The sequence below is a fragment of the Schistocerca americana genome, chromosome 7, assembly GCF_021461395.2.
Source record: "Schistocerca americana isolate TAMUIC-IGC-003095 chromosome 7, iqSchAmer2.1, whole genome shotgun sequence".
NCBI classification, from domain to species: Eukaryota; Metazoa; Arthropoda; class Insecta; order Orthoptera; family Acrididae; genus Schistocerca; species Schistocerca americana.
Window position 1 is genome coordinate 584,074,669 of NC_060125.1, and position 72,089 is coordinate 584,146,757.

General features: G+C 42.5%; 1 protein-coding gene across 1 annotated transcript; it reads left to right on the plus strand.

The window, feature by feature from the left end:
* Positions 1-5,479: 5,479 nt before the first annotated feature.
* On the plus strand, positions 5,480-33,816 carry LOC124623104. Its single transcript, XM_047148895.1, has 4 exons — positions 5,480-5,694; positions 5,898-6,058; positions 23,531-23,602; positions 33,629-33,816. The coding sequence occupies exons 1-4, from the start codon at positions 5,480-5,482 to the stop codon at positions 33,814-33,816; spliced, it is 636 nt and encodes a 211-aa protein (XP_047004851.1).
* The last annotated feature ends 38,273 nt before the right edge of the window (positions 33,817-72,089 follow it).

The window sequence follows — 72,089 nt, forward strand, 5'->3', positions numbered from 1 at the left end:
AGTAACATGTAACTGGACTAGGAACTAACATACTTTCAACTAGAACTAGAGAACATATCAGTATGTGTAAATTTTCAGAATAAGCCTAGAAGGTGACACAGGAAAATGATATTTACCTTAGATATGCGTTGGTCGCAATTTCTATTCTGATGAAAGAACGAGTCCACAGCTCCGGAATTAACACGTGAAGTTGTTACCTATTGCACACGGTTGCGCAGGATAATGGTCCTGATGAGTAAATGCGTCAAGTCATATGTGAAGGAAGCAGTACTTTTCAAACAAAAGGCAAACACGAACTCGGTAATGTGAGATCTGATTGGACACCGAAATAACTTTGACCTATTACATGACATAATGTTCTATCCAGCATAACAGTAGTAAATGTATCAGTATCTGCTCTTTCTCAATAGTAATCAATAAAACTGCTTGATTAATTACGTATTTCTGTGTTCGCCAGAAATCATCGAGTCGTAAATATTGACACCACTAAAAGAGCAGCACAAAATCCGCGCCTAAAATGCTTGGACAAATCTGCAGCAGTGTCAGCTTCTGTAAGTAGACATATTCCTTCAGGAGGGAGACATTTCGAATGCATATAAATCAACATTTGCATCATTTTCAATATCAAAGTCAACTTCACGACTTTCATGAAACGCTTATTGAAGAATAGGCAGAGTACCCTAAATTCTGCATCCGTGCTAGACGTTTCACCCAGTTGCCTACTACACACTGTGTTACCCAGACTAATATCAGTTGCTGTAGTACTGTTTGACATTGTAGAAACAGTAGCTACGTCATTTGCATTAGAGTCTACTCCAAGTTCTGCATCTTCTGCGCGCTCGTCTTTAACGGCCAGCCAGGACTTCATCTGACTTGGAACTATGCCACCGTCACGAAGTCATCGTCATAGATCTAAATGAATTCTTCATTAATGTCAGTATAATCCCTCCAACAATATAAACCATCCAAAAATAGGTAACCATCACGCTTATTACATTCAAGTATGTATATATACTGTTTTAGTCACCTTTAGTAATCATCCTACTTGTGGATTATCTCAGTAACTTTTTTCGAGCTAATTCGTGAAATAAAATTATCTATAATGTTAATTTTTCATCGGATGAAGCATTTCGCTGCATGTAAGAGGTAAGACTCGATGTAACCTGGAACTGAATTTAAATTTGCTTACATGTTCAGCATGGAAGCAAACTGGTGGAAAATATGCGGACAAAAACCCTTGTACTGATTTTCTACTTTATATTGTAGGAAGTGTTACTGTGAACTGAACTTAACAGTCGTTTGTATCGGAAGAAATTAGAAGAGTGATTTCACAGGTGACTAATGCTAGCTGAACACAAAAAATCACGAGTACGTCACAGGCCGTTGGTACAGATTTATACCGTTACTCATTTATTCGCTGATATCTCAAGCCACAGACTTAGACGCATAAACAGGGCATTCATACTAATCAGATACACTCATGTGTATATATTACACTAACACAACCCATTGTTTGTGGTAAATAATCTAATAAACAGATTTAATGGCCAGTGATGCATATACAGGGTGTTCCCGCAATAGCGCGCAAAAATTTAACAGAACATAGAGGATGCTCCACTCAACAGTTTGAGGTAGGGAATCTGGGGTCGGAGAAGCAAGCTTGAGGAGATAATAGGAATAAAACCTCGTTACTGTGTACCTTTTATTTACGTTAGTTAACTGCAAATGCCTCCATTGACACAATGAGCGTGCTATTTGTACTGTATCTTACAAAATGTGCTGAAACTGACAGCCAGCAACCTCAGTGCAAGCATGACATGGGCGAACAAGTTTCTGACGCACGCTGACAACTATCCCTGGTGTGTTTAGAATCACATCACAGGCAGCTACATTTCTAGCAATTAATTCCATCTCGGATGGATCGACTGGGGTATCACACCGAAGTCACTTTAGATATCCCCCACAGGAAATAATCAAAGGGATTCAAATCGGGTGACTTCGCAGGCCGTGGAATTGAACCTCCTCTTCCAATCGAGCAACCTGGAAATACTGTACCGGCACTGCTCCACCGTATTGTACTACACTGAGCAATGGATGGGTTTGTCGTTGGTTCGTAGCACGTTCAGTCAACAGAGCGACCTTATGGGTAAGTAAAGTAAAAAAAAACCTGCATCTTGACTGCCTGGTACTCAGGCTTGTCTTCCTTGTTTCCTTGCAGGAAGTAAAAAAGTGCATTTGAATAAACAGAACAGTACATGTAAACTTTTACGCATGTTAGTTGGAAGCTGGTATCGGTCGCGAAATTAAAACCAGAGTGGGGTGAAGCTTTGTGACGATGTGTTGTGCCACGTCGTTGTACGCCAGTTTATCGCATCACAATATATTTTCCAGTTCTGAGGGCACAGTGAGCATAGTGTCTCATGCAAGTATGAGGTTCCTGCTAAGAAGTGTCGCCAGATTTCATGCAACTCACACAACGTAACTGTCAGGTGTGTATTTTCTCGCGACAATGGTCGGCTGTACGCTACATGGGCAAGGAAGACGATCCAGCAAAGTTTTCGATAGGCAGTGCTTGATCACCTACCACAAACCTCCCTCTGATTTTAATTTCTTCGCTCACACAAACCGTTGGCTATGGGATAGCATTTTGGTACAGACAACGAGCTGCAGAAAAGCGTGGTGAGCTGGCGCAAATCATAGGTGGCTACTTTCTATGACGAGGGTACTGGTGAAATGCTATGACATTCCCTGGAAGGAAAAGGAACCCGACGCATCATGAAGGAACTATCCGAATAAGGTGAAAGTCTGTAGATGTGATGTAATGTACATGTACAGACAAACAAATGATGACAACTTAAGAAAAATCGGATGATTTATTCAAGGGAAAGAGCTTCACAAACGGAGCAAGTCAGGAACGTGTTAGTCCACCTCCAGCTCTTATACAAGCAGTTATTCAGCTTGGTCTTGACTGATAAAGTTGTTGGAGTGTCCCTGAGGGATATCGTGCAACATTCCGTGCCACTGGCGCGTTACATTGCCAAAATACCGAGCTGGTTGGAGGACTCTGCACAAAATGATCCAAATGTTCTCTGTTGAAGAGAGATCCGACGACTTTCCTGCCGAGATAGGGTTTGGCAAAAATGGAGCAAGCAGTAGAAACTCTCACCCTGTAAGTGTGGGCGGAGATTATCTTGCTGAAACGTGGCTTCCCATGAACGGCAAGAAAATGGTTGCAGAATGTCGTCGACGTACAGCTGCTTGTAAAGGTGTAGTGGATGACAACTAAAGAGGTCCTCGTATGAAATGAATTTCTCGTTGTCGGGCCGTGTTATGGGCGACAGCCACGTTGGTATCACTGCTGTCTGTGGCAACTCCAAACATGTGTTTACTGGTCAACGGGGATCAGTTCTAAGCGGTACTCGTCACTGAAGACTGTTCTATTCGAGTCAGTGAGATTCCAGCCCGAATGTGCCGGCCACCGCTACAGTGGCTCTTGTTGCTGTACAGGTGCCAATGGTTGTTGGCTCAAGGCGCGCCATGAGCTCAGCTTCCTTCCTGTGAGCCGCCTATTAAAGGTCATTGTGATCACTGAAGCGCTAGTTGCACGTCGGATCGATGATAATGATGCGTCCAGGACTCTGAGTGCCCCTCTGACGAATACTTGGCCCTCACGTTCTGCCGCCTCCTGAGGTCGCCCGCTTCCTTCTTGACGCTGTGTTCGGCCGTCGTTCACCCGTTCCTGCCAACATCGCGTAACAGCGAGGTCGGAAGGCCATCGTGTGAAACAGAAGTGATTTCAGGTGTTCCCCAAGGTAGTGTTATAGGCCCTTTGCTGTTCCTTATCTATATAAAAGATTCGGGAGACAATTTGAGCAGCCGTCTTCGGTTGTTTGCAGATGACGCCGTCGTTTATCGACTAATAAAGTCATCAGAAGATCAAAACAAACTGCAAAACGATTTAGAAAAAATATCTGAATTGAGCGAAAAGTGGCAGTTGACCCTGAATAACGAAAAGTGTGAGGTCATCCACATGAGTGCTAAAAGGAACTCGTTAAACTTCGGTTACACGATAAATCAGTCTAATCTAAAAGCCGTAAATTCAACTAAATTACAATTACGTACAACTTAAATTGGAAGGAACACACAGAAAATGTTGTGGCGAAGGCTAACTAAAGACTGCCTTTTATTGGCAGGACACTTAGAAAATGTAACAGACCTACTAAGGAGACTGCCTACGCTACGCCTGTCCGTCCTCTTTTAGAATACTGCTGCGCGGTGTGGGATCCTTACCAGATAGGACTGACGGAGTATATCGTAAAAGTTCAAAGAAAGGCAGCACGTTTTGTGTTATCGCGAAATATGCGAGAGAGTGTCACAGAAATGATACAGGATTTGGGATGGACATCATTAAAAGACAGGCGTTTCTCGTTGCGGCGGAATCTTCACACGAAATTCGAATCACCAACTTTCTCCTCCGAATGCGAAAATATTTTGTTGACGCCGACCTACATTGCGAGGAACGATCACCACGATAGAATAAGGGAAATAAGAGCTCGTACGGAAAGATATAGGTGTTCATTGTTTCCGCGCGCTATACTAGATTGGAATAATAGAGAATTGTGAAGGTGGTTTGATGAACCCTCTGCCAGGCACTTAAATGTGATTTGCAGAGTATCCATGTAGATGTAGATGTAGATGATACTACTCAGACATCGAGCGATTCCCCGACTTCTACTAACGGCTTCTTTGAACTCAACTACACTTCTTATTTCTAACGCCCACCTGTATATATTGTTCTCTCACGTGTGTGCGAGGCATCGTTATTGTCCAACTGAGTACACGGAATGGTATCGACGTGTCCCTTGTTTACTATCGTTGGCAGCTGCTCGGTGAAGTTGCGTTGCAACGTCACACATTCATGCATGGGCCGCTAAAGTTTACAGTTTTGCATTTCCCGTCCGTACTTGTATGATTATATGATTATCAATTTGTGACCAATTTGCATAACTCCTTCGTGGTGCGTTTTTTTTTATCTTTCCTTTGTTACAGTTTAAGTCGGAGTGCCGACTATGTAGAGCAATAGCTGGAAGGTGTGACTAAATGTTGCAAATAAACCTGTTCTGAAATGGTTGAAATGGCTCTAAGCACTATGTGACATCTGAGGTCATCAGTCCCCTAGACTTAGAACTACTTAAACCTAACTAAGGACATCACACACATCCTTGCGTGAGGCAGGATTCGAACTTACGATCGTAGCGGGAGCTCGGTTCCGGACTGAAGCGCCTAGAACCGCTCGGCCACAGCGGCCGGCAAAACGTTCTTGACTCTCGTTGTGGTTTCCATTTCGCAATCGAAAAAAGGTTGAAAGAACAAATAGTCCTCTCTTGATCAATTTTACTTAGAGGGTTAACGCATAGAGTTTAGAGGAAAACTCGCCAGTTTAAAGACCACAAACAGAGGAAAAAAGAATTAAACTGAAATGTCATCCTATCCGTTAGTGTTTTCGCTGCGAAAAGGAGTGATAAGACTGTCGTGTTGGCGGGCAGAAGAGGACGGTTCATTACGGCTGCCGCCGAGCGTACTGAATAACTCTGGCGGCCCCAGCCGGGGCGTCGGCGGCGGCGGCGGCGGCGTCGGCGGCGGTGGTGGCGCCTTTATCTCGAGCGAAGATTTCGGCGCCGCCGAGGGCGAGGCGTAAGGAGCACATCACGACATGCAAACGAGGTCGGCCGCAAGGGGGAGTGAGCAGAAGGGCCGCGCAGAGGTGGGGGCGGCAGGAGAGGTTATCTGTAATTAGGGCTCCAACCTGGCGCGCCTCCGCCAAAGCCCGGCCCTCTTACCTTATTCCATTTTCTGTTCTCTAATTTAAATTTCAGATGAGCGGTTAAGGTTTGTAGCGTGCTGACGGGTAATCGGGAGCGGCGCTGCGCGGGGGCGGTGGGGGCGGCGCGGAGGCGGCGTCGCCTCGCCGGGCCGCCTCGTCTGCTCGGCTGTGATCCGCGAAAACAGCCGCGGAACGGACCTCTTAATTACCACGGAGGGCCGCGCCGGCCGGCCGGTGGGCACGCACCCCCCACCACCGGGCACCCGCCTAACAGCTCACCGCTCATTCACGTCCTCCGACAGAAATACCCCGGTACAAAGCTCTCGCGGCTATTCGCGGAGGGTATGGGGAAAAGGAGTACAGTGGAAGCTCCTACGAGGGGTAGAACTACCTTCTCACACGACTGAAGATAGACTGAGAATCAGTTTAGATGGCATATGAGATGTAGTGTTAAGGCCTTGGAAAAATTACAATAAATCGTGCCCCATGCTGGAGACGCTGTCCAGCCACACTGATGGGACCATCTGAATAACCACCTTTTGAAGCGCGGACACTGCAAGATGTGCAAGTAGGGAACCAGTGAGTTTCAGAATGATGAACAACAGCAATCAGTCGCCCTTTCCGTTCTGGATTCATTAAAGCAAATCTAGATTTAAGCTAGCAACTAGTCCTGATCAAGGAAGTTTTTCAGAGTTTTAATACACGCTCAGTACGTCAATCCCCTGTTGTTCGGGCTCCTGTCATAGTTCATTCAAGTCGTGGCTAGTTACTAGCCGAAATCTAGATTTACTATATTTCAGAGTATTAAGACATGCCTAGCCCAAACAACAGGAACTGACATAGTAGTGCACGGATTAAAACACTGCAATACTGCCCTCATAATGGCTTGTTACTAGCCGAAATTTAGATGTGCCTTCATTTGTCATCAGTCTTCTGACTGGTTTGATGCGGCCCGCCACGAAATCTTCTCCTGTGCTAACCTCTTCATCCCAGGGTAGTACTTGCAACCTACGTCCTCAATTATTTGCTGGATGTATTCCAATCTCTGTCTTCCTCTACAGTTTTTGCCCTCTACAGCTCCCTCTAGTACCATGGAAGTCAGCCGGCCAGGGTGGCCGAACGGTTCTAGGCGCTACAGTCTGGAACCACGCGACCGCTAAGGTCGCAGGTTCGAATCCTGCCTCGGGCATGGATGTGTGTGCTGTCCTTAGGTTAGTTAGGTTTAAGTAGTTCTAAGTTCTAGGGGACTGATGACCTCAGAAGTTAAGTCCCATAGTGCTCAGAGCCATTTGAACCATTTGAACCATGGAAGTCATGCCCGCATGTCTTCTCCATATGAGGGTTTTCCACATATTTCTTTCCTCTCAGATTCTGCGCAGAACCTCCTCATTCCTTACCTTATCATTCCACTTAATTTTCGACACTCGTCTCTAGCACCAACTCGCAAATGCTTTGATTCCCTTCTGTTCCGGTTTTGCCAGAGTCCATGTTTCACTATCATAGAATACTGTACTCCAGACGTGCACTCTCAGAAATTTCCTGCTCAAATTAAGGCCGATATTGGACATTAGTAGACTTCTTCTGACCAGGAATGCCCTTTTGGCCATTGCTAGTCTGCTTCCGATGTACCCCTTGCTATGTCCGTCATTGGCTATTTTACTGCGTAGGTAGCAGAATTACTTAACTACATCTACTTCGTGACTATCAATCGTGATGTTAAGTTTCTCGATGTTCTCATTTCTACTACTTCTCAATATTTTGGTTTTTCTTCAATTTACTCTCAATCCATACTCTGTACACATTAGACTGTTCATTCCGTTCAGTAGATCGTGTAATTCATCTTCACTTTTACTCCGGATAGCAACGTCATCAGCGAATCGCATCATTGATATCCTTTCACCTTGAATTTTGATTCCACTCCTAAACCTTTCTTTTATTTCCATCATTGCTTCATCGATGTACAGATTGAACAGTAGGGGCGAAAGGCTACATCCTTGTCTTACACCCTTTTCAATCCGAGCACTTTTTTGGGCTTCCATTCTTATTATTCCCTATAGACTGTTGTCCACATTGTATACGAACCGTCTCTCCCTATAGCATGCTCCTACTTTGTTTTCAGAATTTCGAACATCTTGCACCATTTTACATCGTCGAACGCTTTTCTTAGGCCGACAGATCCTATAAACGTGTCTTGATTTTTCTTTACTCTTGCTTCCATTATTAACCGCAATGTCAGAGTTGCCTCTCTCGTGCCTTTACCTTTGCTATAGCCAAACCGATCGTCATCTAGCGCATCCTCAATATTCTTTTCTATTCTTCTGTATTTTATTCTTGTCAGCAACTGGGATGCATGAGCTGTTAAGCTGATCGTGCGATAATTCTTGCACTTGTCAGCTCTTGCCGTCTTCGGAATTGTGTGGATGATGCTTTTCCGAGAGTCAGATAGTAAGTCGCCCGACACATACATTCTACACACCAACGTGAATAGTAGTTTTGTTGCACTTCCTCCAATGATTTTAGAAATTCTGATGGAATGTTATCTATTCCTTCTGCCTTATTTAGTCTTAAGTCTTCCAAAGCCCTTTTAAATTCTGATTCTAATACTGGATCCCCTATCTCTTCTAAATCGACTCCTGTTTCTTCTATCACATCAGACAAATCTTCCCCCTCATAGAGGCTTTCAATGAATTCTTTCCATATAACCGCTCTCTCCATTGCATTTAACAGTGGAATTCCCGTTGCACCCTCAATGTTATGACCCTTGAGTTTAATGTCATCGAAGGTTGCTTTGACTTTCCTGTCTGCTGTGTCTGTCCTGACAATGATTACCTTTTCGAAGTCTTCACATTTTTCTTGCAGCCATTTCGTCTTAGCTTCCCTACACTTCCTATTTATTTCATTCCACAGATGCTTGTATATCGGCTTTCCTGAGTTTCTCGGAACATTGTAGTACTTCCTCGTTTCCTTGATCAATGAATGTATATCTTAGTTACCCATGGTTTCTTCTCAGTTATCTTCTTTGTAGCTATGTTTCCCTTCCCAACTTCTGTGATGGCCCTTTTTACAGATTTCCATTCCTCTTCAACTACTGAGTTATTCCTTATTGCTGTATCTATACCCTTAGACAACTTCAACCGTATCCCGTCATTCCGTAGTAGGCCTACTTCCATGTCTCACTTCTTTGCGTATTGATTCTTCCTGACTAATGTCTTAAATTTCAGCCTACTCTTCATCACTAACATATGATGATCTGAGTCTATATCTGCTCCTACAATCCTTTCGAAATCTCAGTCTGATCATGGCGTAATCTAATTAAAATCTTAGCGTATCACCCGGCCTTTTCCAAGTATACCTCCTCCTCTTGTGATTCCTGAACAGAGTATTCGCTATTACTAGCTGAAACTTGTTACAAAACTCAATTAGTCTTTCTCCTCTGTCATTCCTTGTCCCAAGACCATATTCTCCTGTAACCTTTTCTTCCTCCCCTTCCCCTACAACTGCATTTAAATCTCCCATGATTATTAGATTTTTATCTCTCTTTATTTACTGTATTACCTCTTCAATATCCTCATACACTTTCTCTATCTCTTCATATTCAGCTTGCGACGTCGGCAACTGTACCTGAACTATCGTTGTTGATGTTGGTTTGCTGTCGATTCTGATAAGAACAATACTAATACTGAACTGTTCACAGTAACACACTCTCTGCCCTACCTTCCTATTCACAGCGAATCCTACTCCCGTTATACAATTTTCTGCTGCTTTTGATATTACCCTATACTCACCTGACCAGAAATCCTTGTCGTCTTTCCACTTCACTTCACTGACCCCAGCTATGTCTGGATTGAGCCTTTGCGCTTCCCTTTTCAGATTTTCAAGTTTCCCCTCCACGTTGAAGCTTCCTACATTTCACGACCTTACTCGTAGAACATTATACTTTTGTTGAATATTCGGTCTTTTTCTCATGGTAACCTCCCCTTTGGTAGTCCCCTCCCGGAGATCCGAATGGGGGACTATTTCGGGATCTTTTGCCAATGGAGAAATCATCATGACACCCCTCCAATTACAGGGCACATGTCCTGTGGATACACTTTACGTGTCTTTAATGCACTGGTCTCCATTGCCTTCTGCATCCTCATTTCGTTGATCATTGTTGATTCTTCCGCCGCCCTTAGGGCAGTTTCCCACCCCTCGGACAAGAGAGTGCCCTGAACGTCTGTCCGCTCCTGTGCTCTCTTTGACAAGGCCGTTGGCAGAATAAGGGGTGACTTGTTATGCGTTAATATAGCCTGAAAGGGAAGGACGACCGACTGCTGTTCTCCGCCATTTTGAAACTCATATCACAGTCGTTGAGTGCATTCCACGTTTCTAATGGAACGTAACTCGAGATTCAATGAAGTTCTAGAAGGTACCGACAGCAATGTGGAGCCATGACGACTACATAGCCGTTGCCAGCTATGATACTGTAGGTTTCCCGCTTGAGGTTCCATGGCACAAACAGCCCGAACGAAATGATGCCACCGACTCTCTACCGAGGGGTATTGGGGCTAGGGTGTATGATTTCCATAAAAATTTGTCTGCAAATAAAAATAAAGAATATCCTTATTTTTTAAAAAATCTTCTCTTCGTATAACGTGTACTTCAGATAGCGTCCTCAGCAACTCAGCAATACTTACTATTGGTTGGCCCTTTTTTGCACATGTAACGTGAAACAAGACTTCAATCTAAGTGAAAGCCTGGATTTGAAATAATGAAAATAAATCTAATAAGATCCCAAAAGAAACTGGTAGTGTACTTAGTGAAAACTAATTAACTCTATGTGTTTGTGAATTCCTAAAGGATCAAACTGCTGAGGTCATCGGTCCCTAGACTTACACATTACTTAAACTAGCTTAAACTTATGCTTAGAACAACACACCCACCCACGCCCGAGAGAGGACTCAAACCTCCGGCTGGAGGGGCCGCGCAATCGTTTCCATGGCGCCTCAAACCACGCGGCCACCACGTGCTGCTACACTACTGGCCATTAAAATTGTTACACCACGAAGCTGACGTGCTACAGACGCGAAATTTAACCGACAGGAAGAAGATGCTATGATATGCAAATGATTAGCTTTTCAGAGCATTCATACGAGGTTAGCGCCGGTGGCGACACCTACAACGTCCTGACATGAGGAAAGTTTCCAACCGATTTCTCATACACAAAACAGCAGGTGACCGACGTTGCCTGGTGAAACGTTGTTGTGATGCCTCCTGTAAGGAGGAGAAATGCGTACCATCACGTTTCCGACTTTGATAAAGGTCGGATTGTAGCCTCTCGCGATTGCGGTTTATCATATCGCGACATTGCTGCTCGCGTTGGTCGAAATCCAATGACTGTAGGCAGAATATGGAATCGGTGGGTTCAGGAGGGTAGTATGCAATGCCGTGCTGGATCCCAACGGCCTCGTATCACTAGCAGTCGAGATGACAGGCATCTTATCCACATGGGTGTAACGGATCGTGCAGCCACGTCTCGATCGCTGAGTAAACAGATGGGGACGTTTGCAAGACAACAACCATCTGCAGGAACAGTTCGACGACGTGTGCAGCAGCATGGACTATCAGCTCGGAGACCATGGCTGCGGTTACCCATGACGCTGCATCACAGACAGGAGCGCCTGCGATGGTGTACTCAACGACGAACCTGGGTGCACGAATGGCAAAACGTAATTTTTTCGGATGAATCCAGGTTCTGTTTATAGCATCATGCTGTTCGCATCCGTGTTTGGCGACATCGCGGTGAACGCACTTTGGAAGCGAGTATTCGTCATCGCCATACTGGTGTATGACCCGGCGTGATGGTGTGGGGTGCCATTGGTTACAAGTCTCCGTCACCTCTTGTTCGCACTGACGGCACTTTGAACAGTGGACGTTACATTTCAGATGTGTTACGACCCGTGGCTCTACCGTTCATTCTATCCGTGCGAAACCCCACATTTCAGCAGGATAATGCACGACCGCATGTTGCAGGTCCTGTACGGGCCTTTCTGGATACAGAAAATGTTCGACTACTGCCCTGGCCAGCACACTCTCCAGATCTCTCACCAATTGAAAACGTCTGGTCAATGGTGGCCGAGCAACTGGCTCGTCACAATACGCCAGCCACTACTCTTGAAGAACTGTGGTATCGTGTTGAAGCTACATGGGCAGCTGTACCTGTACACACCTTCCAAGCTCTGTTTGATTCAATGCCCAGGCGTATCAAGGCCGATATTACGGTCAGATGTGGTTGTTTTGGGTACTGATTTCTCAGGATCTATGCACCCAAAATGCGTGAAAATGTAATCACATGTCAGTTCTAGTATAATATATTTGTCCAATGAATACCCGTTTATCATCTGCATTTCTTCATGGTGTAGCATTTTAATGGCCAGTAGTGTATTTTACTGTAACTCAGTACTGAAGTACGTTACGAAAGTTGGATAAATTTGACTGGAAATAATGACGAAGTTTAATATTATCTACACTGTTCATTGAAAATTAATGTGCTTAACGAGCATAATATCAAAAGATTCTAAGATTGTACTGTTTTGCTCACAAGAATGAAACGTGAAATCGACCCCGAAATAAAAATAGCTGACCTTGTGCTCGGCATGCTGTTTTGTGTCTGGTGTAGTGACGTTCTGGAAAGCAAACTGCCATCTATGGCACTGAGTGCACCACTGTTGCCTCCTCCCGAGTTTCAGATAGCGCCATTTTACCACGCATAGTGTACTTTAACCACGGTGACGCGTGAAAAGCGTATAAACGAAACCGTTTCAAAACATTTTCCATTCTTGGTCCGAAAACGAATAAGCACGTCCCTTTGGCCGTCAGGCAAATCGCACCATTTCCGTGTTACTGCAATGACAGCACTGTTTCCTGCGTTCCTCCCAAACGCTTTATACAGCCTCCTCTGCTATTGCCTCTCCCTCCAAGTGTGAGTCGTTGTTGCACATTGACTTCAAATATAGGCGCCTATCACATTATCGTCAATGGACCGTGTATAACATTCTTTCGTAATTTGTAGAATAATTGGACAATGTTGCAACGACTGTTCAAGCTGCTTTGTGTAATTTATGAGACTGGAGATATGTCATAAAAATATGTTCAGGAACCCAAACATATCAAAGACAGATCTCTCATAATAAACTTTTAGCTCACTAGTCAGATTTGATGACCAGTTGAAAGGTGCCTTTGGACTCAGTCACCGTTTGTTTGAATCATGTAGTTTTCGCTTCGGTTACGGGAGAGCTCTTTGCCTTTATTTTCTGATCGCATATTGATCGATTTCGATACTTATCTTTGCTACATGGGAAGTAGTTTTTACTTGTGGTCTTTAGACGCGGTAGCTCAGACAGTGAACAGCTACGGCATAATAGTGCCACGTAAACACGTAGAAGTTTTAAAGAAATGAGGAGAGGCAATTCTATCGAGTCATTCAGTCTGCTGTGCTCAAACGTAAACTGTCCTGAATGGGCCCACCATCTAATGTAGCGCATGTCACTGTGAGTCAGTTATCACCGACGAGTTTTAGATGTGATGTGCCTGTTACCGTGACTAACTGCTGGCAGGCAGCGCTGAGCCGGAAGAGATCGTTTGAAGGTTGTTTCTATCTGACATGCCGTCATCTGATAATTCTGTTGTCACTCACTGTAAGAGAAGGAGCACTTAATAGTGGAATTGGTAGTAAGAGTGGCTATGTTGCTCCTCTCTTTTTGTTCAGCTAACCGATACGAGGTAAGGTGTTACCGGTTTCCTGTGAACCCTGTAGCAGAGTGACGGTTAGGCTGATATCAATATACAGCTTTTTGATTATGTTCGCTTCCGATGTTGAATCCATGATCGGAAGTTAGTCACTGTTTCAATTACCAAACAGATTGGTGTTATTTCTCTGCTTATGTGTGTGCGGTTTTATTTCTTTAATATCGCTGAATGTGACTATTAAATGCACCCGATGGTTCGAGTTGTCTTGGAATCTAAGTGAGGGTTTGTCATATTTATTAGTCTAATAAATCAGAAATTTATTGGAAATTTCCATTTTTATTGCCTTAGTGAAAGCCCCCAACTCATATATTTTTTAAGCAAAAACAATTAAACATTTTACGATTAATGATAGTCCCATTTTTAACTTATTTCTACCTAAATAAGATTTCTGTAATTGGTTACTGTTGTATAATAAGATCGTTTTTGCAAATGCAACACGTATGCCTTTTTTCTTGTGATGTGTCATTGTCAATCACGTACATATCATTTCATTTCTTTATCCTATATACCAGGATAGGAACTTGCCGTTAGTGGCATACAGAGGTTATTTATTGGTCGAGCCACATCAGAATATCTCCAAAGTAATATAGATTGTACCGGCGTGCAATAGACGTAGCGATATCTGTTTAAACGTGCTTGAGTACAGCCAGATGCGTATCGATACAATTCCTAGACGAGTACACTTTACTATGAACGGACCCCGTACGAAGGATAATGTACAGAGGAATGGAACATAAATTAAGAATGTGTTAGATGATTACCAATGTTGCATGAGGCGGAGGGAAGACATCACGGAGGCAGCTCTGAAGCTGCACTTGATAACGGAAGCAACATATAAGAAAAATCGAAGAATACTCTGAGTATTTTTTGACCCACAAAAAGAACTCACTGTGAAAATGATAATACATACTTAATAATATGTACAAGACGCAACAACTGTCTATAAGAATCGATGCTGAAGAAATGAATAGTTGGTTCAAATACTGGTATGCAGGCTGTCTCCTACAACTAGCCATGTATGTCAAAGAAGCAATGGCGCAACTAAAGGATATATTCACAATTGTTTTAAAAATTCAAGTGAAAGGTGCTACTTGCAAGATATACTAGTGACATTATTTATACTTAGTGGATGTGAGGAAGAATTTCTGAACACGTAGAATGGAACGAACAGTCTAACTGGCACAGAATATAAATTGAAGGACGAAACTATTGAGGAGCAACAAAACGAAGATTTTTGATAAATTTTACATCGAAGCTGTGGATCAAGAAGTACATGAGGCGAAGGAGTTCTGCAACGTTGGAAGAACAAGTAGGCCCAGGGTGTTGTTCAACACCTAAGGAATTAGGTAGAAGACAGTGCTCCGCCAGAAAAAATCTCCACGTAACCTACAGCCATCTGGACGAACGCCTTCGCAGAGGTGAAAGGCGTTGGTGTAAGTTGTTCAGGACATAATATTGTTCGAGCCTCTCTTAGTGATGTGAACAGTATAAGAAAATATTTCTCGCTGGAGACATTCTACTTATCTAACTGCACTCTTTGAGTAACTTTTAACCATTTAAAACAATTACACGATAAAGTGTATCCAGTGAACTGAAATTTAATTGCATAAAAACAGTTTTAAACCTTGTTTTGAATGAAAGCATTTTCCCGGAAGACTCCAAAAAGCAATATCCATTCAATTGAGCTTATATTAAATAATGAATCTGTTGTGATGGGTTGTCACAAATAAATCGGTTTCTGAACAGGTGCTAATTGACATGATTAGTGCACAGATAAAATATATAAACAGATACATATTTTCAGTGGAAATGAACACTTGTCTCTTTGTATCCAACTGTTTTCTTTACTGTGACTGTGAGTCAGAGTGCACACACACACACACACACACACACACACACACACACACACAGACATACGTATCGACAGAACAAGCCTAATACTTGTGCTGAAATAGATTGTCGTTGGCAATACTACTCGAAGCACTGGTCAATAGAAACTCTTTCTCGTAGCACTGTCCAAAGACAAAGTTGACAAACATTTACAAACATAGGCGAGGACTTGAAGATTAACTTGAAGAGTCTAACTGGTTGGCTCTACTCTGCTGTCGCAGGACACGGTATTCTTCCCGCTGCTTGCTGTGGACTAGGCGGTTACTGTAACCAGAGGCGGTGCTGTGTAAGAGCACAGGAACACGTGAACACCCGAACTTTTGACGCCTTGGGGATTTTTGGTTACTTTTCTTTGAATGCTGTTAAACGTAGCACAGATGCGGTAATCTGAAATACACGGCACTAAATGTACTGCGCTGTGTATTGCTACTCCTCCAGACTTCGTGGTGCTTGGTATCAGGGTACCGAGAACGTCTTCCGTTTTGCACGTTTTGAGGAGCTTTTGCTCATCCGCAACTGGCGTGACGTGAATGCCTTATGGATCAAAATACATCCGGATTTGATAAACAATTTGCACGGTTCACGGCGTGCTCAGGCAGCCACTACCACTCAACTACAAATGTACGTCAGTATCGTCAGGTGTAAACACAATGCAGCAGACTTTTCTCCCTCTCCCCATTCGCTTGGCATAAAGAACATTATACTCAGGTATGCCACTCCTCAGATATGCGAATTCTGTCGCTATATAGTAAAATTAGATCGGATGTCAGTATATGTTATAGTTATACTGATAGTGCCACAGATACACTTTATCTCACTTAGTCCCTTCAATTTATACCAATGAATTTCCTAATGCTCGGTTCGATTCGCGAAAGATCATGGGCAGTAGTGTTGCAGTCTGCTGCTGCTGCTTTCTTCTCAGAAGATAGATTGAAACAAATTATCTTATCAAACGATGTACTTTACCATTTATTTAAGGATATCAAATTATCATCAACAGTTCAATACATAATTTTTTTTTGACGAGTCGTCCCTATTGCGTTCCCTGCAATTTCTGGTGGTTTCTACGTTAAGTGCTGCAAGAGCTACACCGATTTGCTTTCGTATGTGTATCCTGTATTAGATGTTCATGGACCTTATTAATGAAAAAACGTAAGTCTAGTGTTGAATAAAACAAGGAAATCTCAGAAAAAAGAGAGTATAAGTTGTGTCTGAAGAAACTGAAAAAGCATATTGACGATTTCAATTAGCAGCAGCAGTTTCACAGTGCACAGCAGTTTATCAGAAATCTCTTACGTTCAGCCGGTGTACCCATGCGGTGGAACGTCAAGTTTATGATACACCTGCTGATGCAGTGGTGTGGCATCTTAGGCAACCGTTATGTCGGTAAGAGTGCCACATAAACCGAGTACAAACAGAACGAAAATTTTGATAATCAATATATTCTGAGAGAACTCCAGAAGTCAACTTCTCACCTCTAGTACACTGCAGTGTGTTAAAAGGCACATTTGACCCTCAATCGGTGTTGTGGGGTATGAAGATTCTCCCTCCAACCTTCAAATGAGCATGGTCGGAACTTTCCCCACTATGCACTTCTGCTACTCATTAGCTTCAGTTAAGTTCTCACGAGAATTTGTAGTGACTAGTCATTGTTGCGAGCTGCTGGTAATTTTTGACTTGCTAAGCAGAATAAGATGCGTAAGGTATGACGCGATCCCACCACACAGTTTACTTTACGATCTCAGTAACCTTAAACGTTTTATATTTTGCATCATTTACAGAAATATTGCTCGGCATGGCTTTCAAGGACAGAGTGGTGGTTGCAGATCGAGACTTTAAGGCTACCGTGTCTCAGTGGTTATATGAGAGGGAAGATATTTTTGCACTGTGATGCTGAAACTGTCGACGAAAGTGATCCCCAGCTGAACAGTGAACACTAGACTGAATCTGAACTGGATGTATCATATAGTGATGAGTGTGAACGAGTTAGCGGACGAACAAAACAGAACACAACCGCAACCGTTAAGTGGTCTACAGAGGTGCAAAATCTGCTTTAAGTTTCTGGTTGAATGAAAATTTGTTCAATTCAAAAATGGCTCTGAGCACTATGGGACTTAACAGCTGTGGTCATCAGTCCCCTAGAATTAGAACTACTTAAACCTAACTAACCTAAGGACATCACACACATCCATGCCCGATGCAGGATTCGAACCTGCGACCGTAGAAGTCGCGCGATTCCGGACTGCGCGCCTAGAACCACGAGACCACCGCGGCCGGCTAAAATTTGTTCAAGTTCAGGGTTTGCGGAAATAAATTGAAGCTTATCTATATAATTTTTGTCTTGTGTTATATTTTTATCCTAATGTTCTTAACTGCACTGAAGTTAATTACCAAATATGACTTAAACATTTTCGGTAATTAACAGATACAGTGCAATGTGAAGCTGGTGTGCTAAGAAGATATAGATTTTTAAACAAGCTATTGTTATGTTTTGGATTCCCAAAGCGTTTTCGATGTCAGTAAGTACTAACCAACAACGGGAACAGCCTGTGATCATTACTTTTTACTTCTATCCAAATGGTTGAACAGATAATACGGTAAGAGTGTGCGGTGTGTAAATGCCCCACGACACAGTTTATTTCGTAAGACATTCACTACACCGACTGAGGATTAACCCTAGCGCACTACTGCGCTACCAACGCGTTTTGCATAAAGCATGATACCAGTGGCGGGGGGGGGGGAGGAGTGACACTTTGTGTCCACCACCAAATACCCAAACTTTTACTAACAACATTTTAAATAGATACTAATATATATGCAGGATACAGCACTTGAAAATATATTTTAGCTCACTCTTAGTGACACCAAAACTTTTTCCATAATAATTACACTGTAAGGAGAGGTCCACAAAAAGTTTAAACAAAAACTCGTTCTTTGTCGCTAATTTCCATTCACAACACACCTTTTAAGATTATGCAGATGTGTGAGAAGGGTCCTGAACCTAAAAATATGATTATGGCATTTGTTGCAAAAAGTTACTTACACTGCTACATGAGCTACAGTCTGGAACTGCGCGACCGCTACGGTCGCAGGTTCGAATCCTGCCTCGGGCATGGATGTGTGTGATGTCCTTAGGTTGGTTAGGTTTAAGTAGTTCTCAGTTGTAGGGGACTGATGACCTCAGAAGTTAAGTCCCATGGTGCTCAGAGCCATTTGAACCATTTTTACACTGACTGACTGAGTAGTGGCTCACTCATCATTGCTCAGCCCAAACTGTAACGCTAGAAACTGGAAATTTGGAGGAGGGGCGGACATTATACCGTAGGCGTCGTTCAAGAAGTGACTTTTCGAAATTCCAACCCTAAGGAAGTGAAATAGGGGATGCAAGGTTTTTTAAAAGAAAAAAGTCGCTATAAAGGCGGTTTTGAGGTGAGACCTACTAAAATTTGTATTTGGTTTCTCGGTCAGAAACAAAGGAAGACATAATATAGAATGTTTGGAAATTTAACCCTATGGGGATGAAAGAGTGGGTGAGACCTTTTTTTTTAAAAAAAAAGTTATACATCGCTGTTAAAGAACTACTAAAGCATTTTGAAGCTACCTCTATGAACAGTGTTATCGGACTTCTCAATTAGAAATAAAAAAAATACGTGTTTCAGTGTTTCTGGAAACGGAACCCCTAAGGTGCTGAAACAGGGGATGAGATGATTATGAAAATATTTTATTATGAAAGCATTTTAAAGTTCAATCTATGAAAACTAATATGTGGCTTCTCAATAAAAAATAAAAAATACATGTTTCACTGTTTTTGGATATTCAGTATCCAAGGGGGTGAAATTGAGTCAGACTAATTCACTGACTCATTATCTCCCAGCCCAAAAACGCTAAAGATAGGTACTGGAAGTTTGGAGCGGGTGTGCACGTTAATTCTGTAGACATCGTCTAAGTAGAGATTATCCGAAATTACTGTAGGCATTAATCACTCGTAAGGGGATGAAATAGGGGAAGAAATACTCTTTGGAACTATGTCACTATTAGCCAGCCCGGGGTGGCCGAGCGGTTCTAGGCGCTACAGTCTGGAACCGCGTTACCGCTACGGTCGCAGGTTCGAATCCTGCCTCGGGCATGGAAGTGTGTGATGTCCTTAGGTTAGTTAGGTATAAGTAGTTCTAAGTTCTACGGGACTGATGACCACAGAAGTTAAGTCCCATAGTGCTCAGAGCCATTTGAACCATTTTTCATGTCACTATCAACCGAGCGAGGTGGCGCAGTGGTTAGACACTGGACTCGCATTCGGGAGGACGACGGTTCAATCCCGCGTCCGGCCATCCTGATTTAGGTTTTCCGTGATTTCCCTAAATAACTCCGGGCAAATGCCGGGATGGTTCCTCTGAAAGGGCACGGCCGACTTCCTTCCCCATCCTTCCCTCATCCGATGAGACCGATGACCCCGCTGTCTGGTCTCCTTCCCCGAAACCAACCAACCAACCATGTCACTATTAAGGGAATTTTGAAGCTGGAACTAAGAATACTGGTATTTGGGTTCTAAGTCAGAAAATGAAAAATACGTGTTTCAGCGTTTTTGGAAATTCAACCACTAAGGGGGTAAACTAGTGGGTCAAATATTTTTTGAAAATAAATAATTACCAAAGAACTACTAAAGGATTTTTAGGGGTACATCTATGACAGCTGATGTTTTACTTCTCTGTCGGAAATAAAAAATACGTGTTTCAGTGTTTCTGGAAATTCAATCCCTAAGGCAGTGCAATAGGGTATGAAAATTGTTGAGTAAATGTTTCGTTACATTAAAAATAATTTATAGCTAAATTTATGAAAACTGGTATATCACTTCTCCGTTAGATGTAAGGAAATATTTGTAAGGGGATGAGAACTGCTATGGAAATATCTCTACAAGAACGCAAAATATGTGAGTGACAAAATTTTGGACTCTAAATACCAACATAACTTTTTGGCGAGGTGTAAATTCGGATAAGACCATGTTTGTATGACCGTAATTAGCGTGAAAAACATAGAAGGCGTGAACAACATAAAAATTCGATTAAATAAAAGAAAATTCTACAAACCAGACAGTCTCTTACGCGAGCGAAGCAGCGGCCACTATGGTAGTACATTACTAACACTTAAATTTTTAGGTTAAGTTCTACTAAAAATAATTACAACAGTAACGGAATCTGATATAAGCAATAATTAAAACAATAAATATTTTGTCAGACTTTTAAAACGTTAAGTAGCAGAATAGATTATAATAATTTCAAAGGGTGCGCATGAAGTCCCCTCTCCTTCCCCACCCCCACCCCCCGCCTAGGCATTGCTAGGGTGATGGTCATCTTTCTATGATGACACAACTGTTAGCTCAAAAGAGATAATAATTTATCGTCGTAATTTGGATGAAGTTTTTCCTTTTTCCTTTTTAGATGATTTTAGAGTCTCTATAGCTGTAGTTGTGTCTAGACCGGTTTTAGTGAAGGCGACGCGATGTCGTTCTCGGTGATTCAGCCCCGCCGCAGACGAGGGCATGGCGGTTATTGCGCCAGGAAATGTATTATAAATTTCCTGCCCGAAAGTCGATGCAGTTCGCCGACGTACGTCGGCTTGAGCGCCACGGCCATAACCTAATAACGGGTCCTGCCAGTGACTTATAGAATATCCGATTATGGAATAATTACGCTGTTACCATCAAACCATTAATGAGGCCGCGAAATTTGAGGACGGGCCGCTTAACGACATTTGCACCAAGTTGCTCAACACTTTCGGAGGCCCGCGTGGGAAGCGTGGCAGCTAGCAGATGCGTTGTGTTTGCGAGGGAGGGGTGAGGTGGGGGTGGGAAAGGGGTAATGTGTGTTGCTAGGGGTGGGGTTTGACAACGAGGAGGGGGAAACTTCCACTTGGCTGCCATAGTAGCTCATGCGGCGTTCTTTGCTAGTCGTCGCTGTTGATAGGCGCACGGAAAGCAGATTCACTCATCTATCCGTCCACTCCTGTCCAGCTTTTTTAGCAGTCCGGTCTCCCTGTGCAACAATACCTTTACCAGCGTTCACAGCTGCACTGTTAAACATGAACCATTACTGTTAGCATATGTCGGGGCTGTTTTACTTCTATTTTCTTAGTGATAAGTGTGGTTTGTAGTTGTCCTCCGTTAATTTCCTGCACAAATACCCTCGTCTCCGGAAACGAAGTACATTAAGTATTCTCAGTACCTTGATTTTCGTTATTATACATTTTCTTTTTGTCTCCACAGTGTTTCAATCTGACTACTCTTTTCTCTCCCAATCAAACTATTTCTGATTGCTTTATAACACGTGTGGAACAATACATAGCGACTTCTGAAAATGGTTTTAATCTCTCCTCACCAAATTTTTGACACCCAAATAAGGTATTACACTACAGCTGAACTGGTTTCGTATCTTCTAGTGCTCTCTGCAGATATGATTCTCTCATACAGTGCTGTGTCCCAGTGCTTCAATTTATGACACTTATTCCTTTATTTTCAGGAGGTGGTGTCTCACAGCTCGAAGATATTAGAAAAATGTCAGGATTACTGCCTTGAGCTGCTGATAAAATCTTCATTTATACCACCAGTTTCGGTCGATTGGTCCTTGAAAGAGTCTACAGCATCATACTACGGAAATATAAAATCACTGACGTCAGATAATAGAATCATGATATAGTCACTGCTGTCACATTGTAACTTAGATTACAACGTTAATGCTGACTGATGACGTAACATGAAAGAGTGCACTGCGTATCACAGATCATATATTGACGATGTAGTTCATATTACAATGCGACAACAGTGACAAATTCGTCGTTTCATCATCTGACATCAGTGGTTTTGTCTTCGGCTAGTATGATGTTGGAAATACTTTTGAGAACCTGATGCAGTCAGTCGAAACTGGTCGTTTAAATAAATATTTTATCAGCACCGCAAGGCAGTAGTCATTATATTTTGCTCTTCGATATTAGTAGCCCTTTTACATGAAGATTTCTTCGACACCACACATTGATATTAGCCGGAATGTCGACGAAACTATTCAAGTGTAAGACAGAGGTCCTTCCGCTACACACAATTTGTGTACTTCTCTTTCCACTTCCATTGACACTTATACTCCGTCTTCCGAGTTTCGTCTTTTCTACGTTAAGCAGACTGCTCTGTTAACTCAACAGACTTTAGATGGAGATACAAGGTTTATTTGGTCTTTCACTCGTAGAATCTTCTTATCCTTGGCTCTTGTCCTTGTTTCTTCTTGCAAGCGCTGTATTGCATCTTCGATATAAAACTTAAGTAATAGTGCCAGCTGCAAGCTACGTCCTTCTCTATGTAAACCTATTATTCTTGTTGATATACATATTCATTAACTGATTTATTTATGTCGTAGACAAATTATTGGGCGAATCTTTGCGCTCTGGTATGTCAGATTTTGAACATTATGTTGTTCCTCATGCCACATGGTTTTCTGTTTGGTGTCATTTGGTAGTCTCATGAATCAGTCATGTAGAATTTAGTTCATGGCTTGTGCAACTCGGGAACTAATTGGCTGCAACTGACTGAACTATCATTGTTAAGGTGGGTAGATGCATGAAGGTCAGAATTTGATACGCTTTTTCGTGCACTTATGACATCAGATCAAAATCCGAAAGTACTGAATATGATCAACGCATATTTATAACTACATGATTCAATACTAAAAAAATGATTCTTGCTATAATAATAATAATAATAAAATATAACTGTTTCAGTTATAGCTCAGGGACAAAATAAAGTTGGTTTTTCTGATGACAGAAACTATGCTTAGGTGCTATGTACCGCTAATGTGAGCAGTAAGTTGAGCTCGTCATGAGTTGTTGGTGATATATAAATAATACCTGTGTTCATATCAACAAAGTATCCAACTGAATCACATTTCTGCATATTACAGACGAAATGGTGTTTCCAATGTTGTATCCGTAATTGGATAAACAACAAATAACGATTGGCAGTGAGTTCCAAATTGTGTTTATTGCCAACAGTTCCACAACAACAACACAACTTGGTGCTTGATCAAGAGCAGAGTCTGGGCTGCAGAGTCCAAGTCCGGTGTGGTAAACAGTCGTAGTGTAGAGTCGTTCCGGGGTGCGACGTCGACGTAGCACGTAGGTAGCCCAACACGAGACTCCAGGCGTGGCGGCGTATGCGGCTATATAGGGCGAGTGGCGGAGGAATATGCCCGCCGTAACCGAGTCCGCTTGTCGTGCCCTGTAACGATTGGCGGCGCAGCCTCACGTAACCATCTCTTGGGAGGACGCCGGCCGTGGTTGCCTTGACAGTGCGGAGGCGCTCATCGTGTGAGGCCGGCGCCTGCGCTGAACAGCTGTGCAGAGCTGCGCATAAGCGGGGTGTGCCGGCCGTTGGCTGTATGATGTAAGGACCGCGGCCACGCAGCTGCAGGCGCCACGGTGTGGGCATTGACTATACCACATCCAACGCACCTGAGAACACAACAGTCATTCTATAATATTGGAGTTCAACGTATTACTCCTAATGTTTTTTGTTTATTGCATATAATCATTGTAAATAATGGAGATGCCGTGTCGCTAGGGTCTCCCGTCGGGTAGACCGTTGGCCAGGTGCAAGTCTTGCGAGTTGACGCCACTTCGTCGACTTGCGTGTCGATGGGGACGAAATGTTGATGATAAGGACAACACAACACACAGTCCCTGAGCGGAGAAAATCTCCGACCCAGCCAGGAATTGAACCCGGGCCGTTAGGTATGACATTCCGTCGCGCTGGCCACTCAGCTGCCAGGGGCAGACATTGTAAACAATAAACAATATTTATTGTCATACATTCGTAACTCCTGTGGCCTATCGCTTACGTTATTACTTGTCTTTTTGTAATCCAGAGACGTTTCTGAGGCGTATAAGACATGTGGAAAAGCCCCAAGCGCTTTCGTTCCAGGCTCCTTACATCCTTACAAAGGAAGAGACTTAAATTACATACAAATCAAGTATCCAGTCGCAGTCCGTATTACTTGTGCACTGACGAGATCAACAAAAGTAGTCATGAGCCTATAAATCATTTAATTAATAAAAAACCAATGAGTAAATTAGTTATTCTTGGCGCTATAGTTAATTTTTCCCAGCCAACTGAAACCAACAATGTCTCGTCTGAGGAGACGACTGTGAAACGGTGGGATTGGAGCTACATTCACGTTCTTCTCTCCGTTAGTTCAGAAACTTCATAAGATGGAGGAAATCTGTCGAAGTCTGAGGCCGTTACTTTCAAATTCGAGCTGCAGCTACTCCATCGCCAGTCCTACCCGTGTTCGGACAACTTCCACCACTACAGGATCACCGACATGAATGCCCCTCCGGTCGAAGGCAGCAGGAACTGTTTGCATTGGCACCTCTAGTCGAGTACAGGGACATCTGTCTACCGGAGGGGGCACACTGATGCGCTGCATCCGATGTTGCAAAACTATGGAGGAATGCTCTCCAGGCCCAATTTCGATGGAGTTGTCTCTTGGCTTAACTTTGTTAGTAGTAGTAGTGCGGAATCTGTCGCCATTTTATTGCGTATGTGTTGGCTTCCATCCTTGGAAACAACCGTGCGTAGAATACTAGTGGAAACTTTGACCTCGATTAAGATGAATATATGCTATTTGCACCGCAGGCAACCGACGTTACTATTCCATTGAAGCTAAGGTTAACTTAAAACCCATCCACTCCATAACTACTGCTATAGCATTGATACAGCAACAATACTAGATCTTTAGACACAGAAAAACAGTCTTGCTTGTACGATCTTGTGCAACCAAGGCTGTTTTTTTCTGTATCTATCGAAGGTAGTTTGGTGACGTTTGTCCTATTACCACAATGTGTTCGTCTTACGTAACTCCTCATTGCTAACTACGTCCTTTCACGATTCTAAATTCCAAAAATTCATCTCAGTTTTTCCTATTATCGCTCCCTTTAGGGACTGAGGGTGTTACCTTTGTTTCTCGTTTGATTCTCGTCGTTTCTTATGTACACTCCTGGAAATGGAAAAAAGAACACATTGACACCGGTGTGTCAGACCCACCATATTTGCTCCGGACACTGCGAGAGGGCTGTACAAGCAATGATCACACGCACGGCACAGCGGACACACCAGGAACCGCGGTGTTGGCCGTCGAATGGCGCTAGCTGCGCAGCATTTGTGCACCGCCGCCGTCAGTGTCAGCCAGTTTGCCGTGGCATACGGAGCTCCATCGCAGTCTTTAACACTGGTAGCATGCCGCGACAGCGTGGACGTGAACCGTATGTGCAGTTGACGGACTTTGAGCGAGGGCGTATAGTGGGCATGCGGGAGGCCGAGTGGACGTACCGCCGAATTGCTCAACACGTGGGGCGTGAGGTCTCCACAGTACATCGATGTTGTCGCCAGTGGTCGGCGGAAGGTGCACGTGCCCGTCGACCTGGGACCGGACCGCAGCGACGCACGGATGCACGCCAAGACCGTAGGATCCTACGCAGTGCCGTAGGGGACCGCACCGCCACTTCCCAGCAAATTAGGGACACTGTTGCTCCTGGGGTATCGGCGAGGACCATTCGCAACCGCCTCCATGAAGCTGGGCTACGGTCCCGCACACCATTAGGCCGTCTTCCGCTCACGCCCCAACATCGTGCAGCCCGCCTCCAGTGGTGTCGCGACAGGCGTGAATGGAGGGACGAATGGAGACGTGTCGTCTTCAGCGATGAGAGTCGCATCTGCCTTGGTGCCAATGATGGTCGTATGTGTGTTTGGCGCCGTGCAGGTGAGCGCCACAATCAGGACTGCATACGACCGAGGCACACAGGGCCAACACCCGGCATCATGGTGTGGGGAGCGATCTCCTACACTGGCCGTACACCACTGGTGATCGCCGAGGGGACACTGAATAGTGCACGGTACATCCAAACCGTCATCGAACCCATCGTTCTACCATTCCTAGACCGGCAAGGGAACTTGCTGTTCCAACAGGACAATGCACGTCCGCATGTATCCCGTGCCACCCAACGTGCTCTAGAAGGTGTAAGTCAACTACCCTGGCCAGCAAGATCTCCGGATCTGTCCCCCATTGAGCATGTTTGGGACTGGATGAAGCGTCGTCTCACGGGGTCTGCACGTCCAGCACGAACGCTGGTCCAACTGAGGCGCCAGGTGGAAATGGCATGGCACGCCGTTCCACAGGACTACATCCAGCATCTCTACGATCGTCTCCATGGGAGAATAGCAGCCTGCATTGCTGCGAAAGGTGGATATACACTGTACTAGTGCCGACATTGTGCATGCTCTGTTGCCTGTGTCTATGTGCCTGTGGTTCTGTCAGTGTGATCATGTGATGTATCTGACCCCAGGAATGTGTCAATAAAGTTTCCCCTTCCTGGGACAATGAATTCACGGTGTTCTTATTTCAATTTCCAGGAGTGTATAATTATCCTATCCTACAGCACAACGACAGCTTTCCGTATTTCCCCGAATTGTGGGCGGACGCAATTTCATTCCCTGTGACGTGACTATCTAGGATATAGGTGTTTTTATCGTGAGTATACTTGCTTTAATTTCATTTCACGTTCTATTACTTCTCTATAGATTTCCCCCTGTACCGTATGTTAATTAAGTCATTGATCCAGTAATAGAGCCCATGATGCAGGTGATGAAAGCTGATGTCTGCATGCTACAGGAAACTGAAGATTAGCAAGTGAGATTGTTTATGTCTGTTGATACGGAAACAGCGACCAGCCGTACACCTCATTTCTATCCAGGATCGACACTTTTAGTTTTCTTGATTTGTCCTTCCCTGGTTTTTGAGTGTTGTGTACTTCTTTAACTAAATAAGCACAGAAAAACCTTCAGTATCAGGTCTGAAAAGGCACAGTAACCTTCAGGTTAAGACTGACACTGCTACAGATCCGCCACCACAAAAATTGTAAAATTTCAATACTTCTGGTGAAATAACTAGAAGGTAGTAGTTGAGGCCAATGTGATTTTATTGCTGTGGGGACGAAACTTCTGCGGAATGCTAACTAGAGACAATAACCTTTAAGATTTTATTGAACACACGAATTCTATCCATGCTTATACATTGACAAAAATGGGAAGTATTACACCACGAACAACTTGATCGATGGCTACAAACCCCATATTACGATATTTTCTGGCCTGTGGGATAGGGTGATGAAAATTTCATTCTTGTACGAGCTTATTTTCAGTACAGAAAAATGTAATTCCTACTGATGTAGAGTGGTGTGATTACATGACAGGTACTGGGAGTGGCTAAAGTTACTATAATACGTCAGGAAGAATCACAACCAAGCAGACACAGTGTTCATTCGTGTGCAGATTGTCGACATCACGAGAAGAAAAAAAAAGGCCGTAACACTGGTACGATGGCCACGGGACCATCATATCAACTGATCCCACTGACGGTTGGCAAAAGATCAAAAGGAATTTATTACCTGAAGACCGTTGGATATTTCAACTCGTTCTAATGCACTGACACGTGGGAATGGGGCAGAGGTTGATGCCCAAGGGGACCACAAATCGCCGGCAACATAATATCGGGAGTTGGGTTGAGATCTCATGCTGCCACGGACCGCTTACGGCTGAAAACAGACCAGAGACGACAATAGCGTGCGTGGTGGTAGATGCAGATGCAAGTTAGACACTAGCGACATTCTGTGGTTTCCAGCACTGAGACCCGTTTCTAGTTGTAACCGTAAACGACCTGGTGGAAGTTCACAGGAAGAGGCGTTTCTCGAGATCTACGTGTCTACAAGTCTGTACACCCTGATGTGGGGTACTGCTGAATATAGCAACAGACAGATTTGATACTGACTCAAGTGTGCTCAGTGCTCGTCAGTAGGTGACAACAATGAGAAATTTTGTTGCCATACAATTCATCACAACGGTACCGAACGAAGGGTCAATGAAAAAAAAACAGGTAAGTCTGTTTTTACGAGACTCGAAAAAATGTAGTTTTAATGCCTGAACTGTTTACATCGATATATATGCAACTGTGATAATTTCTACTTCATAAATTAAACATTTTCGGTGCATACTATGTGTAAATAGTGTTAATGGCATCCATCGTGTTCCCAGAATGAACAGAATTCGCAAAGTGCATTCAAACGCCATTCCCTAAATCTTTATATTTTACGCTGGAAAGCGGAAGGAGATCTAAGAGAAGGAGCAGGAGTTAGATTACAGTGAACATTAGATAGTTAAAAAGGTATTGTGCACTTAACAAACAAGGAATTCTGAAGCTAAACGTATCTTTAAAATCAGGTATGGGCAGTTCAAACAACCAATCCACTGGCTGATCTTGTCGTGGTGTCTTTATGATACCCGTTTATTTTTCTCCGTGTTATGTCTGATAATTCAGCATACCACCGTGGCTAGATTCAGACCGTATTAACAAGCTGCATTTTGGAAGGACATTTTGCAGCGTACGGTGAGTCCGACAGATTTTTTCCGTCAAATACTATTTCTTGACTAAGATGACCGCAATGAAAGGGGACGACCTACATCTGGATGTTTAGATCAATTCCTTGCACATCAATTCGGTGCACACTCCTCTGATATACCGATCAATGCCTTTGTGTTCCATAATCGAACATTTTTATTGCACTATGAGTACAAATTACAAAGCACATGAAATGTAATTTTGATCTTCTTCAGGTCACTAATTTCACTGAGAGTTACGTAATGAATGGATCGGAGCATGGTGAAGTGTTTATTTTGAATGCCAGCAATATTACAAAGTATAAAGATTTCTTCAGTGTCCTCAAACTAAACATGAGTGATGAATTGAAAAGCGAATGAAGTCACTTTATTTGAGAGTTCTTTTTTTTTCAACGCGTTCTGGATAAACACAGGAAAAAGTTTCGCCTTTTGTAAGAACATGGATAATGAAAGAGTACATCGAAAGTTGTCGGTTAATTAAGCGTAACTGGTTTATTCTCTTCCTTGTGAAGACTGTCAAAAACATATGCTCTTGAAGCCTTAAATGTTAATGCTACTCACGGCACACACCTCACAGCAAGACGAAAACATGAGGATCGACACAACACTATAACATACGGGCGGGAGAGATGACATCAGAATTCTTCCTTTCGAGGCCTGGTGAATCACAGCCGATCTGGCTGCTTTCTTTACCACGCAGTACTGAATACCTGGTTGATTGTCCATACAGCACCACTTTGATTCCAAACATCTATATACTCGTTTTGTTTTTCTTTTTCTCTTTTTGGCTCCGAACTGTTGTGTACGGTCATTCCCAATCGAGATGTTCCAATAACCAAGTTTCAAAAAAAATTGACTTACTTTTTTTTTCCCCATGACCCTTCAAATGTATTTCAGCTAGATTAAGCTGTTCACACAGAACGCCTTGATCAGTGTACAGTTATTTTACTGGCCTGCCTGACCTTCAAGAAGTGACACAGCATGTGTTTAAGTGATGGCAAGAGAGTAGTCAGTATGACATTCGGAGGCTGTTTGCTTGCATGCATAACGAATACGAGCGTGCATTGGAGGCCGCGGTGGCAACACCACATACTGGTGTTGATAAATGTCGGACTGGTACTTCTTGGTTCACGCTCTATTTACGTCAAAGTATAAAATTGAGGATGGGATTTAGAACAGACTAGCTACTATTCTTCGAATGTAAAGTAGCTATACTTTCTCGCTGCTTATTCTTTCTGGAACACTACCACTTCGGTTTCAGCTGCTATTCACTTATTTTGCGAGATTTCCGTGCTTGGCATGTGTGCAGTTAAAAATTTAAGTGTCATTCTTGTTGAAACTATTCATGTGGTGTTATGATTACCTGGACTGGCAGCAGATTATGTAGAGATGGTTTTGTTCTCAAGCTTCTGCGAAGAAAACTCTGTCCCAGCAGTATTGGCCACAGGTATAGTTGTAACGATGGTCACTGTATGCCGACAAAGATTAAATGTTTGATAGGTATTATGAAATTTCGAAATGCCAACAGGTTAGATAGTCTCATTCTCCGTTGTGAAACTACAGCCACTGGAGACACCGGTTGCTTACTTCGATATACGCACATCAAAAAAGGTTTCGCATCACCTCGGTTCCGAGAGTTCCGGAAACTGTCCAGAAACTTGGAATAGAGATCAACATATACATCATTTCCGCCCTTTTTATTGCTCTTGAAAACCACACATTTCATGCTGTACTACTATACAGCGAGACTCTCAGAGGTGGTGGTCCAGATTTCTGTACACACCGTTATTTCTAATATCCAGTAGCACGTCCCCTTGCGTTGATGCGTGCCTGTATTCGTCGTGGCATATTATCCACAAGTTCATCAAGGCACTGTTGGTCCAGATTATCCCACTCTTCAACGACGATTCGGCGTAGATCACTCAGAGTGGTGGGTGGGTCACGTCGTCCATAAACAGCCCTTTTCAATCTATCCCAGGCATGTTCGACAGGGTAGATGTCTGCAGAATATGCTCGCAACTCTAGTCGAGCAATGTCGTTATGCTGAAGGCAGTCTTTCACAAGACATGCACGATAGGGGCACGAATTGCCGTTACGGCGCCTTCCATGACCACCAGCGGCGTACGTCGGCTCCACATAATGCCACCCCAAACCAGCAGGGAACCTCCACCTAGCCGCACTCGCTGGACAGTGTGTCTAAGGCGTTCAGCCTGTCCGGGTTGCCTACAAATACGTCTCTGTCGATTGTCTGGTTGAAGGCATATACGACACTCATCGGTGAAGAGAACGTGATGCCAACCCTGAGCGGTCCATTCGGCATCTTCTTGGACACACGTGTATCGCGTTCCATGGTGTCGTGGTTGTAAAGATGGACCTCGCCATGGAAGTCGGGAGTAAAGTTGCGCATCATGCAGCCTATTGCGCGCAGTATGAGTCGTAACACGACGTCCTGTAGCTGCACGAAAAGCATGGTGACGTTGTCCGAGCCATAATCCGTAGGTAGCGGTCATCCACTGCAGTAATAGCCCTGGGCGGCCTGAGTGAGGCATGTCATCTACATTTCCTGTCTCTCTGTATCTATCTCCTCCATGACCGAACAACATCACTTTGGTTCACTCCGAGACGCCTGAACGCTTACCTTGTTGAGAGCCCTTCCTGGCACAAAGTAACAATGCGCTCGCTATCGAACCGTCTATTAGGCGCTGCTAATAAATGGTTGTTTACATCTCTGGGCTGGTTTAGTGACATCTCTGAACAGTCAAAGGGCCTGTGTCTGTGATACAATACCCACAGTCAATGTCCGTCTTCACGTGTTCTGGGAACCAAGGTGAGACAATTTTGTGTGTATGTGTGTGTGTGTGTGTGTGTGTGTGTGTGTGTGTGTGTGTGTGTGTGTGTGCGTGGTGTGTTTGTGAGTCAGTGTGTGAGTGAGTGTGTGTGTTTTCGTTTTCATGCACAATCTGAATCACTGTTCAGCCCTCTGACTCTTTCATCTTGGAAGATCTGTTGTTCGTTTCTTGGTTCTACTAAGTATAGGAGGTTAATGAACTGCTAATGCTCGGCCACAATGGAGCAATTAAAACAAATAAAGAGGCCTAAAATGTAGACAGATTGTTGGAATGCAAACATTTTTGCACAGACGAGACAGAAAACTACAGTCAAGCTTTCGACACTCTTACAAACGGTGCCGCAGCGCTGGAAACTTATTTCTCGCACCCTCTCTGCCATGGAAAACACTGCTGTGCAGATTACATTTACTACGTCGTGTCCTGCGCCAGGATACCTCGGGTGTCTTCTACGCATCCCCTCTATCTGTCACATATAGAATCTTTCAGTGCTTTACTATTGTGTTAGTTGGATGGTTGTTGCCTGCTCAGGCCTGCACTCATTCGTCATGCAACTCCTCCAGTGTTGTTGGTACAACCGTTACACACCAACTCACTGCCAATTACCACGTCACGTTGAAATCTCGGCCCATTCTCCGTCTCCTTCTCCTTGAACAATCGTCTGCTTCCCATTCCATGTCACAGCATCACTTAATTGGCAGCTTCGAAAGCATGGAGAACCATCTGCTGAGAAATCTCAGACACGTTCCTTGTGCCATCCCAAGGTTATTGCCTTGTTTATGAACTCAGAACAGTGAGTTATTTGAAATCACTGAGAAGATTTACGTGCTTTGGCAGACGTGTTATTCAGGCTAATTGTTAACACCTGTTAAAACTATCAAAATATAAAATTGAATGAAAAGTTTAATAGTCCACTGTAGCTTATTTAGTTAAAGTGATTAGACACTCCCACAACCGGTTTCGCAGCTATTAAGTTGCATATTCTGCTATATATCTGTACAGAGAATTTTGTAAGTCAGTGCTTCGATAATGGGGAAATAAAGTTATCTGAGATATCTTAAAACTCTGAGTGAATAGATTTAAGGAAGGAAGAATATGTTATGCATCTAGTTAGGAAGCTAGGTACGTATCACATACACCCCACGAAGGACGGGTCTATACGTATTTAAGAAATAAGATTCGTAATTTCATACCATAAGACGGTTACTTACAATGCTATGCCATATGGCACCTGTGTGTAAATACCTGTTACACAGTATGAATTGATGAATCAATTATGTACAAGACGTTAGCTGTGGCTGCCCCAGTTTTAAAATTATCTGTACATTCTTTTGTCACAGAAAGCTAAAAGGGCATATTAAATGTTGAAGATACGCGAATGCTGAAACTGCTCACTCCTTATTGTCTCCACATCTGGAAAACGACAAACTCCTGCAATGTGCTTGCTGTTACAACAGTTATCAGTCTCAGGAAGTTATTTGTCATCCGGAGAATACTAATAATAATTTAGTGCCAACTTCGAGTAACAACTAATATTTACACGGGCATTTAAGAGAATATTAATCACAAATTATTGTCAATTTGAGTAACAACATTCAGCTGTCGGATAAATTCGTGATCAGAGTGGTTAATTTCCTTGATCAGTGAGGTTGTAATGCTTATGATCAAACCAGTTGCCAAAGACAGACTTGGTTTTGTGTAAGTTAATACGAGAGACCTCTCTTTACGTCAGACAGGCAGTGTAGAAGTGAATATAGGACACAGCAGCGACAACTGGAGTGAGGGTGAAGTTTCCAGGAATTGTCACAACAAAGCGTTATCTGAGCCGCGAGAAGTGGCGCGCCCGCGGACGTCAAGTGGTGTCGCGACCTCTGGGGGCGGGGGGGCGGGGGTGGTGGGGGCGGACGGCTGGGCCGGACAGCGCGGCCGCCGCCGCCGCCGCCGCCTCCTGCCCCTGGGAGAACTTTCTTGGCCCCGAGTCGTAGAACCCGCAAAAGGGAGGAAAGTTTTATGCCCGTTATCCACTTCACAATCTATTGCTCCGAGATCTGTTTATCTTGGTGGACTGCGTTGGGAGAAGGGGAGGCAGCAAGAGAAGCACGCGGGGTAAAGGACGGAGGGAGATGGAAAGACTGTGCAGTCCGTGGAATGGACGTGGATCAGTGTGAGAGAAACGGGGATGACAGAGCGAGGTAACGGCGGTGGGGGGAGGAGAAAGTCCATCAACGGGCGCCCACTCAGGCTGGAAACACCGGAGAAATCAGAGCGCCGGGTGGCGCAGGTGCCAGGGGAAACACGTCGCTCTGGACGCCGGCCGCACTTCGCGGGTCGTAGGGTTTCAGTAAACAAAACACCCTGTCGCCCACAACTTTCGTCGTAGCACCACTATTTACTTCGAATTTTGCCTCGGAGTGGATACTGCGGCCGCTAATTTTATGTTTCTTGTCCATTCTCCTTCTTTTAATTCGTAATGCGAATAGAACAGCTAAGTTCACTCTGTTTCCTTTGGGTGAAATGATATTTCCAAACAATCCCTAGTATTTCTCGTTCTCCTTCGTAACAGAGCTGCCAGTCTGCCTTACTGGCCCAGGTACTGTCGAAGATTTTTCCTTGATGAGAGGACTGGAACATTTGAAAAATAAGTAGCTGCAGCAAAGTCGGAAACCCGGCAACGGATGAGAGAGCATGTGCTGACTGCGTGAAGTGTACCATGTCCTAATTTTTCTTTTGGCCGAGGTTCATACAACTTCTTGTCCAGATCGCGAATGCTACGCGGTCAGACCACAAACTTTTCTCCCTGCATTAAAAACGCTCGATATATTTACATAGTTTGAGTCATGTCACAAAAGGAAGAAAATATGACACAAAATCAAAGCATCTTCATACATCCCCTATGTTAGTTCAAATGGTTCAAATGGCTCTGAGCACTATTGGACTCAACTTCTGAGGTCATTAGTCCCCTAGAACTTAGAACTAGTTAAACCTAACTAACCTAAAGACATCACACACATCCATGCCCGAGGCAGGATTCGAACCTGCAACCGTAGCGGTCTCGCGGTTCCAGACTGCAGCGCCTAGAACCTCACGGCCACTTCGGCCGGCTCCCTAAGTTAGTCATTTGCCTTAAAACGAGATGGGCAATTAACTTCATTTGTGTGGCCTTACTGTTCGTAGTTGCTTTACAATTCATTACAGACCACTTATGATGCTTTACGTCAACAAAGAGAAACGCGACTGGCGAAAAAAATTACTTTTCGAGTTGCAATGACAGAACAAAAATACCCTCACAAAGTTAGGCAATATTTATAAATATGGTAGTGATAGCTTCCTCAGGAGTTAGTCCTTGCACGTTTATTGACATTTGGTACCATACGCTTTGCATTACCTACAGGAAACCACTAGTGCCCGACTAGATCCAATGTGCACAAGTGCAGAATACCGAAAACTGTGTTAAGGAGATGTCTACCGATTTCTTCCATCCGTGTTATTTTAAGTCAACCAATCAGTAAGTGCAACAACAGAAATCATCATTATACTGAAACCCTTGTAACTGATGTAGTTTTCCTAACGTTTGTGTGCATTCAGTTTCAGACATCCACACCTTTACTCCATAAATGAAAAGCGATTGATGAAAAATGATTTTTCCTACTTAATCCGCATTTCATCCGATACCGTCTCGAAGATATTCGTTAGTCTCCTGCTGCTACGGTCCCTCCCGCTCATGTGACAAACTACGCATGCTGAAGTTCGACCAAAAGTTTGCTCATCAAGTGCAGCCTCCTCGGCCTTGAAAAAGTGAGAAGTCTCAAAAACAAATTTTCTGGTTACTATTTCGCACCTATACAAAAGCACTGAGATCACGCGGTAATTAACAGTAAAACGTGACTCTCTAACATTGACGTACTGCACTTTCGCACCTGTTTCCACACTCTTTGTGTCGACTGACTACATCAGTTATATTTTCACGAACTTAGTGAGTTCGTTCGAAACTATTTGGCGCATCACTTCGTATTTATCCGTTATCAGCTCCTTCTTGGTCCTGTTATTTTATTCCGTCAGTATATAATGCAGTGTATAAGTCAAAGCATTTCAATTAGTACACTAGTTATCATTCGATTCCAATTATCACTTTTCACGCCATTAAAAAATCTTGCCTATCACATTTTGTATACGTTATTGATCTTCAGTTGACTTTCCCAGACAACAAGAGACGGCACCAGCAATGAAACACTGAATACGACTCTTCATATTGTATTCTGTACTATTTATATATAATTCGTATCATAATTAAAACCTAATATCAAAGGAAAGAAAACTTCAAGTGTCAGAGTGAAAATGTAAACATAAAAAGTGAAAAGGAGGCAGTTAAAATCAGAAATGAAGAATGAAAACAGTGTTAATGAGCGCGAGAAATCTGTACAAAAATTATGTTTTCTGAATTCATGAAATTAAGGGATTATAACAAAGTTGTAAATTCAGAAGTCCTCCACGGATCGGAATCAAAACCTTTATCTGAGTGCAAAAAGCCATTTGGTTGGAAAACATAGAAGAATCCTGCGAAAAATTTTAGGTCCAATCACGAATAAAAGCTACAATTTGGTTTTGGCATCAAATTAGGAAACATACTCATTGTACCCTAAAATAACAGATGAGATCAGCAAAAGTCGTGTTACACTCCATGGTCATCTAGAGGAAATGAAGGAAGACATTAACAAATGAGAACCACACATCTTCCAAAACAGGAAAAGACACAAAGAAAATGGCTGGGGAAACGTGACCAAAACAAAAACGTACAAGAAAAGTTGATTGAACAGGAGAAGACCTTGCTCAACAAAGACAAATTCGTACTAGAACTAAAGAAGTTAAGAAGTTATCAAGAATTTAAAAGACACAAAGGAACTACCGTCGAATGAGAGGAAAAGAGCTCAGTCTGAGAAAATAAGAATGACGGAACACAGAAATAGTTATCTTGACGTGGTCCTTAGTTGGCATGTAACAAAATAACAAAAAAAAAAGAAACCTTAATTTACACAAGTGAATGCATATGGTAACAGGAGCAAAACACTTGCCAGTTAACATGAGTCCGCAAACAAGCCCTTTGCGACATAATAGCGAATGTCTGATCATCAGGCGACACTGACGTCAGTATGAAATTTTGTCCTAATTTGTAAAAATCTATTTGAAATGTGAACTTTTCAAATAAGTCTTAAACCAATTTGATTCGAGGTTCATAAACGGCACATGGTTGCGAGATGTGGTAGATGTATGACGGGGCAACGGCTGATGGAAGAATGTCTCATTAATGTGGTCCTACATAGATAGGTTCAACAGAGCTGGAATCTAGGCTTTATGATCGACGGACAAATGGACCGTAACAATGTCCTCTTACCGATCTGATTTCAATTGACAGGATGTTGTAACACTATTTGTTTCTGGTTCATCTAAATTTTTTATATTTTTTAGCTTTAAGATTTTCGCGTATTGGCGTTGTATTTTCTGTATATGTAAAGTAAAGTGTGCTGTACTGGAGGTTGAAGTTCTTTCCATTGTAGGTGAGTAATGTGTGTAAAATACTATGTAAATTGTATATTACCTTAAATAATTTTCTGATGACATTTTGTCTCTAAAAATATTTGTGTGTATTAACTGTTCATGTTGATGTAAATTTGATAATTGTAAGAAATGGCCACGCTTAGGATAAGTGTAAGAAATACGTGTTACGTAAAAGCCAGTGTACTTTTGTTTGAAACGAAAGTGGCTGTGGGGAGTAGAAAAGGTGGCAGGTGCAAATTGGCGTGTTACCTAGAGCAAGTGCGGAAAGTAGGTTACGCAGTCTGTAGGCAGCAGTGATTGAGGCCTTGTGGACCAGGAGAATCTTTTCCTGCAAATTTGCACAAAAATGCTTCGGATGAGGGCTGCAAACGGATTACGGCATAGCTGAGAGTTGTTGGGCCACTGTATGTAAAATTGAATGACACCAAGAAGAGAAATTGAGTCCACACAGCAAGATATTTGCAGGCCGTACTGGGGATAGTGTAGCCGTTATAATAATTGTTCGCCACACCCAAGCCTACAGCCACCTGATAAGATTTTTATATTTGGTATTTTACTTTTGTAGAGCGCGAACCATTAGTGTTTTGTTAGTGAATAATCTTCCTAAACTTTAAAAAAAACTGGTCCACCCGATTATTTCATCCTAATTATACACCTAAATAGGGTTCCTTTCTGGTGTTTGATTAATCCGAGTATTCTGTTTTACAGACTTATGAAGCGCCAAGTCAATATAAAAGGGTACCATTTACATTGTTTTTGTGTAAGTAATGAGATGTATTTGTGTGAGGGACTACATCTTGTAGTAATGAAGTTAAGTCTCAATAGTGGAAGAGTGTAAACTGAATAGAGTAAGTTAAAATGTAATTTTGCATCATAAAAATAAAGAACTCATAAATACTTTTATCTAGAGCAATAGTTAAACTAAAGTTGTCTTAGTTATACCACTGAAAGGTGTAATAAGAATTCTAGTTAGAGTAATAGTACGTCCATGTTTTAGTACATTACAGAGAAATATAGCCAAACTATTCTGGCTTTCTTAAAAGTTTTCATAACTACTGTAAAGTGTTATAGTAATGGTTTGCTTACGTAGAATTCAGTAAGCGTGAAGCAAAGATATTAAAATCTGTTAAATGACTATACATAGTTAGTTCAAAGAGTGATAGCTATTGAAAGTAACTTCTGGAAGAAAGAAGTGAAGTGTTCAGTATAAAAAGTGTGCGCTTTAGTATCTAAGTACTTTAATATTTAAGGCTCTTGGTTATGAAGAGTGTTTTTCCAAAGCCCCCCCCACCCATAGCCATATTTTTTGCCTTCCTTGAAGTTAGCTAATGTTTTGCTTTTCTTTTAAAAACTTAATTGTATAATGCATAAGGGTGTATGAGTCAAATAACTGCAGTGTCTGCACCAGAATTGTTTCGGTGGAGTAATATTTATTTGAAGAAGCAACTTAAACAATAGCAAGAAAGTAGGCAAAATTCATACTTTTGCTTTTCCAATACTTCAAAGTTTCATTGCCTGGATAGGTTGGCGCCCGTTAGTACATATTTTAAACCACTAAATGAACTTGTAAATTAGTTGTCCAAGCTTCAATATAATACTGTTCATATTGCGTTTCTTTCTAACCGCTGAGTAAGATCTTAGGAAAAGAATTAAATAATCCGATTTCCTTATCCATTAGACGTAACACATGGTCAAATCCTGTAAGAAGGATAACTCAATTGATTAGATTTTCCTATTAACAGGACTATCCACCCATAGTGTACTTTATTTAGAAACTAAACTAAATTGAGTGAGAGGTTCATATGTTTTCTGTTATTTAGGTAAAAGCATACTAAATTACGATAGTACTGGTAGGGTTATAATGTGTAGGGCACAAATACGACTTCAATAAATGTAGACAGGGAAACGGGGCTCTCAGCCGTTTTTGGGAAAGTCGAGATAGAAAATTTTACGCGTATGTATAAATTTTGTACTTTCGCTCGTATTCAATAATTGTGGAGCCGAACGTGTTAAGCGGTTAGTTTCAGGAGCGCGAGGTCCGTGAATCGCTTTTTCTTCCCACGTGATTATAATGACTGTACAAACTGTCATTACTCAATGATTCTATTATTATTTGCGTAATCTGTATCCTGGAAAAAAGAGAAAAAAAAAATTCGCATTGAGGCTGGAAAAAATGGAAAATGAAAAACTTTCAATCAAATCGGTACAGTAACCTTATTTATATTCTTTTATCTATATATGTGGCAATTATAATGCGTAACATACTGAGCGCAGTACGAAACAGGATAATACTGATCATACAAACATGGGAAACAATAATTATTGCGACATACAGCACATGTAGTGAACGCCAAATCCTTGAATGTGAATGGTTCTTTAAATGTGTCTGTTGAAAAACAAACTTGGATTACAATCGTAAGTGGTTTTCAGGCATCATACAATTTCGCGGAGTACCACCCATGTCCAATATTGGAATTACTTAGGAACTAAATTAAAAAAAAAAAAAAATAAAAATATACTGGGAACGAGATTCGATCAACAGGTCTCGGGCTTATGAAACTAACCGCCTGGCTGCGGAAATCTTGAGTACTAACGACCATACGAAGCATGTAATTCACGCGTTAAGTGTTCAAACTCAATTTTCTCTTAAACGGTTGAGAGTTGCGTCTTGCTATTTAATTATGTTGAAGTCCTGGTCGTGCACTACATCATCTTTCAATATGAATCAAATCGGTGATGTGAAGTTCGTACAGTTCCCTTGTGAGCTCCATTTCTAGTTATTTCTGTCTGGAGATATATCAGCAATGCAAAATACAGCAGTAACGATGATTTCAATTAAGAATTGCAGCAGCCTTTTTAAGATTTACGAGATGATCCATGGGTGTTTGAAGAAATTCGTAACTTACTGCGGAGACGAGTGTAATATTGCAAGCAAATGCGAGGGCGATAGGAGGAATATTTCCTTTAAAAGGTACGAATTTACAGTAAACTGTAACAGGTAACGTGCTGAAGTGATATCGTATATCTTGTTAAGGTAGGCCATGGGTCAAACATGAGTTCACTTGAAGAGGGACTTCGTGTAAACGTTTGCGCTTCAGACCATTTCTACTAATTATGGCAATGTCGCATATAAAAGTTACTCATGGTTCGTAAAAGCACATTCGCAGTTACTTCACAAACAAATTTTGCGTATCCTTGCTTACTGTATAGTTTTTGCTGCTACACTGGGGTGCAAAAGTTAAGGACGGAAGTCACTCTCGGATGATGTTTCACTCTCAAGCAATTTAGCTCGATGAAACTTGGACCATACATAGAATGAATAGCTCCAGTATAGTGCGGAAAGTATCTAAAAAGAAATACGCAGTGGAACGGACATTAGTGTCATATGTATTAAAAGACAATGATTACGTTGAAGTCACCGCTATTTTTGAAGGTGGCCTATGCATTACAAAAAGTCCGGCATGAATAGTAGTAGGGTGTGTGATCATTAGGGACGGCAATGTGTCTCCGCATACTGTCCACGAGGTTTGTAAGAAGTTCTTGTGGTAGAGCGTTCAATTGCTCCGCCAGTGCTTTTGACAACTGTTGGATAGTCTTCGGTGCACGTGGACACACTGGAATACGTTGTCTCAACGCATCCCACGCGTCATCGATCGGATTTAAGTCGGGAGAATGGACAGAGCAGTCCATATGGTGAATAATCTCTCGTTCCTGCGCATTCCGATGAGATCGCGCACTGTCTTCCATTAAAATGATGCAATGACACAGTACACCTCTGAAAATACGCACATTGGTAAGGAGTATAGTGTCAAAATATCGTTGTCCTATGAGTCCACCGTGTTCAGAGTTTTGGAGGTCGGTACGCTTGTGCAACATAATACCTCCCCACAGCATACCAAAACCATCACGTTCGACAATATTCCTGGGTGCATTACGTGTTCTCACCTCTCGCCGCCTGGATATCATCCTCATACTGTTGAACAGAATACCAGCACAATCGGTTACAACATTGTAATAATAGCCGGCCGAAGTTGCCGTCCGGTTCTAGGCGCTGCAGTCTGGAACCGCAAGGCCGCTACGGTCGCAGGTTCGAATCCTGCCTGGGGCATGGATGTGTGTGATGTCCTTAGGTTAGTTAGGTTTAACCAGTTCTAAGTTCTAGGGGACTAATGACCTCAGAAGTTGAGTCCCATAGTGCTCAGAGCCATTTGAACTATTCTGTAAAAATAAGGTAGCGGAAATCAGGATAAAAGCAGGGCTCCTCGAAAGTAATAATACAATGTCTGAAGTGCACGTGTATCGAATTTACTATGAGAGTTGTAGATACGTATAAGACATAAAAAGCTACGACTGAATTACAGAGTTTTTTGCAGAACACAAGTAAAGAAACGAGACGTTTGCATTTCCTGGGTGGAAATTTGTATAAAGCATTATTGCATTGTTAGTGGTTTGTCCAACCTCTATTCTTCCCAACTACCACAAAAATTGTCATCGGGATTGATTCCGTTAGGTTATGTAGTTCTCCCAGTGAAATTGTCGCATATTCTTGTCGTATTGGTCTTCTCAACTCACATACGGCCACAAACTGCCTTCTTTTGCGATAAACACGCCTTGTGAGTACGACAAAAGTTCTTCCACTTGGTTCAAATCTGGGCTACGTGCAGGCCAGAGCAAGTCACCGCTGTATTTATGTTCAGAATACTTTCTGACTGACGAAACCGTACACGGGTGCATTACCTTGTTGAAACCCCTAGGTCCTCATGTATTCTAATCAATTACGTTTCTAGCATTTCAGTGTACGTGGTACAATTCATTTTAGAGTTCAGAAAAGCAGTGCATGATTTACCTCTAGTGCATATTCTGCCAAAAGCATAGCACTTCCACCACCAAAATTTATCCTCATTCTTACCTGATCCTCTATTCTCAGCTCATGCCAGTAATACTGAATTCCATCCTGCCCATCTTAATGAAACTTATTTTCATCAGTGTAGATCACTTTATCCCATCCTGAAGTCCATGACACATATTTTTCAGCAAACTTCAAAACATCCTGTTGCGCTTGGGTGTTAATGCGGGTTCCTGCAGTCGTTTCTTGAATGGAAGATGTCTGTCATGTGACAAAATTTGTCGTAAACGTGTGGCAATTACTGGCAACTGTAAATCAAGTTGGGAGGAATGAAGGTTTGTGGCCCTTGGTAAGCGCATGTGTAACTCGTTCTATGCCTCAGGTAATTTTAAACTTTTCACATTTTTTTTCCGGTCTGTTCGCATTGTGCCCCCAGCATAACGAAATTCTTTGCTTGGAACATTCATCTTTGTGGGAACTGACATTTAGAGAGTCCCATTACGTACCGAGTTTTGCTTTTCCATCACGTGACAATAGTTTCCGCGTGGCATTATCACAATCGTGGTTAATGCGCCCAAAATCCGCTGTCATTAATGTTGTCTGTTTCCTACCTACAGTAAAGGCACGCACGCACACAAAAACACCGTACAGAGCCGACTGCTTTTATACCGAGTTCCACCCTTTACTTCCTGTATCGTTGATGCCTTGTTGTTTATGGTACCACTGACATAAAATAACATACCATTTGACTGCATTTGTCGATATAATGGATTTAATACTGTGCCATATACACTGTGACCATCTATTCCAAGCGACAAAGGTAGACGTGAGAAAATCTGCTATAGTACCCAGTCAGCAGGTGATATGGGAATGCTGCAAATAAATAAATAATCAGAAACGGAAAACGGACTGTCACTCTTCTTTTGGTAACCCATCATGTACCAACGGATACACTGGACGCACTTGTACATACACACTTCGAAACACCGCGTTTGATTAATTTCCTGACGTCAACCTCCCTGGTACATTTTTTGACTCAGTCCACTACCTGGCGCTCCCTGCAATGTGTGTAGAGAAGAGCAATACCTATTCATGTAGTGACAACAGTTTCATACATTTCTGTCACACGATGAAAGAAGGTGGCAGCGATAACTGATAGGTGTGCTCATGTTGAGTGTCCGCCGCTACTAGCCCAGAGAGGGTGGCGTTGTCTGTTGTCTGGCGGGTAGCACAGGCCGGTTATTAATAACGGCTCGCCTTGTTGTCAGCGTGTCCCCTCTGTAGCAGCGGCGGCAGCAGCTGTAGCTGGCCCAGATACAGTGTCCGTCCACTTGGCGCGCCTGAAATACGGCTCCAGATTAGACACGCAGCGCGCAGCGCAGCGCACTCTGGGTAATTGTCGGTCGCCACGGCGCGCCATGCCATAAGAGAGGGCTAGAGAGAGAGAGAGAGAGAGAGAGAGAGGGAGGGAGAGACAGAGAGGAAGGGAGACGGAGGTTCAGAGCCGCAGGGGATGACGCTAGCGTTGTCCCGCGCTCTCCGGCGTGTGTTGTGTTGATGCGGTGCCGCCGAGGGCAGCGGAATCAGCGCTGCATTAGCATCGCAGATGTAATCACTTAGCACAACGAGCGGCGCTCCCATTTCGCGGGTATCCCGCCACCGCCGCTGCCGTGGACGCCAATCTGTAGCACAGATTACACAGCTCGCGGCGCGCCAGCCAGAAGAAGGCACAAGCAGCGGCCGGCGCTTTGTCGCCAGTTTAATGGTGATCGCGCCGGAGCGTGAATGAGGTGGCCTGTTTGACATACAGGTCTTGTACTCCCCGTGGCGGCTACCATTACCCACACGGTTCCTAACGGTAGCGTCGATTCACAGTGCCACCTAGCCACGCTTCCCCTTCCCCTGTGTAACGCCCGTTTGAGGGAGACGCAACTAAGCCAACCAGCGTGTACCTTCAGTTTCTAACCCTAATTCATTCAATGCCTAATGTATTTGGTTTTACGATCCTCCATCCAGAGTGTTTGCCCTTTAGCGCAAACTACAGAGTCTGTGATTAAAAGTAGGGTAAGTGGCATTCCACAGGAAAATAATCTGAATGCACTTCTGGTACGCTAAATAGATCTCTTAAGAGTAAAAAAGTACAAGCTATTTACCGCTTAGTTTTGCACTTTGCGATGATGACCAAACCGAGGCCTGGACTGCATTTACAATACTACTAGTAGAGGTGAAATGGCAGGGGAAAGCAGAGACGATGTTACCTCTAATGAAGTTTCAGGCATGGATTTTCTAGAAAACGCAGCAGTAGCCTAATGTATGTGCTTTTAAGAGTACTTACAGTACTATTTTTTTCGTATTTAAATAGGGAATATTTTGAATTACAGGTTGTACATCTCGGAAAAGTAATCGCAACATCGAAAAACAAAGTTGAGCAATCAAATTTCAGAAATACATATGTCTAGATAACATTCCAAGAACACAGAGCAAGCGCGGAATAAGCCAATGCAAATGTGAATTGCTGGTACATTAATAACAGGTGTAACCACCAGAATGTTGAATGCCAGCCTGCAAACGTGCATGCACCCTATTAAATAGGTGCCGGATGTCAGTTTCTGAGTTCCATGCCTATTGCACTTGGTCGGTCAGGGACGGTTAATGCTGGTTATGGATGACCGGCGCAGGTTCGAGTCCTCCCTCGGGCATGGGTTTGTGTGATTGTCCTTAGGATAATTTAGGTTAAGTAGTGTGTAAGCTTAGGGACTGAAGATTTCAAACATATTTGAACATTTTGGTGACGCTGGATTAGTCGTACCCTTATGTCCCATACGTGCTGTATTGGAAACAGATCTCGTGATCGAGCAGGCTAAAAAAACAAGTTGCCACTCTGTAGAGCATACTGGGTTACAGCATCAGTACCTAAGCGAGCGTATTCCTGTTGGAAAATATCCCCTGGAATACTGTTCATGAATTGCAGCACAACAGATCGAAGCACCAGGCTGATGAACAGGTTTGCATCCAGGTTGCGTGGTATAACGGCGAGAGTGTTCGTGCTGTCGTACGAAATCGCAACTCAGACTAAAACTCCAAGCACGCAGGTCCAGTGCTTCCATCTCGAAGGCTGCTTGGGTGCTGGTCCTCAAATGTCCTCGTTCTGACCAACACACAGCCATAACTGGCACCGAGGCAGAACCACCTTTCATCAGAAAACGCAACAGACATTCACTCAGCTATCGAATGAGCTCTCGATCGACACCACTGAGGTCGCACCTGGTAATGGTCTAGGGTCAGTGGAAAGCACGCTGAGGGCGTCTGGCTCGGAGCTGTCATTGAAGTAGCAGATTTTCAACAGTTTTTTGCCACTGTGGTGCCAGCTACTGCAGATGAAGTACGATGAGCCACAGGCATACGCCGCAGCGATGGTCTTCCCTCTCGGTAGTGCCAAGTGGCTGTCTGGAGCCTGGTTTTTTTGAGACCGTACATTCAAGTGACCACCACTGTAGGGAATCCTGTACAATGACTACAGTCTTTCCAAGCCTTTGTGTAGAGTTCAAACAGGAACATCCTGCGTCTCGTAGCAGTATTACACCACCCCGTTCAAACCGAGTGTGGTGTCGATAATGGCTTTTTTCTCATCTTAAAGGCACTCTTGACTAACATGAGCCCAACACATCCAGTCTCAACGGTAACTAACGATCGCAACCATTACAGCGTGTATTTAAAGCAAACCTAATTTTCTTCCTCATAGCGGTGCTACTAGAGCTGTTCTTATGCCACTCGCGCGAAATTTGAGTACACGTCATCTTTCAGATGTAGCAACAAGGCTAACAACTTTCGTTAATGTCGCACAATTCCGTTTTCTTTGTGTCAGTCTAGGTCACAAGGTCATTGAACCTGGCCACACATATACATAATGCGATAAAGGTTTAGGTCTCCGTGAAAAGGAAAAGAAACCGCATATGCATTTACTACCCAGGACAGGACGGAAGCAATGAAAGAGGTTATCAGAAATTTTTCCATAGTGGAGATGAAAACAAAAAACTTTCTAACAATTAAAGCCATGGATGAAATAGCCAAGGACAAAGTTACAAAAGACACAGAATTAAATGAAATAAGATAGAGGAACGTAAGGTGGGTCTATACCTGCAAATAAAATCTTCAAACAGTGCAGTCCAAGTATTAATTAACTCTTGAATCAGTAGAAGCGAATTTGAGGGGCCCCACATTGGTCCTTCATCAATACCTCTATCACTAGTGTCTTCTGTGTGTTGAAAACGCTTAGGTATTATTTATCAATTTTTGTCAGCTTGTTATATTAACTTTGCTTTAATTGCTCACATATCCTTGTTTCATAATCAACGTGGGTTCTACTCCTACTCGTATGTATTGTTTATGCTACCAAAAAATCTTCGAAATATTACCACAGTAAATACCTACAACTATGCGAACACTAACTGACCATGATGAAAAACTCTGATGTTTTGATAGTAATACACATGGTTTAGCAACAGCTGTATAGCTTTGGCACTCATTTACTTAGTATGCTTCAGCATGCACTTACACCAGTTGCACTCTCAAATACCCAATGAACCTTTCGCTACTTGAAACAGTGTAGACCGAAAACTATTTACCACCCACACTGCGTACCCAACCCACCCACACTGCGTACCCAACTTTATAGGGCTGGCGTTGTTACAACAGTTTTTTGTGTCATAACTTGCTGTTAGGCGCTGCTTCTGTACGGTGACACAGGGGGGGAACACAAGCATTAGTGTACATCACCGTTGGAGACAGTCAACTTGGGTCTGGACACGGTGAGCAGTCCTCTGCTCGTAAAGCTAGCTTATCGAAACAACGGCAGGAGTTCTGCTGCTTTTCATTACTATAGAAGCATTAAAGGAAGGGAGAGAGGTCCTCTTTCCATACAGGAGTTGATGAACGGGGGTCGGAAGTTCGAATTAACTGGCGATTTGGGTATTGCTCTTGGGAGAGGCAGACGGCCAGTCGCCCAGAAATTCTCGAAGGAGTTGCCACTGCTGCGAATGCTGCACGCAATGGGCTATCTTCAAGCAGTGCACGAGCTTCGTCACGACATCTGAACGTTCCGTGGTCCACCTCCCAACACACCTGAAATGGTATCTCTAGTGCGGTTCCAGACTGTCGTTGATGTAGGTGGTTATCACAATGAGCAAAGTTTGTAATCCGGTACATAAATACAGAACGAAATTAACAAATCTTACTCTTTCAAGTGAGATATAAAATATGTATCATTTAATGGTTTATTCGTTATTTCTCCTCCACATATCCTTACAAATGTTTGGACTAAGATTTATTGTCCGACGATCAACAGTTTACGTGGGGCCCTCCCAAGTACAGCAAGTTTGGCTATAACCACCCTGTACGTTAGTGGCTGCTTGTTTTTTGCCCCTTTTGCACGGTTTCTCGCGTTACATCTGATGTCGTAAGAGATGTCCTATCATCCTGTGCCTTCTCCTTGTCGGTGTTTTACACTTATTCCTTTCCTCTCCGATTCTGCGCAGAACCTCCTCATTCCTTACCTTATCAGTCCACATAATTTTCAACATTCATCTCTAGCACCACATCTAAAATCATTCGATTCTCTTCTGTTCCGGTTTTCTCACAGTCCATCTCTCTCTACCATACAATGTTGTACTCTAGACGTACATTCTTAGAAATTTCTTCCTCAAATTAAGATCTACGTTTGATTCTAGTAGACTTCTCTTGGCAAGGAATGCCATTTTTGGTACTGCTAGTCTGGTTCTGGTGTCATTGCTCAGTCCGTCATTGGTTATTTTACTGTCAGGATAGCAGAATTCCTTAACTTCATCTACTTCGTGACCATCAATCCCTATGTTATGTTATTCGCTGTTCTCGTTTCTGTTACTGCTGATTACCTTAGTCCACATCCTGAACTTATAGACTGTTCACTCCATTCAGCAGATCATGTAGTCCTTATTCACTTTCACTCAGGATTACAGTGTCATCAGAGAATCGTCTCACTGACATCCTATCACCTTGAATTTTAATCCAACTCCTGAAGCTTTCTTTTATTTCTATCATTGCTTCTTCGGTGTACAGACCGAACAGTACTGGCGAAAGACTACATCCTGGTCTTGCACCCTTTTTAATCCGAGGACATCGTTCTTGGTCGTCCACTCTTATTATTCCCTCTTGGCTCTTGTACATGTTGTATATTACCCGTCTCTCTCTACAGCTTACCCCTACTTTTCTCAGAATTCTGAACATCTTGCACTATTTTACTTGTCGAAAGCTCTTCCAGGTCAACAGATCCCATGAACATGTCATGATTAATCTTTAGTCATGCTTCCATTATCTACCTCGACCTCATAATTGTCTCTCTCGTGGCTTTACCTTTCCTAAAGCCAAACTGATCGTCATCTAGCACATCCCTAATTTTCTCTTTCCGTTCTTCTGTATGTTATTCTCGTCAGCAACTTTGATACCTGAGCTGTTAAGCTGACTGTCCGATAATTCTCGCACTTGTCAGCTCTTTCAGTATTCGCAATTGTGTGGATGATATTTTTCCAAAAGTCAGATGGTATGTCACCAGACTCACACATACAACACACCAACGTAAATAGTTGTTTTGAAGCCACTTTCCCCAATAATCTTAGAACTTCTGATTGAATGCTATCTATCCCTTCTGCCTTATTTGATCTTAAGTCCTCCAGAGCTCTATTAAATCCTGATTGTAATACTGGATCCCTTATGTCTTCTAAATCGACTCCTGTTTCTTCTTCTATCACATCGGACAAATCTTCCCCTCATAGAGGCTTTCAATGTATTCTTTCCACCTGTCAGCTCTCTCCTCCGCATTTAAAGGTGGAGTTACTGCTGCACTTTTAATGTTACCACCCATGCTGTTAACGTCGGCGAAGGTTGTTTTGGCTTTCCTGTATGCTGAGTTTGTTCTTCCGACAGCCGATTCTTTCTCAGTTTCTTCATATTTTTTCTGCAGCCTTTTCGTCTTAGCTTCCTTGCACTTCCATTTTATTTCATTCCTCCGCGGCCTATTTTCGACGACATTAGGTGGCCGACGGTGAAGTAGTGTGCGATAGATGTGACTGGTCGTTGGTAAGCGAGAGACGGGGAGAACGTCCCGTAGGTGCCCATACTCCACATGAAACCTCCGCAAGTAGGAGAGGGGCACCAGTATCTCAGTAAGCGCCAACTTAGAACTACTTAAACCTAACTAACCTAAGGACATCACTCTCATCCATGCCCGAGGCAGGATTTGAACCTGCGGTAGTAGCGGTCGCTCGGTTCCAGACTGTAGCGCCCAGAACCGCACGGCCACTCCGGCCGGCAAATAGGTTTCAATTAGAAAATGATTTGTTTACTTGTGTCTCAAAAACAGAACCACGATTTGACAAATTATTAATAAACAAACAAGGCAGCCTTCTCACACAAACCGTTGTATTTCTGTGGTGGTATAGCATCTGCTACACTTGATTACCTTTATCTGGCTAAGTGGTACCGTAACAGATATCGCTGGGGTCAACCTATGAATAAAAACTGTTAAAAATAACGAAATCCTAGTAAGTGTCAAGAGTGATTTTAAGTAATACAAATGAGAGACATTAGTCATTAATCGTCAAATTGCAGTTGAACCGGTAGAGCGTCGTGCATTTGCGTATAATCGCTGCATCGTACAAGTACTGTTGATGACTTTACTGGTCTGGTATGACTTCCGATCTACGTGATAGAAATGACATTAAGAACAGGAAACGCCGAAGAATAAATAGCGTAATGTTTACATCTGTACTGTTTTGACGACGAACGAGCATCTTCTACGAGGGGTGGTTTGTTATGTCTAGTAAGAAAGCAAGGAAAAACGTTTGTTTCGTAGACAACTCACCTTACTTCTCGACGTAGGTTCCCATGAACAATATACGTTTGATCTAGCGATCCTCCAGCTTTTTGAACCCATCGGAAAAACAGGTTCTGGCAAACTCCGCAAAATACTCAGACTGCAATTATTACTTCTTCATTTGATGGAAATTTCTTCCCAGCAGGATAAAGTTTCAAGTTATAGAGTGACAAGAAGTCACTTGTTGTTATCTCTGGTGAACAGATGAATAGGGTGGATGAGGAGCCAGTTCAGAGCCCAATTGATGCACATTTGCCATCGTTTCCGCTGATGTGTGGCATGATGTATTGTCCTGAAAAAAGAACATTTTTTTCGTGGTAGCCTTGTTCTTTCTTCAGCCAAGCTTCAAACTGTCCAACAAGGGTCCAGCAATAGTTCTTCCATTTTCCAAGTAATTCCTTGGGAAGAAAAAAAACCATGTGCAGCTGACACAATGGCCTTTGCCTTCGTCGGTGCCCTTTCGTCAGCCTTTGTCCATTGTTTTGACCGCCGTTTCGACTCTGCTGTGAAATGATGAATCCACGTTTCATCAACAGTCATAAATCGGTGCAAAAGTCTTGCGGATTACGATTAAAAATCACCAAACATGGTGTTTAAATATTGTGCCCAGTGGGCTTTTAGTCGAGTGTTAGCAGTCGCAGCACCCAGTTCGCACATAGCATCATAGCCAGTTCTCCGCGCAGGAAATTATGCACTTGAGATGCCTAGACTCTCAGCAGTGTAACGAATTGCTATTAGGCGTTCTTGCTTTAACATATAAAGGATTTTGTATTTAGTTTCCTTTGTGGTGTCCTCATTTGGACGGCCGGACCGCACTTCGCCTTCGATGCTTGTCCGATCACGTATAAATTCATTAACCCATTACTGGCCAAAACTCTATCGGATCATTTTTTGCAAACTTTTATGCATAAATACGTTACATTGAGTGATTAATTGAATAAAAAGTTGTTTTGAAAATTTTCAGTTTATTAGAACAAAAACTACAGACCGTCCCATTTTTGGGACATTGGCCAAATGCGCTATCCAAATTCACAACCTTATTCTCCATGCATAATATTGTAAGAAACCACACAAACAATAAATAAAAAATGTTTCAATATTATTGAACGTCCATTCAGTATAAACTGAAGCAAAAGACTTGTCGTGTACACCAACAATGCACCTATCACAAATTTTTGTTGTTTTTTTCTTGCAGTAAACACATCTCTTATGTGTTTTACTCTCTTCTGTGTTTTACTTGGCACAATGAAATGATTTTCTGGATCTAGTCGTACGTCTGTGCTCACCCGTCCTCCCATCAATTTGCTTCCTTGTGGTCCTCTGCGTTTTGGCACTGATCCTGTTTTCTTTGATAAGTAAAACATTACTATTCTCTGTCGGACATCCAAAAGTGAGAGCTTCTCTCTGATGTACCGGCTACATCTTGTACAACAGACTCATTGTTCAATACATTTTCGTCAATGTCTTCTTCATCTGTTATTACATCTGCATCGGGTGGAATAATCGCCAGTTCTACGTCATCATCTTCATTGTCACTCTCTTGATGGTTCGCTAGTTCTGCTAGAACTTCTGCAAGTGTAAGTCCACGCGGCATGTTTTTATCCTGTTGGAATCTTAAAATTCGAATAGAACATGAAAAAAGCAGATATAAAGAACGTAAAATGCAATTCTTCTCTGTATAATACGTGTATACAGGAATAGGGCACATCAACAATAAATGATAGTGTAACGTGCCATTGTCCCATTATTGGGACGCATAAAATATATCGATATTGCACTTACTTGAAATATCTGAAGTATACTTAATCTTACATGGACATCCATAAGTTCATAACAAACACGCCCAGACAACTAAATCATAGCTCATTGTCGTCCAGGAACTACCAGCAGACATACAGTGCTGCCAAGTGCGAGAACAAAAAATCGGCAAGTTTATATACGTAGAAATAAGTAAAATATACGCGTCAAGAAAATGGGACAAGGGTTAGTAATGGTTTAATACAGAAGTAAATAGTCTTCAGTACCGGTACAGTGTCCGTGTGAACTTTGCCTATTCTGTTTTGATTTGTGTGGCAGTCCAACCCTTTAAATGAAAACATTTAATATTAGCAAAAAACTTTTTCTCCAGTTTCCATTGTAGTTGGCACACTGATAATTTAGGACGGCTGTCAGCAATGAACTGCATACTGTACATTGTTGAAATTCTTTATACGATCTTTGGAATAACTGAGCTAACGAACCATGAAGGCGCTACAAAATTATTCCTTTTTTTCATGGAAATTTACCAGACTTATCAAACAACCTTCATACAAAGAGCGATACGCACAACGAGGAATGCCGCCTTCTGATCTAGATAAACCTCTTCCGCCGCTGTAGCTTGCCAATAAGTCACTCACTGTGGCCTTGTACAGTAAATGTTCTGACAAATGACAATCTCGCCGACAATGCAGTATTCAGCCGCACTGCTAGCAACGCTCCTCGAGTTGGAATTCTTGTCTCTGGTACCTCCGCCCCGGCCTCTTGACGGTGTTGCAAATTCTTTGTGACGATGTTACAAGCTCTCCTAACTTCGAAGACTCGTATTAATTCGTGGCCTTGAAATGTATATTTACGAACTTCACTTTATATTTGTCGTCATTAACCAAAACGAATTTAATAGAGCTACCCATATACCAACACGAAGAGAGAAGTTTCATTCGACAAGGTGACTGTGGCCCTTTGGTGCAGAGCCGAGTGGAGGGTGTGAATCAGAGGCTCAGGCCGTTCTGTAACCGAGTAGGCTACAGATTCCTTGACTTGCGCCATCAGGTGGCGGGATTCCGGGATCCACCTAATAGGTCAGGAGTCCACCACACACAGGAAGCGGCTACACGGGAAGCGGGGGCTGTTTGGAAAAGACTGGGCGTTTTTTTTTAGATTAGAGGGCCTCAGGAAAACACATAAAGGGCATCCGTCTAAAAGATGGCACGTAAAACACAGTAAGGTAGTTGTAGAAATGATTGGTACTGTAGTTGTAAATTGTCGGAGCTGTGTTGGGAAAGAACCAAACCTATCAGCCCAAATGGTTATTGTTGTATTCTCCAACAGTTTATTGAACGTAACTGCATGAACGTAACTGCATGATACGCGAGAGGTACAATATATTACGTCCTGTCTCCTTCTCTCCTGTAAAATGTTATGTTGTAATTAGAAGTGTTAGTGGTAAATGATACATTACATTGGGCGTAGCGCTCTAGCGTGCGGAAAGGGGAAGGGAACGAGACTCGGATCAAACACGGACAATACAACAGCTGACTGTACAATATCTACATCTACATCTACATCCATACTCCGCAAGCCACCTGACGGTGTGTGGCGGAGGGTACCCTGAGTACCTCTATCGGTTCTCCCTTCTATTTCAGTCTCGTATTGTTCGTGGAAAGAATCATTGTCGGTATGCTTCTGCGTGGGCTCTAATCTCTCTGATTTTATCCTCATGGTCTCTTCGCGAGATATACGTAGGAGGGAGCAATATACTGCTTGACTCTTCGGTGAAGGTATGTTCTCGAAACTTCAACAAAAGCCCGTACCGAGCTACTGAGCGTCTCTCCTGCAGAGTCTTCCACTGGAGTTTATCTATCATCTCCGTAACGCTTTCGCGATTACTAAATGATCCTGTAACGAAGCGCGCTGCTCTCCGTTGGATCTTCTCTATCTATTCTGTCAACCCTATCTGGTACGGATCCCACACTGCTGAGCAGTATTCAAGCAGTGGGCGAACAAGCGTACTGTAACCTACTTCCTTTGTTTTCGGATTGCATTTCCTTAGGATTCTTCCAATGAATCTCAGTCTGGCATCTGCTTTACCGACGATCAACTTTATATGATCATTCCATTTTAAATCACTCCTAATGCTTACTCCCAGATAATTTATGGAATTAACTGCCTCCAGTTGCTGGCTTGCTATTTTGTAGCTAAATGATAAGGGATCTATCTTTCTATGTATTCGCAGCACATTACACTTGTCTACATTGAGATTCAATTGCCATTCCCTGCACCATGCGTCAATTCGCTGCAGATCCTCCTGCATTTCAGTACAATTTCCCATTGTTACAACCTCTCGATACACCACAGCATCATCTGCAAAAAGCCTCAGTGAACTTCCGATGTCATCCACCAGCTCATTTATGTATACTGTGAATAGCAATGGTCCCATGACACTCCCCTGCGGCACACCTGAAATCACTCTAACTTCGGAAGACTTCTCTCCATTGAGAATGACATGTTGCGTTCTGTTATCTAGGAACTCCTCAATCCAATCACACAATTGGTCTGATAGTCCATATGCTCTTACTTTGTTCATTAAACGACTGTGGGGAACTGTATCGAACGCCTTGCGGAAGTCAAGAAACACGGCATGTACCTGTGAACCCGTGTCCATGGCTCTCTGAATCTCGTGGACGAATAGCGCGAGCTGGGTTTCACACTTTCGTCTTTTTCGAAACCCATGCTGATTCCTACAGAGTAGATTTCTAGTCTCCAGAGAAGTCATTATACTCGAACATAATACGTGTTCCAAAATTCTACAACTGATCGACGTTAGAGATATAGGTCTATAGTTCTGCACATCTGTTCGACGTCCCTTCTTGAAAACGGGGATGACCTGTGCCCTTTTCCTATCCTTTGGAACGCTACACTCTTCTAGAGACCTACGGTACACAGCTGCAAGAAGGGGGCAAGTTCCTTCGCGTACTCTGTGTAAAATCGAACTGGTATCCCATCAGGTCCAGCGGCCTTTCCTCTTTTGAGTGATTTTAATTGTTTCTCTATCCCTCTGTCGTCTATTTCGATAACTACCATAGATGTAGACGTCCGTCGATCTAGCCAGAGATGTGGTTCTTCTCGGTCGGCTGGTACTTCGATCGGCGGTGCAGTACGGCGGCTTCGGTGGTATCTTCTCGGAGACTGCTATAGCGGTTGCCATTAGCAGCGGACGAAGACTGGTCGGCCTTCGACCGGCCGGGCCTATATAGTGAGCTGGAGCCAATAGGAATCCGTGGCCGGATATGCCGCGGTGACCTCTGCAAGGAAAGGTTCCTATTAATCGACTGGAATCTTCGGCGTGTTTACCTGACGCCTTCGCCTGTTTGGCTGTTGGTCTGCTTCCCTCATAGCGTGGCTGTTATGCGGTGCTGCCTGCCATGTAGGGGAACCCGATGGCAGACAGTACAGTTATAGGTACAGAGAGATGGCTAAAGCGGGAAATAAGTTCAGCCGATTTTTTTTTTCAAACGACCTATCAGTGTTCAGAAAGGATAGATTAAATACAGTTGGTAGTGGAGTATTTATTGCTGTCAGAAGTAGTTTACCTGGCAGTGAAATTGACATAGGTAGTTCCTGCGAAATATTATGGGTAGAGGTTATACTTGACAATCTGACTAAACTGTTAATTGGATCGTTTCGCCGAGCCCCAGATTCAGAAGATAAAGTTGTTGAACGGTTCAAAGAAAATTGAGTTTTGTTTCAATTAGGTACCCCCTCATACAGTTATAGTCGGCGGTGACTTCAATCTGCCCTCCATATGCTGGAAAAAGTATACGTTTAAAGCCGGCGACAGGCATAATACGTCATCCGATATTCTACTGAATGCTTTCTCATGGATGAGAAAGCATACTTGACCTCTTAGCAACAAGTAATCCTGGACAAATAGGGAGTATCATGACGAATACAGGCTGTTACTACTAGGCTGAATACCGCAACACCTACAACCATCAAAAAGAAAAGCAAACTACATCTTTTTAAAAAAAAGCTGATAAAAATTCTCTTAACGCCTTTTTAAAAGACAGACTCCACTCCTTCCGATCTGATCACGCAAACGTAGAAAAGATATGGAATGATTTCGACTGCAATTGAGAGATATATAATAAGTGATGGTACCGATCCCTCATGGTACACAAAACGGGTCAGATCGCTAATACAGAAAGCAACAAAAAAGCACGCCAAATTTAAAAGAACGCAAAACCCCAAGATTGGCAAAGTTTTGCTGGAGTTCGAACTATAGCGCGTACTTCAATGAGAGATGCTTTTAATAATTTCCACAACAAAACTCTGCCTCGGAATCTGGCAGAAAACCCAAAGAGATTCGGGTCATACATAAAGCACACCCGTAGCAAGACGCAATTACTGCGCGATAACAACGGTGAAGTCACTGATGATAGTGCCACTAAAGCAGAGTTACTAGACACGGTTTTCCGAAACTCTTTCACGAAAGAAGACGAAGTAAATATTCCTGAATCCCAATCAAGAAGAACTGCCAAGATGAGAAACATAGAAAGTTCCGTACCTAAAGACTGAAAAATTACTTAAGTCATACCAATACCCGAAAAAGTAAATACTAGTAATCCGCTGAATTTCAGGCCCATATCAGTAACGTCGATTTGCAGTAGCGCTTTTGGAACATATACTGTGTTCGAGCATTAAGAATTACCTCGAATACACGTAGAAAACATCGTTCTTGTGAAACACAACTAGATCTTCAACCCATGAAGTAATGAGTGCTAGCGACAGGGGATGTCAAATTGATTCATTATTTTTAGATTTCCAGAAGGCTTCGACACAGTTCCTCACAAACATCTTCTAACCAAATGTCTGCCTATGGACTATCACCTCAGTTGTGCGACTGGATTCGTGATTCCCTGTCAAAAAGGTCACAGCCTGTAGTAATAAACGGAAAGTCATCGATAAAACACAAGTAAAATCCGACGTTCCCCAACGAAGTGTTGCAGGCCCTCTATTGCTCCTGATCTATATTAACGACATAGGAGATTATTTGCAGATGATGCTGTCAATTACCGTCTCGAAAGTCATCAGATGACCAAAACGAATTGTAAAATGCTTTAAACAAGATATCTGTATGGTGTGAAAAGTAGCAATTGACCCAGAATAAAGAAAAGTGTGAAATTAGTCACGTGAGTACTAGGCTAGGAGAAATCCGCTAAATTTCGATTACGCGGTAAGTCACACTAATTTGAAGGCTGTAAATTCAACTAAATACTTAGGGATTACAATTCCGAATAACTGAAATTGGAACGATCAGAAAGGTAATGTTGCAAGTAGAGCAAACCAAAGACTACGATTCATTGGCAGAACACTGAGAAGGTGCAACAGATCTACTAAAGAGACTGCTTACACCACGCTTGTCCGCCCTATTCTAGAGTATTACTGTGTGGTATGGGATCCGCATCAGGTGAGAGTGACGGATAACATCGAAAAAGTTCAAAGAAGGGCGGCTCGTTTTGTACTACTGCGAAATAGGTGAGATAGTGCCACAGACATGATACGTGAATTGGAGTGGGAATCATTAAAACAAAGGCGGTTTTCGTTGCGACGGGAATTTCTCATGAAATTTCAATCAACAGTTTTCTCAGTCGACTGCGAAAACATTCTGCTGGCACCCACCTACAGAGGCAGAAATGATCGTAACGATACAATAAAGAGAAATCAGGGCTCGCACAGAAAAATTTAAGTGCTCGTTTTTCCAGCGCGCCGTTCGAGAGTGGAACGGTAGAGACACAGCTTGAAGGTGGTTCATTGACCCCTCTGCCAGGCACTTTATTGTGAATAGCAGAGTAATCAGGTAGATGTAGATGTTATATGTTTAATCCAGATGTTGAAGAATAGGCATAAACAAATGTCTTTAGACAACTTTATTGTAGAAAATGATATACAGTGTCATACTTGATATCACTATTTTGTAGATTATTTTAGTATTTTTTACGGAATAGAACGCATTATCCTGTTTTCTATTTCCTACAGAAAATTATCTTTCGCAAAGAAAGTATGACTTAGAAGCAAAGTTTGCTGGCTAAACAAATTTCTTAGTGGATCTTGCCCAATGTGTTATCGCCGCACTGTGTAGCCGCGTGGTCTCGGGCGTCTTGTCACGGTTCGGGCGACTCCCCCCGTCGGAGGTTCTAGTCCTCCCTCGGGTATGGGTGTAGGTGTCGTCCTTAGCGTAAGTCAGTTTGAGTTAGATTAAGTAATGTAAGCTTAGAGACCGATGACCTCGTCAGTTTGGTCCCATAAGACCTTACCTCAAACTTGCAAAAGACATTTCCACTACGTTATCGAACGGTTCCTGAAAATAGTTTTCAGAGTTTGCGTTTACTCTTCGTTAACACAGTGTATTTATTATAAAACAATCAACATTTCATTCAATTCGGAGTAAATGTTAAACGAGAATTAACAAAATTTTAATAAAAAGTAAATTTCACTTTTATTAGGCCTACCGTATCTTTTTGTATGACGAAATCCCTAGCATTCAGTCAGGCGCTGGGCCGGTTGTTTCATTTTATTTCATCCACTTCCACAAGTCAGTTATTTTTCAATTGTTTAAGAGAGTATAATCTTGTCGGTCATGGTGAAAATTCTGATTGCACCGTCTAATGTGATTAAAATGAAGTCAGTTCTGGGACCGCGAGCCCTGCCGATTTCCCCCCCCCCCTCCCCCCCCCCCCTCCACACACACTCAGAACAAGATTTTGTTGGCCCATGGGGCTCACGACCCAGAAGTTGAAAAACACTGCTATATGGCACGGATCCCAAACCGCACAGCAGTACTCTAGCAAAAGACGGACAAGCGTAATGTAAGGAATCTCTTTAATTGACCTGTTGGATCTTCTAAGTGTTCTACTAATAAAATGCAGTGTTTGGTTTGTCTTCCCCACATCATTATCTACATGATTATTCCAATTTAAGTTGCTTGCAATCGTATTTCCTAGGTATTTAATTGACTGACAGTCTTTAAATCTGTCTGACGATTTATGGTGTAATCAAAATGTAACGGATTGATTTTCGTGCTCATGTTGATGACCACACAATGTCCTTATTCAGAAACAACTGCAACTTCTCGTACCATAGAAATATAGTGTCAAAATCATTTTGCAACTGGATTTCATCTTGTGATGCCTTGACTGTGTGATAAATGACAGCGTCATCTGCAAACAATCTAAGATGGATGCTCAGATTGTCTTCTAAATCATTTATATGAAACAGGGGAAGAAGGGGTCTTGTAAAACTTCGTTGGGGAACGCCAGATATCACTTCTGTTTTACTCACCGATATCTCGCAAATTACTAATTGCCGTAACCTTTCTGACAGGTAATCATGAATCCAGTCGCACAACGGAAGCGAAACTGCATAGGCAAGCAATTTGATTAGATGTTTCTTGTGTGGAACACTGTCAAAAGAATTCTGCAGCTTCCGTCGAGCGAGCTGTTGTATTTGATGGCTAAGTACAGGGTTATTACAAATGATTGAAGCGATTTCACAGCTCTACAATAACTTTATTATTTGAGATATTTTCACAATGCTTTGCACACACATACAAAAACTCAAAATGTTTTTTTAGGTATTCGCAAATGCTCGATATGTGCCCCTTCAGTGATTCGGCAGAGATCAAGCCGATAACCAAGTTCCTCCCACACTCGGCGAAGCATGTCCCCATCAATGAGCTCGAAAGCATCGTTGATGCGAGCTCGCAGTTCTGGCACGTTTCTTGGTAGAGGAGGTTTAAATACTGAATCTTTCACATAACCCCACAGAAAGAAATCGCATGGGGTTAAGTCGGGAGAGCGTGGAGGCCATGACATGAATTGCTGATCATGATCTCCACCACGACCGATCCATCGGTTTTCCAATCTCCTGTTTAAGAAATGCCGAACATCATGCTGGAAGTGCGGTGGAGCACCATCCTGTTGAAAGATGAAGTCGGCGCTGTCGGTCTCCAGTTGTGGCATGAGCCAATTTTCCAGCATGTCCAGATACACGTGTCCTGTTACGCTTTTTTCGCAGAAGAAAAATGGGCCGTAAACTTTAAACCGTGTGATTGCACAAAACACGTTAACTTTTGGTGAATTGCGAATTTGCTGCACGAATGCGTGAGGGTTCTCTACCGCCCAGATTCGCACATTGTGTCTGTTCACTTCACCATTAAGAAAAAATGTTGCTTCATCACTGAAAACAAGTTTCGCACTGAACGCATCCTCTTCCATGAGCTGTTGCAACCGCGCCGAAAATTCAAAGCGTTTGACTTTGTCATCGGGTGTCAGGGCTTGTAGCAATTGTAAATGGTAAGGCTTCTGCTTTAGCCTTTTCCGTAACATTTTCCAAACCGTCGGCTGTGGTACGTTTAGCTCACTGCTTGCTTTATTCGTCGACTTCCGCGGGCTACACGTGAAACTTGCCCGCACGCATTCAACCGTTTCTTCGCTCACTGCAGGCCGACCCGTTAATTTCCCCTTACAGAGGCATCCAGAAGCTTTAAACTGCGCATACCATCGCCGAATGGAGTTAGCAGTTGGTGGATCTTTGTTGAACTTCGTCCTGAAGTGTCGTTGCACTGTTATGACTGACTGATGTGAGTGCATTTCAAGCACGACATACACTTTCTCGGCTCCTGTCGCCATTTTGTCTCACTGCGCTCTCGAGCGCTCTGGCGGCAGAAACATGAAGTGCGGCTTCAGCCGAACAAAACTTTATGAGTTTTTCTACGTATCTGTAGTGTGTCGTGACCATATGTCAATGAATGGAGCTATAGTGAATTTATGAAATTGCTTCAATCATTTGTAGTAGCCCTGTATGGGGCTATTGCAACAGCATATTCTGAATGTAACGTAATTGGTGTACTATCTGGACCAGAAGACTTGCCTATATTATGTGATTTAAGCAGCTTCGCCACACTTTGGATACAGATCTCTTAGTTACTCATGTAATAATTGCTTCGTCTTTATTGGTGAAGGAATTTTTGAAAAGGAGCCGTGCGGGGTAGCCGCGCGGTCAGAGGCGTCTTGATACGGCCCGCCTTGCGCCCCCCGTCGGAGGTTCGAGTCTTCCCTCGGGCATGGGTGTGTGTGTCGTCCTTAGCGTAAGTTAGTTTGAGTTATATTAGTAGTGTGAAGGCATAGGGACCAATGACGTTGTAACACGCCTGGGGATACAAATGGTGGTGGGGGACCCTTTAACTGGTTGTCGTTTCGACCGTGCGCCCTGTCCACACCACGTACCTGGTAATCCGGCGGCGGTCGTACTGTTCTGCTCCACACTGCTGTGGCTTGCCTGAAATTATGCATGTAATTAGCAAGCAAGTTAGGGCAGCCACTCAACGTCAAAGCACAACACTGTTCTATGTCTGGTATGAACAACTATATTCTGAGACGATAAATGAAAACGCAGGTTCCACTGTTTACATTCTAAATCGTAAATGTTTATCCCATTTAACAATCTTGATGATTATCGGTCCACAATACCACTCAGACGAGCGTAGGCGTAACCGACACGACACGGGTGATTGTTGATGATGCGGAAGCCGAATGATCGAACGAAAGTTCTTACGCTCGTAATAGTCCTCCTTGAGCCTAGTAATGATATAACACTATTCGTAAAGTTAATTTTTCAGTTCTCCGTTCTCACTTGTACGAGCGTGCGCGTAACCGTCGCTGCGCGGCTGATTGTTGATAATGCGGAAACGCAATGATCGAACACACGTTCTCACGCTCGCTACAAGACACTGGCACTTGACTGCACTCTTTTATGGTAACTAGTTTTTACTGATTCACATCAGTTCATTCTGGGAGACCGAACATGGCGCGGATGATTGATGATGTGCGACACGCAACGAGAGGATACACAAATACATTACCGGCGGCACTGCTAATTTTTAATTACATCTTGACGCACTTTCCATGAATCACTTCCATATTTCATCACTTTACTGTAATAGCTCTTGTAGCAACACTTCAACCTCCATACTAACAATGCCTCTCACATGCAGAGCTACCCACAGCACCACATAACAGTTCCATCTCACGTGCACCACTCTCTTCAGACGCGGCTGCCCGCAAAGATACTCCACAAGTAAGCCAGCGATATGACAATACGCTCACAACCTCAGCAGTTTGGTCCTATAAGACCTTACCACATATTTCGAAATTTTCGGAAAAGGAAATTTATTAATTCCGCTCTAGTGACGCTTTCATTGATAATACGGGAAACAGCGCCGCACTACCTGCTTGCTCATGATGTTTTGCCTGTAGAGCTAACAGAGGTGGCGACGAATTTAGATGGGCGATATGTTTTGTGGATTAAGAAACCTTATCACTGAGTGAACCTCACAGGCGACGGGAAAGTGAATAAAGGACGCCGTTTCGGCGCACTGCTGCCGCCGTACTAACAACAGGAGGGACCTGCCCGGCCCGCATTTGATTGTCACGTCACAGATGCGCAGTTTTCCCGACTAAATACATCTACTTTAAGGGAAACTACATCGGGAAATTTGCTTTCTGGATGCGCCTCGTAATACCATTTGTATCATGCAGTGCAAATGTTGGTTATGTATTGTCGGTGGTGTGCTTTACATACGACCAGAATCTCTCAGAATTTCGAAACAGAGTTCCGTGGAAGCTGTTTAAAACATATCGTATTGAAGTCCAGGTTAAGTTTTTAACTTAATAAAACATAGCCAGTCTTGAAGATTTTGTGTTCTTTTAAATTTGGCACGATTTTTTCGTTCCTTCTGCAACGATGTTCTGACCTGTACAATGTACCATGGGAGCTCAGTGCCATCATTTATTAATTTATTCGGTATAAATCTCTCAACAACCGCAGATGTTGTTTCTCTGAACTTAAGGTGCATTTAATCTCGACATAGTTGTGAAAGAGTGCAGACTGTTTCTTAGGAAGACATGAGGCGAATTTTTATCTACTTTTTTTTAAATAGGTGTATTTTGCTTTTACTTTTGGTGTACTTTGAACGTTGCAGTGATGAGTCTCGCCACAACAATTTCGTGGTCACCAGTCCCAGTGTCCGTCATGACAGTCCCTGTGTGCTCAGAGTTATTTGCTGCTATTAGGACAAGTATGTTTCCGCAAGTACTTAAACTTCGAGGGCGGTCCTGAACTAATTGCTCAAAATAATTTTCGGAGAAAGTATAGCAGGTTCTCCGGTTTAGGGTTCCGTCTCGACACCAATTTTCACTGTCGCCATTCCACTATGCAGCTAATGGTTGTAAGTATACACAGCTGTGCACACATTTCAAGAATGCAATTCGGTGCGTGGGGTACCTATTTGATAAGATACTCAAGTTTTCTTTGAACTGTTGAGCAATTGAATCACCTGGGCGGGGGAGGGGAGGGGGGGGAGGGTGCAAGTTGGTTGGTTGGTTGGTTTGGGGGATTAAAGGGACCAGACTGGGGGGTGCAAGTAAAATGAACCAATTGTTGATTTATTCCAGTTGCTATACTAGCACACAGTAGCTCATAGGAACTATGTTTTTCAGTTTCACTACAAGATAAAACTACTTCTAACATCCACAAACAAGCCGCCACCAACTGTGTTTAACCTATCCTTTCTCAACGTCCGTAGGTCCTTCGTAAAAATTTCGGCTGAATTTGTGTGTGGCTCTAGCCAGCTTTCAGTACCTATAACAATTTGAGCTTTAGTGCTTGCTTGTTAGCACTTGGTGCTCTCCCAGCATGGCTACGACAACAATTTACAACGACAGTACTGATCGTTTCTATCTTCCACTTTTGTAGTCCTGTCTTCCTCAGTTGCGTGTGATATTACGGTATATTGATAATTTTTACTTATGGACCGTCTGACAGCAACTGAATAAAACACAATTTTAGTGCCATACGCATTTCACCTTTATTTTCTGCAAGACATCATCAGTGGCCTGGAATATGTACATATGTTAGCTATTTTATTTACATTTTTGTCACTGTGCCTGTAGGTTATAAACAGTTCTGGTGGTTGGTATTTCCTATTAAGTAGTAATGTTTTGAACTGTACTTACAGGTTGCGTGGACAATTTCTTACATATTACGCTCCTGTTGCATTTTTGGTGTCGTTCTTCTTCTTATGATCGCCAATTTGCAGTTTTTTCGACATTCCACAGAACTTTGCACTGAACGCTTGTTTTAATGGAATTTTTTGGTTTCTGTTGTCGACTGTCAAGTGTTTTTGCCAAAGATCGAATGTTATTGCCAAACTTATGAGTGTAACTATTGAAGTATCTGTGGTCTGTTCGTGTATGCATTTACGTGTGCGTTTGTGTATGTGTGTGTGTGTGTGTGTGTGTGTGTGTGTGTGTGTGTGTGTTTTGGTGTGATGTATATTTTTTGTGTTGTGTTTGTCTGTATTTTGGTATGTGTACTTTTTTATTTGGCTGTGTGTGTATGTGTGTGTTTCTGTCCAGGTGGTGTGGGGAAGAGCTTTTTTGTTTTATGTTATCATTCCTTTATTAAGTGTAGTAGGGAGCCTGTGCTGATGTGTGTTTGTTCATTTATCACATGTTTGTTTTCTGCTATGGCTTTCTGGATGTGGAAGTTTTCTTGCGTTTGTATAAGATGTTTGTCATGGTTGCTTATTCTCATTATTTTCATTTCTTGTTCCATGTTTGTAGGATGATGGTTGTAGTGTTTTAAATGCTCTGCAAATGTGGAGTGGTTTGTTTCATACTTCCAACATCTGATATGTTCTTTGTATCTTGTTTCAAAAATTCCTGCATGTCATGCCTATGTATACTGCATCACAACTTTGACATTCAAGTTTATATATTCCTGATTGTTCGAATTTGTCCCTCTTGGTAGCTGGCTGGCTTAGGTGTGATTGAAGGGTTTGCCCATGCTTATATGCTATTCTGAAGCCCTGTCTCTTTAGGATGTTTGCAACTCTGTGTGTTAGTTTATGTGTGTAGGTCATGGTGTACCATCTGGTTCCTTTCTGTGTGGTGTTGTCCTTGTGTGTGTTTGTTGAGTGTGTTTGTAAGTTTTCAGCTTGTGAGTTCTTTTGTATTCTGGAAATGTTGTGTTTGTTTTTTATTTGTGTTTTTATTTTTTGATTGAGCCTGTGTACCACATGTGTGTCATACCCGTTGTTCCTAGCTCTTTGTATGATTGTACTCATTTCTTGTTCATAGTTTCTCTTGCTGAGTGGGATTCTGTTTAATGTATGTAACATGTGTCTTAGTGCTGCAAGTTTCTGGCTGTGGGGGTGGTTGGATGTGAAATGTATTATTGTGTCAGTGGCTGCTGGTTTTCTAAAGATGTTAAATGTATGTTTGCCATTTTCTTGTTTAATTGTAATGTCAAGAAAATGTATTTGATTTTCTTTTTCTTTTTGAAGTGTGAATTTTATGTTCTGATGAGCTTTGTTTATTTCCGAATGGAGTTCACCTATTTTTTTCACTTGGCTCGTCTACCAGACAAATAATGTCATCCACGTATCTGTACCAATATACGATTTTGAAACTTTCATTTGTGGTTATCTTTTCAAATATCTGATTTTCTAGGTCACTGATGAAAATGTTTGCTAGTGTTCCTGATATTGGGGATCCCATGGGCAGTCCATCAGTTTGAAGATAATATTCTTTCTCAAACTGAAAGCAGATTTGTTCAGTTGTCAGTCTGGGCATATCTATTATTTCTTTTATTGCGTCTGTGGTGAGGTTGCTGTGGTATGAGAGATTTTGTTTAATGATTTCTATTGTTTCTGTGATAGGGATGGAGTTATACATATTTTCTAAATCGAATGAAATCAGTAATGCTGTGTAAATAAATGTGTTGTAAATGTAAATAAAATAGCTAACATATGTACATATTCCAGGCCACTAATGGTGCCTTGCAGAAAATAAGGCGAAATGCGTATGGCACTAAAATTCTGTTTTATTCAGTTGCTGTCAGACGGTCCATAAGTAAAAATTAGCAATATACCGTAATATTTTACACGCAACTGAGGAAGACAGGACTACAAAAGTAGAAGAAGTCAATACAGCTATGTCAAGCATTCCCTGTCAACGTGTACAACAGGTTCACGAAAATACATCTGAGACTCCATAAGACGTACAGCACATAAAATTCAAGAAAACATGCAAAAAGAATGATTTTATTCCAAGTTACATTAATGTAAAGATTAAAAATAGTTTTACAGTGGCACAAAAGTCGAAATCATTTGCAGAAATATTGGTTACTACATGAAATTAAGATGCTCTATTCAAAAAAACAGTACCTAAACATAATGCTCTATGAGACTCATCTAGAATTGGCAAAAAACGTAGGAAACGCTGCAGTTTTCATTGCACTAGTAGAAAAAACTGAACACAACACATAAACAACAATGATACATTTACAAAACAAACATAAACAGAAGATAATGAAACTAACAGTAAAAAAGACTCAAACATACATTTACATTTTAAATGTGGAACCACATGAACACCAACACACATTCCATCCACGCTTAGTTAACTTAACAGAGATAGAACTACACGAAAATGAAAAAATGCTCTTGGAAAAAGGTTTGAAACACTGCACCAATAGCAAAGTGAACAATCAATACATAGAAAACCTCATAGTAGAAACTGAACACATCCTTACACGTGAAGAACAACAAAATAATTGTGAAATAAACATAGGACTGACAAGAGAACTAGTAAAGGAAGAAATAAAAGGCATAATAAAACAACCACAGCAGACACACAATTAGAGCAACCAAACAGAAGCAGCTACTATGAAAAGGTTTAAACAAAAGTTAACAAACAATAACGTATTAATAACAAGAGCAGACAAGGGAAAGGTAACAGTACTCACGGATAAAGAGAATACATCACAAAAACCAAGGAATACATAAACACCAATGCCATACAAAAACTGAAGTCAGATCCAACCACACGATTCCAGGAAAATGTGAAACGAACACTGAAAAACATTGAACACACACTCACAGACAAACGGAAATACTACTTAACACAGAAAAACCCACAAGCACCAACACTCCGCAGTCAACCGAAAGTACATAAAGACGGAATGCCAATGAGAGCTGTTATCAACTTCAAGAAAGCCCCAACATGCCGCATAGCCAAACACCTCCAAAAGTTAGTTACAAAACACTATAAAGTAGAAAAAACAGAACAGTGATAAACACAGGAAACATAATAGAAAACATACAGAACATACAGGTACCACACACAGCATCACTGATTTCATTCGATGTAGAAAATGTGTATACCTCCATCCCTATCACAGAAACAATAGAAATCATTAAACAAAATCACTCATCCCACAGCAACCTCACCACAGACGCAATACAAGAAATAACAGATATGCCCAGACTGACAACTGAACAAATCTGCTTTCAGTTTGAGAAAGAATATTATCTACAAACTGATGTACTGCCCATGGGATCCCAAATATCAGGAACACTAGCAAACATTTTCATCAGTGACCTAGGAAATCAGATATTTGAAAAGATAACCACAAATGAAAGTTTCAAAATCGTATACTGGTACAGATACGTGCATGACATTATTTGTCTGGTAGATGAGCCAAGTGAAAAAATAGATGAACTCCATTCGGAGATAAACAAAGCTCATCAGAACATAAAATTCACACTTGAAAAAGAAAAAGAAAATCAAATACATTTTCTTGACATTACAATTAAACAAGAAAATGGCAAACATACATTTAACATCTTTAGAAAACCAATTGCCACAGACACAATAATACACTCCACATCCAACCACCCCCACAGCCAGAAACTTGCAGCACTAAGACACATGTTACATACATTAAACAGAATCCCACTCAGCAAGAGAAACTATGAACAAGAAATGAGTACAATCATACAAAGAGCTAGGAACAATGGGTATGACACACATGTGGTACACAGGCTCAATCAAAAAATAAAAACACAAATAAAAACAAACACAACATTTCCAGAATACAAAAGAACTCACAAGCTGAAAACTTACAAACACACTCAACAAACACACAGAATGACAACACCACACAGAAAAGAACCAGATGGTACACCATGACCTACACACATAAACTAACACACAGAGTTGCAAACATCCTAAAGAGACAGGGCTTCAAAATAGCATATAAGCCTGGCCATACCCTGCAATCACACCTAAGCCAGCCAGCTACCAAGAGGGACAAATTCCAACAATCAGGAATATATAAACTTGAATGTCAAAGTTGTGATGCAGTATACATAGGCATGACATGCAGGAATTTTTGAAACAAGATACAAAGAACATATCAGATGTTGGAAGTATGAAACAAACCACTCCACATTTGCAGAGCATTTAAAACACTACAACCATCATCCTACAAACATGGAACAAGAAATGAAAATAATGAGAATAAGCAACCATGACAAACATCTTATACAAACGCAAGAAAACTTCCACATCCAGAAAGCCATAGCAGAAAACAAACATGTGATAAATGAACAAACACACATCAGCACAGGCTCCCTACTACACTTAATAAAGGAAATGATAACATAAAACAAAAAAGCTCTTCCCCACACCATCTGGGCACACACACACACACACACACACACACACACACACACACACACACACACAAACGCACACGTAAATGCATACACGAACAGACCACAGATACTTCAATAGTTACACTCATAAGTTTGGAATTAACATGCGATCTTTGGCAAAAATGTTTGTCAGTCGACAACAGAAACCAAAACATTGCACTAAAATGGCTCTGAGCACTATGGGACTTAACAGCTATGGTCATCAGTCCCCTAGAACTTAGAACTACTTAAACCTAACTAACCTAAGGACAGCACACAACACCCAGCCATCACGAGGCAGAGAAAATCCCTGACCCCGCCGGGAATCGAACCCGGGAACCCGGGCGTGGGAAGCGAGAACGCTACCGCACGACCACGAGATGCGGGCCATTGCACTAAAACAAGCGTTCAGTGCATAGTGCTATGGAATGTTGAAAAAACAGCAAATTGGCGATCATAAGAAGAAGAACAACACCAAAAATGCAACAGGAGCGTATTATGTAAGAAATTGTCCACGCAACCTGTAAGTACAGTTCAAAACATTACTACTTAATAGGAAATACCAACCACCAGAACTGTTTATAACCTATAGGCACAGTGACAATAATGTAAGTAAAATACCTAACATATGTACATATTCCAGGCCACTGATGATGCCTTGCAGAAAATAAAGGCGAAATGCGTATGGCACTAAAATTGTGTTTTATTCGGTTGCTGTCAGACGGTCCATAAGTAAACATTATCATTATACCGTGATTGTTGATATGTCTACGCTCTTCCTGTGTTCTTCCTGTACCCTTTGAGACCTAAACCCTTTCTGTAGTTTCCCCAGGTGTAAAAATCCGCCCAGTTCATTCCACACGGTCGTCATTACCCATCTTGCCGCCTTCTCCGTGTAGTAAACACATAACCTATTAATCGGAACTAGCAACCCCAGAACCCTACGGCACAATTCGAGAAATATGCATCCTACACGGACGCAGAACCGTCTAAGCCTCTGGTTCAGACCTCCCTCTAGGCTCTGTACCGTTTGGTAGGTCCCGCCGACAATGGCGAGCTGTGCAATCATTCCGCAAGCAAGATTGGCAGTCCTCATGGCATCCAGAAGCACTCGTTCCACATCTGGAATGACTCCTAGTATCTACACAGAGTACACGCTGGAGTTTCATCGTTCGTTGGCAGGTGTATCCGTAAGAGGCCGCAACACACACTTTATCCTGGAACTCACAGCTACGAGATACCGCACAGGTGAACTCACAGGTCTTGCAGGCCGAGACCTTTGCTCCGGAAGAGTGAGAGCGACTGCATCGAGCTTACTATCTTTTTCAGCCACAGATAGCGTCCGACACATGTTCTTCAGGCGACCTCGGGAGGCCCTTCAATTACCTCCTCCCTAAATGTCTTTCCCTGCCTGCCACACCTTGAAACAAGCTGCCAGTCGACCGTGGGTGAAGGTAATCCTAGGTGCGGGCAATAACTGGGGAAGTCATAATAGTGAACTGACTGACTGGACGTACGCTGCGGTCTGGAACCGCGCGACCGCTACGGTCGCAGGTTCGAATCCTGCCTCGGGCATGGATGTGTGTGATGTCCTTATGTTAGTTAGGTTTAAGTAGTTCTAAGTTCTAGGGGACTGGTGACCTAAGAAGTTAAGTCCCATAGTGCTCAGAGCCATTTGAACCATTTCGTACGCTGTATCACCACGTCCAGCCCTGCACAGCGATGCCCATTAGCTACAGACTCAATCTGTGTGACTGAAGCCAGCACTAACTGGAGGTGTGAGCAAAGGATCACCAATTCAGCTCACATCTCAACGAAACAATCACAGGCCGTATCCATACTAAAGGCAGCTGAAATAGACACTACACATGTACAAAAACGTGGAACTCGGGCTACAAGATACACAAATATCCCATAATTTTAAGAATACAGTCTAAAATGCACACAGTAGACAAAAAATAAGTCGCATCTTTTTCTTGGAAGCTTGCTCCAACTCACTAATGAAACACTGTGTGCCACTGACAACAGGGAGTTACTGCCCAGCTTTATTGTAAGAAAGATATAAGCATTGTATCATATCACTTATTGTCATTACTGTGTGATTATAATATGATATTTGGTCCATCCAAGTGCAACATAGAAGGTAATCATGTGAGATACATGTCTCATCTTCCTGCCTTTTTTGTTTCTGAGTGATATATGTACTTACGGGTTTGATACAGCTATGATTTCCTCGCCAGAGCCAACTTCTTCATCTCGGAGTAAACTTAAACCGATCTTCCTCAATTATTTATTCCATATTTTCTAAACTCTGACTTCTGCTAAAGTGTTCGCCATCTACAGCTCTCTCCAGCGCCAAGGTAGATACTCCCTGATGTCTTATCAATTATGCTATTATAACATCCCTTCCTCTAGTTGGTGGTTGCCACATATTTCATTTGTCAACAGCTCTCTGATGAAACTTCTCCGTTCTTACCTGATAGGTGATTTCATTTTTCGACATCCCCCTGTAACTATATATCAGAAACTGTGCGATTATCTTTTATTTCAGTAGACCAGCAGTCCGTAAATCAGATCTACAGAACGGTGTGTTAAACTAGTACATTCTAGTTGTTGAATCCTACCTAGTCGTCAAATGTGGGGTGTCTGAGAAACCTGTTTTCTCGAATCCCTACACAACATTCAAGCAAATCGTATTAATGAGTTTTATTACGAAAAATAAATGGCAATACATAACTCTGAGAAATACAGATGTGCTGCAAGCAAATGCCACAGGCAAATAAGAAATATGTTCTGCATAGACAATTTCATGTGTGAGCTACATGGAAAGTATGAGCAGAGTAATGAGCTTTGGCACTTCTATTCAGGTCGCCAATCCTGAAGCTTCTCGTAGAACTGGACCGCTACCAGTCGGACACGGCGCCTATTTCCTCTTCGCAAAGAGACTGCTGCCGTATTGTTGTCGTCCTGGATCGGGGTCGGCCAGTGTGCAATTGGCTGACGTCTTCTTCGCAGTCGTCTCTGTTCTCCCGTTCCCGACTGGTGTGCCGGCACTTGACTTAACGCTGTAACACTCATATGCTGTATATTTGATGCACATCGTTTTCTTTTAGCCGTAAATGCTTTTTTTGCCTGCACTTGTTGGCATTTTATACCTTCTGGCTTCGTCCGTCATGCGCTATTCAGCTTTCAAAGTAGCCGAATTCTTCGTTTACTTTATGGTACCCAATGTGAATGTTACGTTTGTAGCTAATGTCGTTTCTGCTACTCTTTATTACTTTCGACATACCTTGGATTACTCCCAGCGAATATTAAGTGGCCATCAGGCTGTTCATTGAATTCAGCAGGTCATGTAATTCTACCTCATTTATTTTAAGGATAGGAATAACATCAACCAATCTCATGATTGATAATCTTTCACCCTGATTTATAATCGCACTCCTCAACCTGTTTTATATTTCCATTATTGCTGATCGGATGCTGGACTGTATTCCAGATCAGAATAGACTTTTGGAGTGGGAAGTTTTATTAGGGCGTAGACATAGGAGCAGCGTGGATGACTGTTCACGAAGAAAAAATTAGACTGTCGGTCAGATAC

Coding starts and splice junctions, on each gene's coding strand:
- LOC124623104 (XM_047148895.1), top strand. CDS start 5,480: ATGTCATCCTATCCGTTAGTGTTTTCGCTGCGAAAAGGAGTGATAAGA. Junction 5,695..5,897: donor GGCGCCGCCGAGGGCGAGGC/GTAAGGAGCACA, acceptor TAAGGTTTGTAG/CGTGCTGACGGGTAATCGGG. Junction 6,059..23,530: donor AGGGCCGCGCCGGCCGGCCG/GTGGGCACGCAC, acceptor TATTGCCAACAG/TTCCACAACAACAACACAAC.